Below are 72,089 nucleotides of genomic sequence, written 5' to 3'. Positions count from 1 at the left end.
TACAAAGCACGCCTCAGCAAATGTATGTAAAGTTCAATATGGAAAAGCATCATACCGCTCATAAATTGAATTGAACAGCTCTACTGCAGAAAATGTCTTCTGTCAACATCCACAAATAATTTGTGAGTTTGGAATTGTGTATTAGAAGAAAAACCTATTGGAAAAAATGTGCAAATATAGAATGTTTTATTTTTAAATGCCATATATTGCCTTCCAGTACACTTTATTCCTCACTTATTAAGCCCTTGACATCAGCAAAAACATTACTGTTTACATCCTGCAAGCTTTGAACAGATTCATCCTATTAGATGAACGTCCCTAGAAATCAGATTCCATTTTTCCACGGAAGTTGTATCCAGTTTTGCTACAGCTGTGTGACGCTTTGTCTCCTTATTTACATACCAATCCATCATTCATTGCATATAAAAAGCATTTTGTAAGCCATACAAATACACATGTACCAGATTTCAAAAAAGGTAAAATCTGTTTTGTGTCCTATACTCTAAAGATTTCTGAAGACACAGCAAGGTTTCATATAGACCTATGCTCAGCAAAGCAGTCTTTATCTATAATTTGTTTTCCTAAATACTAATCAGCATTTCATCTATGTGAGTTCTTATAATATATTCAATCCCCCAATGCATTAAAGAGCATTTCACTGCATATTTCAATCTCTTTGGTTCATTTCCTCCAGAAGATAGATAATTTTAGGTAATTAAAAATATTAAAAAGTATTACTGTCCTTCTTAGCAACATTAGTTACTCTTTATACCTGTTAAATCAACATAATAGAATCAGGTGCAAAGTAACAAGAGTCTTTAGGAAGTTTCCACATGCATTAGGTATCTATGTAAACAAGCTACCTTAAATGCTTTTATCGAAATTAAATGCTTCTATTGAAGAAAAATATAGTGCCAAAACTATTTTTAAAAGGCAATTAAAGGAAGTGCCAGGGCACCGCACAGCGTTCTGCTGAGGAGCGCCCAGGCGGCTGGCAGCAGGCGCTTGCCCACAGGGGGGCTCGGAGCACATAGAAAGGCTGCTCACGGTGGCCATCTGCTTACAGCTGCTGCAAGGAGTAAGAGAAATAACAGGATAAAAATGAAAAGCTCTAATAGCATGTGACTTCTTCTAGATTACATGGACTCACTGAAAAAAAAGCCCAAATGTTTATTGTTTTTTTTTAATGAGCAAGTTTGATGCATATTCACTTCCGAATTCCAAAATGCACTGTGTCGATGCAGTGGAAAATCCCAACAGGTATTGCCGGTGCCAGCTGAAACAGGATTATGCACGCATGACTGATAGTCCCTCGTAGCTAAGGAAGAAGCAATGCAAATCATTGCTGATTGATTTTTAGAGATCAATTACGCTCAAAAGACAACATGTTTCTATCTCTTATAACAGAATTCCCATTTGGCTGTTCAGACACCAGGGCTAGAAGCGGATGTGCCCCTTGGCATCACGCTTGCTGTGTCCCAGCCACTGCCGCCACTACCCACACTCGTCCCCCACAGCCCCAGCCTGGGCCCACCGCGCTTTGCGGCAGCACTGTCCCGGCCCCCTTTCCTCACCCCCGTGGCCCTGCCCAAACTGCAGGCCCGGGCCAGTCCCCACTGCCTTTGCCTCCTGCCCACTCACCCTGCATATGGATCCCACAAACCAACAGATGAGAACCTAGGTAAAAATACTAATGACGCATTGTTGCACCATGAAAAGAGATTAAGAGAAAAGGTGCAGAGCCTGAAATGACAAAAAATGTGCAGAGAAATACAGAGAGGAGACCAATGTCTCCAATACGTTTGCAAGAGCTCAGCGCTCGGCAGACGGCTCCAGCCTTGCACGCAGGCAGCTGCTCACTGCTGCCTATGCCCAAGGGTGCTGCAGGCAGCCCACACACAAGAGGGAAATTGCACAGTTTGTCCAATCACAGGAAATACAAACCTCTGTCTTGAAATTAGGGTTAAGATATTTGTTGACTTGAAAGGAGAAAAAATAGGTTTCATGTTTTCTGTTCATACCATTGTCTGGAGATCCTCATTATTCCTAGCAGAAAAAAATCTATGATGTTCCTGCACTGAGGAGCTGCAGGGACTGAAATAAAATGGCTTATGTCCTTTTAGTTTCTGTGAAACATCACTACACAGAAAAAAGCAGACAGCGGAGCAGGAAGCATGCCTGGGTTTATGTGCCCATGCACTCTGTATTAGTGACATACTATATATAACTTGTTCTGCTTGAGTGAACAGAGTGAAATACTTGTTCTCTCTCTCATTAAAGATGTTTTTAAAAAACATGCCTGGATGTCAGTCCCTGCTCCCATCTTCTTTACTGAGTGCTCTCTAGGCTATAGAAAAAACACTGAAGGAGACAAATAGAAACAGAACTGAGACATAGTACAGGAGAGCAGTACTACCTTTCCAGGTGTTGATAATACCACCACAAAGTGCAAGCATTTGAAACAGCTATTCAATTGAGCCTAACATGAAATACAGAAGCAATCTGACTGGCCTGATTTTGAGTGTGTGCTGGGATTACTCCCTTCACTGCAGTACAGTTGCTTCTGAAGTGTGCCACTGCAAGAAGATCAGCTCTTATTCTAAATTAAAGCCCTCTTCACAAGACTATTCAGAGTCTGTACCCCACCCTTTGTATAGCGCTTTGCAATATATCCTGTCTAGAGGGTAATACAAATAATTATTACTTCTTTTTTATTACAGTCATATTTAGATATTAAAAAAAAAAGAGCGAGGTTTCTTTGTGCTTAGCAGTGTATATTTACGCAGTTAGTGGTACACCCATTGATTGTTTTTGTGGTCCTTAATTGTACAGTAGAGGACAATTGTACAATAGAGGACAAATGTACAATTGTACATCCTTTCCTTCCCTTCCCCCCATAATATTTTTATTCACAGGTCTCCAACAAGCAGACTAATACTGAGTGCACGAATATGCATACGGATTGATACACGTGAAACAGGGCAGAGTTACAAAGGGGCATGCTTAGTTGAAAGAATGGGCCTACAGCTACTCAGTGCAGTATACATGTACATGGGCAACCTTCACATATGGTACGCACAATGGAGTTAACAGCAGTTACAGATGCAGACATCAGACATTATCTGAACTGAAAGCTGTCTGTAGCTATAACCCTAAAGAAGACCCCAAGGATTCTGATGCTATGTCGATCCCCCATGAGAAAATCTCATTGAATTTAATATGTACTAACACATTTTATACTGTTTTGTAGCATTTACTATAGGACAGCAACGATATTCCTACTGAATTTCACATGATTTTTGCTTTTCAATTCTCTAAGATCTTTATGCCGTTTCTCTACAAGATTGTCCACATGATAAATAAATGTTTTCAGCTTTTTCAGCAAATTTAGAGAATCTTGTATATGGGATATCTTATATTATCAATAAGACTTTTGTTCTTCATTATTTATTGTAAAAAACAGCCTGCCCTCCCTCAACAGAAATTCTAGCAAGGCTGAAATCACACTCAGAAACTGAATTTATGCCTAATACCCTGGATAAGGTTTTCTCTGGTAGAGATGCTGTCCAAAATACTGAGATTTTACTCCTCATGATGTTCAGTGACACATGTGGCAAATTAATTTGTTCACTAGGTACAAACATTCAAAGGGAAAGAGAATTGCCCTAATGCCCCATGTGATATGACAGACCACTGCACTGTTGGTGCTGTACAGCACGAACATGTAGACAGAAGATGCCCCGATCTCACAACCATAACTCAAGGCAAACTGCAATTCAGAACAGGCCAAAAATAGCAGGCTTTCTCGTGACAGCCATCCATGTATGTATCTATGCAATGCCTGGTATTGTTATCATCCTTTTTCTTCTGGACTACAGGTAGAAGACAATTGTATATTTATTTCCCTGCTGAATTTGAAAGATCAGAAGGAAGAAAATCCAGTAAGGTGAAAATGCAGCATTGGAGTGGAAGTGAAGTTAACAGAATGCTGCAAGTCTAACCAGTATAAACAGGGATTCCTCACTCTTTTGCCTGAAAGTTCCATTTATTTCAAGAAATCTATTTAAATTAAAACAGGAAGATTTTAAACACACCATTCTTAAAATGTGCATCCCTATCCTTCTCTGACTGGTTTTCCTTAAGAAAAAAAAGGAGGTCTGGAGTAGGCCTAAAGATCTGAAAAGGGTATGTAGTGAGTATGCATGCACAAATGAGATTTTGAGTGAATATAGTCCTAACAGCTTCTTGCAAGGTAGTACATTCAGGACTTAAGACTGTCTATGCTAAAGTACCTTAGCACTGTAAAATGAAAGAGTATGTAATCTCAGTAAAAATATCTATTTTAATTACACCACCAGCAATTTGAAATAGAAAATGTGCATTTTAGAGTTCATTTTAGAGCTAAGGACGAGAGGTGCTAAAAACACACAGTGCCTATCATGCAGATTTTCCTCTTTGGTTTGCTTTGTTTCTGTGATAATGGGAGTCAAATTTTTCTTCTCCTTTTTAAATAATAGAAAAGTATCAGGACCAAGTTAGTAATTTTCAAGGGGTCTGTTATCCTATTGCTGATAAAGAAATGTAACAGCTTATTAGGTATTTCAGGGCAAATGTAGCTCTGCACTGAAACCCTGCATCATAGAATGCAGGACTTAGTACCTGGGACTTTAATGTTAGAGTGAAGTTGAAGTACCTAGCTCTTACCAAGAAAGGACAGGAAGCTTAACCTCTACTGGTTTATCATGTCTTTTATCCCAATGAAGTCTATGGGGAATAAAATGCTCTATTTTGGAGAAAGGAAGAAGAACGTCTCTGCATTGAGCCAAATTTACCAGTTACCATGGTGGAGCAAAAACTACCAGTGAGCCATGAAATCAGTCCTGCCTGGTCTGCTTTTGCAATTGGAGCACAAATGGACTCTTGTACAAACACAAGCTGCTGTAACAAGGAGGGCTTCACTCTGTGAAATATGAGGTTATGATTTCATATTTCCTATGAAATTTCATATATGTGTGTTTCCACCACAAACATTACTTGGCATGACATTAATTGAAGATAAAGTCTAAAGATTGCAACTCACAGTGGGTCTTAGTTTCATGCTATATATGTAAGATGCATTCTTTTCAAATTCCTGACACTCAAACAGAGGGATTTTCCCTGGCATATCCTGAGGGATAAAATACATACCAAGGCTTGGATTCATCCAAATTTAGTTATTTAACTGAAGTACCTCAGCTAGGAGCTTCCAACTACACCAAAAGCCAGTGGAACCTCAGGAAGTATATCCAGTCCTCCTAAAATCCAAATCACCTTCTGGAGATGCCTCTCTCTCACAAAACACACTCACTCTCTTCATTGACTATATGGAAAACCTGGGAACTGAGTGCCTAAACTTGGGCAGAATTAATCTGTGCCCAGATATTTGGCCAAGATGTCTGTGGCCTCCATGTGACATGGAAGAATAGAGCACTAATGGAGAGTATTGTCGTACAAACAGATCACAGCCCCCATGAGGCATCCAAGAACAAATCAGCTTATACAATACCCAGCCCACTGGGGATGTTTAATACAGCTTTACCATGAGTCCTTTTTGCCTTATACAACTATTTTCATTAAACACAGATCACTGCACTGCTGGGGTGATAGCATAAGAAAATTATCAGTCGACCATAGAACACTCCATAATGACAATTTTTCTTGCCAGCATTAATAGACTTTATGTAAATGATAAAATGCTATTATTCTCCATGCCAGATCATGCATTTTCACCACAAAACATATCCCTGAGAACTACAAAGATCTTTGCATTATAGGTGCCAAGATAGCCTTGTGTTTCCACGTAGGAGGGGGAAAACCCTGACAGAGGAAGGTGAAGACAACTATATGTATTTCAAAGTACATATTCCCTTTGGTGCTGCATCTTCGGACTGACTGTCCCAGTTTTCCCAGATCTCAAGTTTGGGGCAAGCACACAGGACATTCAGAGAAATATGGCCTTACAGGGCCGTCAGTCTACTTCAGATTTTAAAATTAATATGAGACAACTTGACCTAAAATACACAGTAAATGTCTAAAATACATATTGTAAGGGAACGCATATTTTGTTCCTGCAAACTGTTCCAAATGGACTTTCTGTATTACAACTATAGTAAGTCAGCTCCTTCACTCAGTGGAGCTTTACAAATTTGCTGAATTGATAACCTTTTCTTTCTGTAATATATAGTTTGGAGAGACATAAAAACAAAGCACTAAATTATGTTTCCAAATCCTACTGAAAACAAAAGGAGTGACTCTGAAACACCGGGGAACAATATTTGTTTCTAACGGGTTTTGCACACAAGGTGGTTTTGTTCCTAGTAGTTCCTACCAGGAAGATATTTTGAAAGATTCATTAGATCCATTGACTTCAATCATATGATAGTTTCACTGGCCTAAAATAAAAATGAAGGCACAATCAGGCTATTTCCTGGTTCAGAATGCAGCTGTTCTCCCCTCTGATGGCATAACTAATTAATTTAATAATATTCAAAGCATTCTCTAACAACATATTCTAGCAATTCCCAGTTATCCATTATTTGTTTAGTTTCCCCTCATAATCAGACCTGACTGAGAGAAAATGGGAGGAAAAAATACATACATTACGCATGTGTAGTGCATAATGTCTGATCTATGATGACATTTCCCATCATTCATGCAGAGAGACAGAATAATTTTCTCCTGGCTATGCCGCTCTTGAGTTTTTCTTTCTCTTTCTGCTCGCAAAGATATGTTTTATGGTAATGATCCGACATGTTTTGCTAAATATCATTAGCTTCCCCAGGCCCTAAATAGAGCATAATTGCCTAAAAATTCTGGGGGCAGGATCATTGACTGAAGATGTGAAGGTTTCTCTCAGGCATCGCAGTGAAACCTCTGCCATCTCAATAGAGGCAACTTAATGCAATTGATCAAAGGAGCAAGGCCAGAACACACAGGTACGTAAGCTTCATTTTTGCCTTCCTGGAGCCATTTAGCCATGGAAGTTATAACCCAGTTGAGCAAGTCCAGCTGGGAGCCAAGACAAGCCAGACTCAGCAGAGGGCACAGACAGGGCATTTCCACATACACCCTGCTGGGCACTTGTACAGCAAGTTGCTGACTCTCATCAATAACTCTCACAAACCAGCAGAAGGAAAACAGCACAGCACAGGGATCAGGTCAATATAATTTGAAGGCATTGATGTTACCAGTAACTAATACAACCTGCAGCATTTTAATTGCATGTGAGGATTCATTGGAGAAAAGGACTCAGCACGATTCTCCCATCCAAGGTTAAGCACTCAAGGCTGGAAGTGAGGACAAATGATCGCTGCTGGTTTTCAACAGTTTTTACAGGGAAACTATTGAAGGGAATGATGTTGTCCTGCTATGCTGATTACTGTCAAATCCATTCCAGACAAAAGTGGCACTTATAGTAGCATTTCACTCCCAGGAGGTTGAGTAGGTTATTTGAAGGAGGTGGGAGAGGGCAGGGGTGAGGAACAGCTATGAATACTTCCTTTTAATTTTTGCATTTAATGCAAAATTAATGCATGCCACATTATATCAGGTATAATCTGCACCTCTCTGCTTTGTATCTTATTGCAAATCTTCTTTCTAGGGGTAGATTAACTAACAGCAAATAACTCAGAAAAATGCCCTCTCTTTTCCTTTTTTTATGAAGTAACCTATTCACTATAGATCTTGTGGTAGCAGGGTGACCTGAAAACCTATGCAACTTGCATCGACAGAGCCATGTGGATATTCTCCTCCCTCCTATTCCTAGAGTCCACACAACTCCTGAAGTAAAAACCCACAGAGGAATATTACATTTAACCTGGCAAACTTCTCTTCAAATATACGCGCTTCTTTTTTGCCCTCCTGCACATGCCAGAGGTATGTTTTTAGACATACTTTTTCTAAATCACAAGTGATTATAATTTTTGTTACAAAACTGCATAAGAATCAGCTTCCATTTCTCCCATATTCAATACGGTTTTCCAAAATACAAAAGCTGATCTTACTCAGAACTGGTTTCCACGACATTTGATCATTACACTGCTAACACTACTGTTTCACCACATTTCCATAACGGGAACAAATTGGAAAATAGCTACTGCATTTGAAAAAAATCTAAGCCATGCTTTGCCAACCCTTTCTTTTCTTTCCTATTTACATTTTAAAACATTCCTTGGACACCCAGAAAAGATTGAGGAAAAAAGTACTTAAGTATTCAAGTATAGCAAAAGATGATGAATTACTATATTTATATAATAATCCTATGTGTTATATTTAAAAGGAAAACATGTGACATATAATTCATAGAACAGTACTGATAATAACCCATATTTCTTGCTTTCTGTGAAATTTCTACACGAAAAGTCATCCCTTTGTGTCATTAAAAAAGTCATTGCATTAAAAAATATACCAGCCATGGAAAATACCCATTTGAAGGCACAACCTCAGGTTCACTGTCTCCTAGAGGAACTTTATATATTATATGGACATCCTTCTGGAGACACAGAAATAGCTAAGAACTTCTCTATTGCCATTTTGTGACAGCACAATTGGAAGAGGTTGGATGGAGTAGGGGGTGAACCTCTTGTTATCACACCTGATTTTAAAAATTCTAGGCACAGTAGAGGATCGCCATAGCTCCTCTGGGAAAAGGACTCAGTCTGTAATCAAAATGTATAGAGAGGCAAAGATCATAAGTATTCGTTCTAGGTCTGCAACATCTTTAGAAGTTCCTGAAAAATTCTAACTCCCATCAACATTGTTAGAAATTGTATCCAACTGAGTATCTTTAAAGATCAGAGTTACAGTAACAATAAGAGACTTTCTTCTAATGATCTCACAGTACTGAATTTAATTATGGTTTACATAACCCTCATATCATCTCCTGAGACTGAAAAGGACATTGTCCCCATTTTACAAAAGCATAAACTTCAGCAGAGAGATCTTATGAGAGATCCAAAAAAAATGTGGAACAAAGTTAATGAAAGAAACAACAAAAGTTTTATGCACTGTGCCAATGCCACCCTCCTACTTTTTGGAGGGTGATTTTATAATCCCATTTTTCTGGGTTTCAGGAATACTCCCTCTTCAATCACTCCTGGAAAGAGTCACATAAACAAGTGGGGAAACTGAGTCACTGGAGAAACAAATTATCTACACATGAAGAATTCTCAGATGTACGAATTAAGCAAACTAAAAAATAGACAAACTTTCTCTAATCCTCTATGTAGACATGTTACTTCCTAAACCAGATGATGAAAATATTCTAGGCAAGAAATATGATTACTTAGTTGAGAATGCCTGTGAAAACAAAGTATTGTTTGGAGCAAGGAGAGGTAAAGGTTGATCCTTTGTACATGTCAATGTCTCTCACCACATCTTTGATACACCAGATATCCATTACATATATTCTAAATGAAAGGTTATATCAACCGACTGGAAAACTGTCCTTAGGTGTCAGTTCATAATATTGATAGCAATGCACAGAAGCACATTTTAAATGCATTTTACCAATCATTCAAAAACAATCAAATTGGATGGTATGAATTGGATATAGAAAAAACCCAGCACATCTGCATATCTGAGAACTCTAGATTAGGAAAGCAGGACACTGGTGATCTGTCTGTAATTCCACCTCCATGTAGAAACCGCATATTATTTCTGCCAAACTTTGCAACAAGAGATACTGCTTTCCACTGTGTTCCTTATCTTCTTCAGCTAAAGTGATGTCTGAGCTGCCTGCACTGCAACATCCTAGTGACTCCAGCACCTTGAGATTGCTATCCTGGATTCTATATAGCTGGTCACAGATCAACAGATACCTCCCCACAGACTGCAGTGGAGTTACTAGGATGAGAGAAAGAGAATCTTCCTGGCTATGTTTGCAGCCACTTTCCTGAAAAGCTCAGTGCTAAAATACTGAAGGGGAAAGAAAGAAGGACAGGATGGAAGGGGACAGGACAGGACAGGACTGGACAGGACACGACTGGACAGGACTGGACAGGACAGACGGGACGCCAGCCATACCTTGGACAGCTCCTCAGCGTCACTTCTGCCTGCAAAAATGGGATGGTGTCACACTGGCAGCAATGACCTTGGTACGGGTAATATTTAGAGGGGTACAGTAAGCACAGGGCACAGACACAAATAAAGAGAAAGGTGTCGTATTGCTCTTCACGTCAGGGCTTAGTCACCTGTTTTCTGCTTACTGTCTCAATTATCTATTGCCCTAAGCAAGGCTGGTTGGCTGGCAATAACCAGGAGACAGCGTGCAGGGAAAAGCAAAGAAATGGAGCACTGTGGAGAAAGGGGCAGGCAGTTTGGAAATAGACATGGCAAAGGTAAACAAAAGAGGGAGAGAAGATTAAAATGGAAGACTGAAAGAGCCGGATGAGAGAAAAGGATAAGGAAGGGAGGATAGGAGAGTAGGCAATAAAAGTAAGAAACTATGTAGGAGGGAGTGAACAAAACATGAAGAGAGAAGAAAAGAAAAGCAAGTTTGTAGAAAATGGAGTGACAGTACCGGGACAGTGAAATAGCAAGGAAAATGGGGAAATTATATGGAAGAGTCATGAACAACAGATGCACAAACATCTGGAGAACATAAAATAAGAGAAGAACATACAAAAATGTGTAGTGAGAACATACAGAAATGAGTAGCCCATATTATGGGCAGTGATACCTGCTTCTGGAGCATCACATCCTTCCTCAAATCTCCAAATTTTACATCTATGTCCCAAGACAAATCAATAGTCACTACTTCAGCACCAATCCGTTAACAGATTAATGGATACACTTTAACTCCTGGGAAGGTGTTAATACTTTCTATCCTCTTAACAGTGGTCATAATCTTGACTTCACACCGATTAAAAATGTAGCATTTTAACCTCTTTAATTAAGATGATAGGTGCAGTCATTGCTTTTAATTTTGCATTTGCACCATAAATAAACTAGCTGATCACATCTAAGGGTCATAACCAATTTCCATCTGGTATCCAAGATGGTGATACGGTTCATCTGCATATTCATCAAGTGGTATGCATGTAAATAAGAAAGTTTTGCTGATTACTTGCCCTACTTCTTCTACTATAGTGAAATTCATAACCATTAGAATCTTCTAACAGCAGGTCAGACCATCTGAACTTATTTCTAACGTGAATGAAAGGAAACATTCCCACATTCCTATTTAATTATTACCAATTAAGTGTAGAGTTTTACATCAAAATGGTAAACTTTTCTGTTGCCAAAGTGGTGTGTTAGATGCAGAAAACATAGTAGAAATAAATTATTGCCATTAGAGAGACAGATGAGCCCATTAAAAAAACAGTAAAATTAAGTATTAAGCAGTAACAAAAATATCACCTCCCTCATATATTTCCCCTCTTTTTAGACATGTAATTTGTCATTGGTCACAGTTCCCTATTTATCATTAGAATTTGTATCTGGAAAGCAGTCTGCCAGGGTAGGAAGGCAAATAATAGTAATGAAAAACACATGAAAACTACATTCTACCAAATAAGTGCTTATATTGATATTCTGTTATAAAAGCCTTTTAAATCCCAAACAAATAAATCCCTCAATCAACATAAATGGACTCTTCGGAAAGATGAAGAAAACTATGCTATTGTATATTTGGATTAATTTGGACTTAAGAAAATATTTGTAAGGCTTTTGCTTCTTTCAAAATCTACCAGTTTGCTTTTTAATTTGAGTTAAAGATATAAATAATTGTATTTCAGTGTAATTCAGAGAGACTGCTGAAAATTGGGCAGGGTGACATCCATTTGTCCACAGTGGGAAAAGAGATTTTAAATAATTTCTGCTATCTAATTAAGCTCCATATTAATTTGAGATCCTGGTATGTAAAATGCTGTGGACTTTTTAAAGTAATATTTCAAAGAAGGAATGCCTTGCTTTTCACAGACTTACAAGTGTTTGGATGAAATAAGTTTTTTAGCTCAATAACAGTTTTTACCAAAGCAAATCACTAAAAGCTCCCTTAACCTACAATGATCTGTTGCCTCAGGCAATGCACAGCTCCTTGCTCCACAGTTAACTGACAGCTGGCTTACCCAGTTGAAAGGTCTGTCTATCCATGGAAGCCATTTTCTTATTTTCTTCCATATTGTTCAAAAGGAGCTTCTCCCCTTTTGTAGATCTCACCACCTAATTCATAAAGCTCTCCTCCAGTTGGAACTCCCTGGGAATGGCAGATGAATTTTGCTGGGCTACACAGCAGCTCCCCTCTCAAATCAATTCAGATGATCTTTCCTAAGTATCTGTCCTCCTTACACTGCTAATGCCACATGCATGCTGAAATGGGTGCATCCTGTACTTTTCTATGATAAAAACTCTTGATATCAAAAGACATCAAGCCCAAGTTCCATAATTGCTTATTACATTCAAGGCCTGCTAAACAGAGTGAGAGTTCAGGTAGAAGGGATAAGCTCACGTGGTGCCCGATGAAGCCTTCAGCAGGCGTGTCAGGGTAGATGAGGCATTCATTCATACCAATTCATCAAAGAAGTTGCCTCCGTTTTACTCCCACTACTGACAAGAAATGAAGTAATGGAGGAATTTCCTGAAAGTAAAGAATTCTTACCATTTTAAGGGGACATCATTTACTTGGAGGAATTTAGTTCCTTTTAGAAAATACTGCAGGACAAGATTCTTGTAACTGAAAGCATTCAGAAAAGCAATGCCTCTGTTACACATCTATTTCCTTCAGGTATCTGAAGGACTCTCATCACTTTCCATCTGGTTGGTTTTAGTGATGTACTGCAAAACATTCCTGGATGTATACACTGCTCTTGTTTGTCACTTGATTGTGTACATCTACAGTCAATTTAATTTCCATTCTAGATACAGTGTTTGGTAGGAATAGAATTAAGGCTTCCTGCTTTCTTGTTTCTTCCTGTTGGGATACAATTATACCAAGGCTGACTGGAGAGCCTCTGCTGAGCCACCTTCATATGTCCAAGTCACAGAAGATTTTTTTCCTGAGATTTTGAGGTTGTAGAGACATTTTGAGCTGTTCTACCAGGTAAAAAAACAGTAAGTCAATGGGATTTAATTTAGCATTAATCTTTTCTGTAATCATTAGACTACAGAGAAGTTGGAAAAGTTGATTTATTCAGAGTTGCTGGGGCATTAAAATATCTAAGCTGCTAAAATTCAGCTATGAAACAAATGAGGTATAAGTTTCAATCCAATCTGAATGACTAAGTCATTGAAGAACTTATGGATAAAATATTAATTAAAAGGGCTATAATACACACAGATTGGGATCTTGGAAAAATGTGGAAAACATCACAGTTTATGTCACTGAATTATTAAAGAATGAATGGATTTTTTTACAGAATGATTAACGTTATCAAAGTTGAGTTATTTAAAACTATTGAGAGACTTGAGTTTGTGTGGAAAAAACTATGTAGGCTTCTAAGTTCAGAGTAGGAATCCTGTTTTCATCTTTGTACTCAGAGATCCTTGTTTCAACTAAAGAAAATAGAAGTCCTGCAAGCAAATCCAGGTATCTAGTCAGGTTACAGGCAGAAGCCAACGTGAAGCATTTGAGCTGCACAAACAATAAACAAATGAATGCGGGTTTGCATTACAAACTTGCACATAATTATTTAAAAATACATATGTACCACACTGCAAGGAGGCAAGTGAGCCAGTAGATGCCTTATAACGCATTTAATTATGCATTGGACAAGTTTTATTCTCTTACAGCTCAAATACAGGATGTGAAAGGCGATGACTTTGGCCTGTGGTTTTTTTAATGCAAATATATACTATAACAAATCTTCTGGAAGTATGTATCTGTAACTATGTCTGCAATTATATAGTATTGGCTTGCCATACAATTTAAATTTTTTATTGTCGTTCCAGAAAGAATAGATCATAACATTAACAGAATCTGTCCTCAACCCTTCCACTTAGGCAAAGTTTACAGCTCCATGAAATGATGCTGGCCTCATGTAATGAACGCAGGTGTTATATTCAGTAAATACATCTATGAAGTCAAAGATAAAGACTAACTCCTCTCAAGTTATATGAGCAAAGCCTTTGTCCCTCATTTGGGGCTTTCTTATAGTTGTCTGATTATACAGAAGCCATAAAGATGTCAGATCTCTCGCTGGAGACATGTCTGTAGGCTGAGGGACACACTGCAGAGATATAAGGCCAGCAGAACTCTCCACTAGCCAGTCCACAAGGCAGAGGCCTGCAGAAGCTATGATTACTAAAGCACTTCAAGTATTTGTCATTCCTGAATGCTTCCACAGGGCATTGTTGCAGGCAACAAAGTTGAGGTACAATTGAGCTACTTCAGTTTATCTTCGGTAACACTTTGAGCCCTAATTTCCCCAGATTTTATATGTAGCCATTTTTTTTCTACATTCTGTCAAATTCAGGAACAACCACCTAGGGAAAGCCAGGTGCTAAATGGAAGAACATGAAGCTAAAAGCATTCATTAAGTCAACAGATATGTCTAATTCCCTGCTTTTCCCCATTTCTTTTTATCCTGCCACTGGTGTTTATTGGAGCAGCTACACAGGACAAGAACTTACTGCCACACTATGCAGTGAGCTGCACACAGCTCAAGCAGATACACAGCCTCCACTTCTGCTTGCTGTATTGTAAAATCGTCTTATATTTTCCACAGGTTCTGCAAGCATAACAAGCTGTTGTAGGAGAGTTATCTGGGGACTGAATCTGGGACCATCAGCAGTAAGTGTCTAATCCCAAATGCTATCCGAAAAATCTGCACATTTTTGCAGGTGTGTACCAGAAGACAGACTGAATTTAGATGCAGAGTTGACAACTTGGAAATTGTATATCCTAATATGCATATGCTCCCAAGCATGTGTAGAAATATCTATTTATTAAAGCAGTCCATTTACTTAAAGGAATTAATTATCAGTAATTGAATTTGTTTTTTTTAAAACCAAGTTACTGAATGAGTACAATCATAGAAAATGCTACCCATTTAACTCTCAAGCATATATTATACAGGCAGACTGTAAGCAGAATATGGCCCGCATCACTCAAGTTTCAAACAAGCATCTCCATCTTCTGCAAGTTATGCCTAATAGTTACAATCCTTAAAACTCAGTGAAAAGTCATAATGGCTTGAATGTGTTTAAGCTATGCCAGTCAGGGGAAACAAAGAATTACACCAAGACAAATCACCCCCTTACATGATGGGTAGAGAAGGGTGACAAAGCTGGTGAGGGGTCTGGAGCACAAGCCTTGTGAGGTGCAGTTGAGAGAGCTGGGGTTGTTCAGTCTGGAGAAGAGGAGGCTGAGGGGAGACCTTATCACTCTCTACAATTACCTGAAAGGGGGGAGTAGAGAGGTGGGTGCTGGTCTCTTCTCCCAAGTGACAAGTGATAGGACAAGAGGAAATCGCCTCATGTTGTGCCAGGGGAGGTTTAGATTGGAGATTAGGAAAAAATTCTTCACTGAAAGGGTTGTCAGGCATTGGAACAGGCTGCACAGGGAGGTGGTGGAGTCACCATCCCTGGAGGTATTTAAAAGATGTGTGGATGAGGCGCTTAGGGACACGGTTTAGTGGTGGACTTAGCAGGGTTAGGTTTACAGTTGGACTTGATGATCTTAAAGGCCTTTTCCAACATAAATGATTCTATGATTTTATGATAACTTCTCATTATTACTGTTGCCATTACTTACAATAATTTTCTTTCAGTTATTAAGCTAATTCATTCAGTCTGTGTTTTATTATTCTTTGCCCTTAGTTTTTGGCACAGGAAGAAATGTAAGCTTAGTCCAGAAGACTGAGAAGATACTAGTTCAGCTCTCAGCTTCCCTTGAGGCAAACTGCCATGGCACAGCTTACAAAATTTGATTGTGTAACTATGTTGAGGGAAGTGTGACTTTTTTACTTCAGGAGTCTTAAAAATAGTTGTATTTTATACTGCAACAAAGTAAACCTCATAACTAGGATAATGTATTCCTATTCTCCAAGTGAAAAGCCACAAAAAGAATTTTTCTGTCAATATCACTAAATCCGTATTGAGTTCTCACTAGTCTATGCCAGGTACGTCTAATCAAAGAGCTATTCCAGCAAAGCTAAGGTCTTGTTAAGGTCTTAGTCTTTCATATTTCATTTCCTATTACAAAATAGGGATACCTTAAGGATAAATATCTTAAATTATGAGGTGCTCATTCACTGTGATAAGCTTTGTGTCCTCTACATAAGCAAAGTACTAACTTTTTATTCGAACACTAGTGGAAACTCATTCCTCACTGCTCAGTGATATTTTGCTAACTATATGCAGCTCCCTTTTTATATAAGGCCTCATTTGTTGTTTTTTCCTAAAATATTTCAAGTAATAGAATAATAGATAATTTGAATAATAGATAAAAGACTAAAAAAAGCTCAATCATTTCAGAAACCAAAATATTAGTAATCAATGATAATACAGGCAATCATAACTACATCTTGAAAAATACATTCCTTTCAGTTTCAAAGGCAGGAGCAGCTGTATTAGAAAAATTGAAGTGGCAGAAAATATGGGCTTACAGTGTTTGGAAGAACAAGTGCGTGGGTGTAACACCTCTGTTCAGGATTTGCACTCTGAACTTCAGCAATATACTTCTGTCAGACAGAAGTCCAGAAGTTTCTACAAACAACTAACTTGTCACATAGAAACAAATTATTTGGTAATTTTAATATTTTAAATATTTTTAACTGGCTGCATAGTCCTTTATTCATTAGGAATTTATAGAAACTGGAGTGCATCAAATTAACTCTGTGCACAACTATAGTCCATAAGACTACACCTACTGTGCGTGGGTAGTATTACTGGGAAGCAATGCAGCTACTGAACGTGTGCAGACAGATGGTAAAATATATGTACAGTAGATTCCATCATCTAACAAGACAAGGACTGCAATTTGCAACTTCTCATGTCATTGGAAGAAGATTGAGCACTACAGCTTTAACTATTTGGAAAGCTAAATATCCATTTCTGCCACTGTCATTTTATGTTCTGTGCTAGAAACTATCCAGAGCATCAGGGTATGTCTAAGAAGCATGCCTATTTGGCATACCTCTGCTCTGCAGGCACTATTGCTAGACATAATTTTTTAACATCAAGTGCTAAATCCTCAGTTATTTTCACTAATGATAATGCAAACTGTACAGTTATCTCTTTATCTATATCAAGGAATAATTACTCAGTTACCGTTCCCTTTCTATGGTGAACACCTGTTGACTGCTTGCATCTACATTCCCACTGTTAACAAACTTTTCCACATTTAATTTAGCAATGGTTGATGTAAACAGCTTTCTAAGCATGATCACAAAGGGGCTGAAAGCCACCTGACAGCTCTTCAGTCTCACGTTACAGAACAAAGATACAAGATGATTGTATAGGCTCTTATATTTTTGCCCAAGTGTTAATGTTATAAAGAACATTATCTCCATAAATATTCAAGTAGTTTTTACAATCAAGCTATTTCTACTCAACTTATTCACAGATCATCTTTTTCACTTTTAGTCTAAAAAGATGATAGACTGATTCTTGTGCTGTGCTATTTCTGCATAACATTTCTTGATAATGAGTTTTTCTGCCGCCTGATGATGTAGATTTTTTTTCAAGGAAAATGTTATACAAATAATAAAATATGCATTTCATGGGTTTCCCTTTTCTGTTAGTTCAGTGATGGAGTTCTCTGGTGCTATACAGTATAAATAGTTAATGCCGATATATATTGAGTGCTATTATGAAATTGCAGTCATTTTTAGCTGACGTGCTTTCATTCAATTACCACATTGCATCTAAGCCTTAAGACCTCATAAGTACATAAAAATATATTTATGTGCATATGTACACATAGGGTAGGTTCTTATGACTCAGTTTTAATAACTAACTGTGAAAATGAGTATTTTATGGTGGGGGACAGGAGTTTTCTTCAGTCCTGAGGCCACCTAATTTGCGCCCTTGACAACCAACAGCACTACGATTATAGACTTCCAAAATAATTTATGTTCTCATGGGAAAGTTAACATTGGACTTCAATATTGCAAAAACAAAAGATTTTTGTCTCTTGTGAATTTGGAACATCTATGAACACTCTGAAAAATACATATTTTAGTATTTTAGACATTTTTCCTGCCACTTCCTATGAGTAAGTCACCATCTTGTGTTTTTACCATTCACTTGCTAAATTTCCTTCTCAAAGCCATGCATGCAGTTTGTCTTGTTCACAGAATTTGAAGCAAACATTTTTCATTAAAATGTGTTGAATAATATTGTGTTTATGCATATTACTTTAAGTAAATTTGAGAAGGAGGTTATTTAAGTTGGAAAAACATGACATCAGAGTCTTGGATATGGCAAAACTAAGTTCCGATGCAAATATGTGCAGCGGTTAGAAAGGCATGGATTAATATCAACAGGCTATTGAAACAGTACTCCTCCAAATGTCAGACTTGTATATCAGCCCTTTTCTGACATGGTATTTCATACAGACTGCAGGGCAAACAGGATTCCTGCTGGGACTTCTGCATTTCCGTTTAGACAAATGGGTACTACTGTTAATTGCATGATTACAGTTTCTCACTTGACCTCTGCTTCAGCTCATGCACTAAATGGCTGATGTTTAATTAGCTGGTGATAAGTAACTTGCCCAGATTCATAGAAATTCCCTGTGACAGGTCACCGCATAAAAATCCAGATTTGTGCCTTATTGATATCTACACAAAGTTGCTTTAAAGAGCCATTGATATTCCAAAAACAGTCTGGGATTTTCACATTCTGATGTTTTCATGCCATCAGCCTGTAACTAAGATGTTAAATTCAGATGTTTGCAGGTAACCAAGAATATGCCATTATCAGCATCAAAATAAGAGCATATTGGGCATAATACATAACAAACAACCTCCTTTTCCCATATTCCACATCAGCCAGGCACAAGGCAGCTTCACTAAAAGCCACATAACCACTCAGCCTGGTGCTAAATCTGACTTAAGGGGAAGCAGCTCGTACCAGCCACAGTCCAGCTTTATGCTTCCGCAGCCCCATAGCTTGCAACTCAAAACTCGCCTAAAGCAAGAAAGCACAGGCATGTATGTCTGCAAAATACTATGTAGATATGTTCACAGGTAGTATTTAAAGTCACAGATTCAGAAGAATGATCCTAGCATGACTCATGCAAAACATGCAAAATTCATTTTCTAGACCAAACACTGCAGTGTAAAAGGCAGCAGGAAAGCCAGGAATCATTCAGAGTCATCTGCTACTTTAAAGCTGTGACCTATATCTAGTAGCCAAAGAAATGACATTAGAAGACAGAGTTTTACAGCAACAGGAGATTACTAGGCATAGTAGAGAAAAAATTGCTTGATGCAATTACAACTTCAAAGCAGAATTTAACTCTCCCATCTGCACTGTGGATCTCTTTTGTATGTTTTGCACTTGTTCCATTATGAATCTCCCAGTGCTGTCACATACCATCTATCCAAGAGTGCTATGTGCTGCTCACATGGGAGCTACAGATGGGTCAAAGAGGAAAATTTTGCCCTAACATGAAAAAGTAAGGAAAAAATAATCTTGTTCTTGTGAAAAGCTAATGCAAATGTTAATAATTAAGGGGATGCCCTCGATATCACTCAGCTATCCAATTTTGCTATATCTTATCATTTTTCTCTTTCATCACATTTACCAGGGTTATACGTAGGGTACCTTGTTACCATGCTAGAAAAGATGTTGCCTTGTTATCTGACACGGACTTTGTCCTGGGAGCCACCATTTTCTTTTCTCCAAGTAACAGACTATATTAAAGTAGTTGCACTGAAGATTAGAAAGCCTGTTCATGAAATATTTGTAAAAATTTATCTGTCTTATGACCACAACAATCTTTTAAATGGATGACTATAAAACAAGCAATGTCCTCTCACTTGCTCAGGGCAGATTTACTTATGGAATAACCTGTGAATTCAATACACACAGCAAATACCCCCAAACAGACATTTTCCTGAGGGACTGGGGGAAAAAAAGAAGACTACGTATATATATATATATATATATACACACACTGCTACATTTCTGAATTCTGACATGGCAATCAAAGCAGAACGAAAATCATCTGTCAGTTCCACACAGCAGAGCCCAGTTCCCATATGCCACTCTCCAGAAGAGGATTACTGTTTCAATATGGTGAGTTCACATCATGTATTCCATGTTTAGTGGGCAAAACAAAACCAAAAAATCCATCTATATAATATGGAAGAGTTAACCCTGATCCATACACATAGTCCCAGAAATGGCCTTTGTGCAGGGAAATTGTGTGGCGACCATGGGAAAGCAGGTTTTCTTAGGCTACTAAGCAACGGTAACTGCAACTGCAGCTGCTGCTGCAGCCTCTGGCCAAACTTCTGCTTGCTTCAAGTCCCCCAGTGCCATCGTCTGACCAGTGGATCTGCACAGACACAGACCCACTGGCTCTCAGCCAATTCTAATCCTTTCCCAAATTATTTAATCCTGCTTTTGCAAGGGGGTTTATTCAATGATATATCACAGGTCCCTGCTTATGCAGTGTGCTTTGTATTCCCATGGAAGCAGTGAAACCACAGCCATTGCCTGTGTCCAGCATTTACCAAAGACTGCGAATAAAGGCAGACTTTGCTGCAGAGGGAAGAGAGCACCTGGATGAAGAGATAATGACCTGCAGTCACATTTTATACCATGCAGCTTTGCCAACACACTAGACTGTGCTGGAAAATAATTTCAAATCATGTTTTTAATAACTGTGGCAGCTGCTGTCTGCCTGAAAAGTGCAAAGAAATGTGCTTTCTTCACTTAAAGAAGGTTCACCGATGGTACTTCTTTAGAGGGGGACAAGGTTTTGTGCCAAGCTGAGGTCTTAAAAATCAGCTTGGAATCACAGGGGCACCCACTGATGGCCAAGTTTTCTATTTGTTGAAGGAAGAATAAATCTCTCTTCTTAAAATCTTATTCCAGATGAGTCAGAACTATACTCCAGATTTATGAATTTCATCTTTTAGTTCCCCCAGTTCTTTAAATTTTTCCATGAACTCAACTGGTTTTGCTGAAGCTAAACATAAACAAACAGTTTTATGCTTTATGCTAACATATTTCCATGACACTTTCCTGTTACAGATATTGCTTGAAGGTGGGTAAAAAAAGCTGTCAGCATTAGTGCAGATCCTGTACGTATGACTATCCTGCACATAGATAATAGTCCTTTATAAGTCATGCATCACCACACTTTCTTCTAAGACTGTCTTGGTTGAAATGGAGAGCAGGTGTTTTCTGAATTTTTTACCACCAACATATTTTCCTTTAGGAGATCATATGGATGAGATACTCATTTACACAAAGGCCATTTCACGCTGTTCTATCAACGTTAAGGGGATGTAATAAGGATATAAAGGTATGTTATACCCATTTGAAGGCTGCTTATACTTCTAGAGGAATCCAATGAACTTTTATGTAAACGGGAATCAATCCCATAATTTCTAATAAATAACTGTCAAAAGAGTGGAATGCAACAGCACTGGGGGGACATGTGGGGGGGGACCAGGTGTTAATATATAGGTGAATCCCGTAGTCCAAAAGCCTTATCATTACACTCAGCAATGGATTGTTCCCTTTTTCTATCAATATTCATGTGCTTGAAAGAGGACACACAGGAATCTAAATGTCAGTCTTGAGAAGGAGAGAAGAAAAATTCTTACTCCGTTACGTTAGTTCAGAACATGAGGTCCAAATGACTGCAGCCCTCTCTCGATACTGCAAGATGAAGAGAGACACACAGCCTCTGCATAGAGTCCGTCAGGTGCTACCCTCAGAGGCTCAGGCAGGTAAGGTGGGAGCTAGGAATGCATTGCTGGCAGCACAGCAAGGGTGAAATAATGAAGCGGCACCTTAGCTGTACCTTGGTTACTTACTCTTGAGAAAGTGGTTGCTGTAGGTGAGTCTCAACAGAGAACAAGTGAAAGCCCAGAGACAAGGGTGGTAAATGCGTCCTAGCCATGTCCATACTTGCCCATCAGTATCACCTTTAGACTAGCGCAAGGTAGACCTGCCTGGGATCCAGGCATTGATGATCCTTCTCCTCCTCTATTTGACTAGATAAAGGGCAGAAGTTCTTGTCAAGGTCTGTCACTGACAAAAAAGTAATTACTTCACTTCAGCTAATCCCTCTCCTAACTCCCTTTATCAGTACGTTCACAAAATAGTGAGAAACAAAACCAGAGAATTAGCACAAGTCTTCCTGCCCTTACAACAGTCACACAGCTTGTATTGCATCCTTCCCACCACACACTTACTTATAATGAGAATTTGTAGAATAGGGACTGGTTACTACCCTGTGTTTTACTGTACCTAACTATCACAGCTGCGCTCTTAATTGGTCTTTAGGCAGTACAATAATAAAATATAACCAATAGCAGGGTTTTTGCCAGTTTCTGAAGTTAACATCACAATGTGAGTTTCTTGGTTCGTTTAGCAGAGGAGCACCCTAACCCCTCTGCTCTTCCAGAACGAAGCAATCATGTGCGAAACAGAGGCAGACAAATCACTCTTAAGCAATTTTTAATGGTGTGTGCTAATGATTTTCAGGCCAGATTCATGATTTCAGAACAAGCAAGGCTGATACAGTAAATGCAACTCTAAGTGGTCATCGCTTATTAACCACTCTCCCCAACAATAGTTACCTATTTGGCAGTAGCAAAGTCTTGCTACAGCTCCTCAACTCTTGCTGTTTTACTTGGAATAACCCAGCAGCAAGGCTAACAAAAAGGGACTTTTTTTACTTACAGGCTAGACCTCTGATAGGTAGGAACTACTACCAGACACCCCCACACCATCCAAAATAATTTCCTAGAATTTGGTGCTGGTAGTCAGGCACAAACCTTCTCTGCTCACAGCTCTTCTACTCCCAGAAACCCTCCTGGCCACCTCTGTTGACTGGAGCCCCCTGACCTCCCTTTCACAGGGGTACTAATGAGTCCCCTGTACCCCTGCATCCGCAGAAACCCTGGAAATCTTTCCTAACCTGGTTAAGACAAGACTATGTGTTAGTATGGCAAGACTTGCAACCTGTTGCAGCTCTGAAAAGTCTTTTTCAATTATTTGGAGTCAGACTGAAGATTTGCCTTCCATACCTGCCTGCAGGCATGGAGTACGTTTTTGCTTTTACCCTCTTATGAAAATTCTTTTCTTGTCTGCTCAGTGCAGAGCATGGATTGGCACATCCTCTGTGGGTAGATGAAAGGAGGGCAGCTAGAAAGGAAAAGGGGCTGGTGAGAGTCTTCACCTCCATTGCCATAGTATACTGGCTGGCTACAGCAGCTAAAATACTAGCAACCATCTGAACAAGAACAGCAGATTATTTCCCATGTTCCCCAAAAAAAGGAGGGACAGGAAATAAATGATGACTGCTTGAGTCACACTTCTCTCCTTGAACATTAAAGCTAAACACCACAATGCAAGAACAAGCTTACAGGCACAAGACACCCTTTATTAATGTGCTACAAAAGAATGAAAATGCTATTCCGTACAAAGAACTCCTGCAGGCCTTATCCAGGGTACCTCTCATTGACATCAACAGGAGGTTGCCTGAGTAAAGGCTGCAAACTTTGATCCATAAATAGGATCTGAAAATAACACATTTCACCATGGAAACAATTGTTCAGGTTAATTCTGTTCTTTTTAAGATTGTAGCAGGAACTGCACCAGATAGATACTTCAGGGATTAGAGAAATCACATGCCTCAGTATTGCACATGGGGTTAAGAGCTCAGTTTCACTCAGTCCCAGCCACATCACTCCCCTTCACTGGCGCTGAGGCTCGGGTGAGCTGTCATTAGCAATTTGATCTCAAAAAGAGTACATTTGCAAGAGAACATTGGCCATATAGGAATGCTATTCCCAGGGCCATTCTACCATTCTGTTTCAGAGAGAGATTTCCCAGAAACTATATAAAAGCCCCAAACTCCCCATGGAGCATCCTCTAGACCCTCATGCCTGCAGGGATCCTGTTCAGGTGTCTCAGGCCCGTACGTGTACATTTCGCTTGCTGCAGCCAAAGCTTCCCTCGGTCTGAGCGCACCGCCCTGGCGCTTCCCCGCCATCCCCGGTTGCTCCGGCACTCCGCGGAGCGCCGGCGCGAAGGAGTTAAGGCGGCCGCGACCCCCTCCGCCCGCACCCCCGCCGCGGGGCCGGGCCCCTTCCCCCCGCAGCCGAGCAGCCTCCTGACGTCAGCCCCGCGCACGGCGCAGGGGACGCGCTAGCGGGCGGCGCGGGGCTCGGCGCGGCGGCGGGCGGAGACCCGCGGCGGGCGGCTGCGAGCGGCCGGGGAGCGCGCTGCCGCGGTTCCGCCGCCCGCAGCCCCCGCCAGCATGTCCGCGAAGGAGCGGCAAAAGGGCAAAGTGACCAAGGACAGCGTCACCCTCCTGCCCTGCTTCTACTTCGTGGAGGTGAGTGGTCGCCCCCGCCGAGCGGGCCCCTCGGGAGCAGCCGCGGGGGCGGCGGGGCTGGCGGCGGGCGCGGGGGGCTGGCGGCAGGCGCGGGGAGCGGCGCGCCTCGGAGCCTTTCCGCGGGGAATGCCGCTTTCCCCGCGGAGAGGGAGCTCGCCTCGGCACCGTTTCCGCACCGTCTGATGCAAAATCCCAACGTGCTGCTTTGCCTTACCGAAATCAGCGTCGAAGCCCCCCGTAAGGAGCAGGCATAAATTAACCTCTTCTTTGCAGTCTTTTCAAGTGGGAATTATTTCTAAGAATTACTCAGAAAATGAAAGGATTGCTCAACTAAATCATGCTATGTGCACAGGAACCTCTCGGGAGGAAGACATGTTTCAAGAAGGGCTGGCTTCTAGGCAAAAGCCGCTCGCATTGCTTTGGTAGAATAAAAATCGCATCCATAAGGGAGTGCTTAGGAAAACAGAAATGTTCTCAAAATGATAATCAGTGGCATGTTTTTACCAACCCCTGGATTATGTGCTTCCTCTAACAGAGCTAAAAACGTCTCTTTTGAAAATGGAATGAGGTTCTCGGCATATCTTAAAGAGCAAAACCTGCTATGGCTGCTCAGCTGGTAGCAGGTGGAGTTGCAGAGGCACTAGCTGCTCGGTGTGTCACTTGGAGGCATTTAGCCCCCCCTGGAAAGTACAGTCACTTATGTGCTTCTATAAGATCATGAGTAGACACAATTTAAGCTTAAGGAAATTGGTTTGATGTGAGTTGTTTAATGGCACAGCAGTAAGAGGGAGGTAAAGATGTTTTATGGATTGAGCAAAGTGTTTCAGGTGATCCCACTCACAGGGAAGTGGCTGAGGCACTTTGAGGCACCATGTAGCTTACCTCACAGAGAGGTTGTGAAAAGAATGTGAAGAACTTAATGGTAAAATCTGGTGTAAGTTAACTATAACTGGTATGCTAAATAAAAGCATAAAAATATATACAATATTTAATATATAAAATTCTAAAATATAAACATTGGGTGAAATACAAAAAAGAAACTATGTTCTTTCAGATGCACTTGAAGGGCTTTGGAGGTTCAGTTGGAGTTAGAAGGGGTCAGGCTGAGAAGGGATTTTAGGTATCAGTAGAGTGTCTCTGTCCCCTGCGCTCCCTAAGCACCTGGACATGGTCAGGAGCTAACTCAAACTAAGCTGCACCAACTGGAAAGCTTTGCAGAGTCTGGTTATATGGAAGCATCAAACACATCCTATCCATGTAATTAGGCCTGCTCAAGAAAAGCCCTTTGATGGAAGGCGCTTGCTGTGCCATATCTCTTACATTAGCTTTGCAGAGGAGGGAGAGGTCAAGCTTGGAGAAGCCCCTAAAAAAAGCTAGGGGTTTGCTCAGTGTGCTATCTTTGTTGCTTTGGGAATCCAAACAGGAAGGGAGATTGCTGGACCTCAGCTTGGGCATAACTGTAATGCAGGGGACGATGTAGAGATCCTGCAAGACACAACAGAACTGTGCTGTTTGGTGGGCTGTGCTTTGGCTTGCAGCAAGATGGGATGAAATACAGAGCAGCAGCACAAAACTCAAAAGAGTTGCCTTATATAATATTAATTGCATACTTGTAGTTCCCCTAGAAGTTCCCTGTAGCTGTTACAAGGAATAAGGCAAAGGATTCTCCGCTCTGGTGTGGACTCTTAAGACCTTCAGCAAGTCATTTACAGCTAGATGTAAAAAGAAGTGGAGATCTCTTCAACACCCAGCAGGTCTGAGAGCGAGTCCTCACTTAACAGAATGGTGTCCTAATGAACTTTTAGGACTTCTATGTTACTCAGTCACAGGAGCAGAGTCCAGAGCCTGCGTGAGCCCTTCTCCACCAGGAGAGAGTTCTAATTATTGAACTGCAGACTGATGGCCCCTCTTGAACAGATAAACATGTAGGTATTCAGTACAAGTAAAAGCAACACCAAGAGAAAAAAAACTGACTGCAATACACCTGAGCCTAAACACTGATTAGGAAACACTTTGGTGAGTTATCAGCCCTCTCCCATTACACAGCAGGAGAATTAGAAACCATTTCCCACGTTTTAGTTGAATACTCAAATCACTTGAGTGAAAGGGTGACAACAATTCATATGATATTTAGAGAGAAACAGTTAGCTTGTGTTACTTGTGTACACCCACCCTGCATTTACCCACACACGCACTAATTCTAATCAGACTAATGAGAATGCCTTTCTAGAGCTTTGTAGCACAGGCTGATGCCAGCATTTCAACAGCATCAGAAGAAGGATGTGATGGCTTAGATTCTTCCATTGTGATTGGCTCAAGGAGAACCAAAGATTAAGTTGCACCTCATAAAGAGCGATTTAATCAAAGATAATTTAATTGCAATGAGAAGTTCACAAGTGTAAGGGACAGAGGAGTCACCCAGTGTGGTTGACTGGCATTGCTATGTGATAGGGATTTCCTTTGTAAGCAGGAGGTTAAGTTCCTAATGCAATCCAACAACAGCCAACTACTTAAAAATAAAACTTACCCTATTTAATTAAGGCTCTCTGAATTTTAAAGCTTTTACTTTCATGAATGGTGATTGAACAGATGATGGGAAACAGGCTTTCAACCTCCTTCCTCTGAATGCTGTCAATTCTTTTGTTTTTTTTGTCTTCTGCCACTCATTCACTTCCATTTTACCTGTCCCATTCATAGCAGACAGTCCCTCCCCACCCTGAATTGCAACAAAAAAACCCATAGCACATTAAGTTTGCACCTTCAACCAAGAAAATCAGGGTTTGCTGTCATCCACTTTGCATCAAGACTGAGGAGGTCTAGGTCAAAGGAAAAGCAGATTGTTTAGAAAATACATTAAAAAAAAAAGTGCTGTTTTTTCTCTCAAACACTAGACAAAAGGAAAGACACAGAAAAAAGGATGTTGGGTCAAGGAGAAAGTAAAAATTCCAAAGCAGTAGGAAAGGGATGTGTTCATGTTATACAAATGAAATATATTATACAGTTAAAGAGTGAAAAAATATCTGTAATAACTAATATAATTCAGGTATGCAGAACAAGTAAAGACAGATTCTGTGCTTCAGAAGGACCTTATCTTTAGAAATAGCAGCAAACAAATACAGTTCTAACGCAGGGTTTTCTGCTATTAAGTTCCTTAAGAATGTGTTATGAATGAGACTAGCTCCTGTAAACAAATGTGTTTGGTGGCAGTAACTGTCAGGATTGGATAAAATATGATTATGAAGAATGTATGCAGACCAACTGATGGTTAACTTAAAAAGAAATACCCTGGGCCCGATTTTGGTTTCAGTCTAATTTAAGAATAATTCAAACTAGCAGATTTTACCAACAGCAGAGTTAAAACATAAAACCAATATGCCCCTCTTAAGATCATTGTTATCACTAGAACTATTCTTCATTTACACAGGAAATGCAAAAGGAGAGTCAGGCTAGAGCTTTGGAAGACATAGAAATGAAAAGGAAATAAAATGAAGAGATGGAGCTTCTGAAAAATGTGGATGGGTCATTCTCTAAAAACATCAGAGGCAAACAAATGAGCATTATGAAATAAATCTTAACACATTTTCAGTTACATATTTTCAAGTTTCATGATTCATAAGATAAAATAAGTTGATGATTTATCCTACGTATCGTAAGAATGTTTTAGAGGTTATTTTAAAACACTGGTAATACTTCTGCTTAGCAGAGCCTGTGATCAGCACACACTCCTGAGAGCTGAATAGTTTTAGATTGCCTTGTGCATCACGCTTACCTGAAACACATGGTAATCGGCACTGTCAGGCAGCTTGGCCTGTTTTATTCCTAATTATGCTTGTGGCATTTTAGGGTTCTGTAGAATGTATGGGTTATCTGAGCTTCATTTGCATAGCTGAGAAAGACAAAACTTGCCATGAAAATTCATAGTCCCTCTGGTCTAGTGGGAATTCATTTTCATGATAAAAAGTCTACATGCGTCTGGGAGATACTGAAAATGAGTATTCCTGGAATAAGCTTTGCTTTTTGTTAACTGACTTTCTCTTCAGCATATTCAGAGTATATCATAAATATATTCACTTACAGAAGAAATATTGATGTCTTGCATTTTATCAGGAATCTGGAAAACTTCCAGGGTTATGTAGTTTCTGTTCCTGGTAGAATGGTCACACTTTAGAGGCAGGACAGACAGATACTTTTCTTCTTGGTGAAGGAAAAAGACTGTCTTCACCCATGCCATCCCACTTCAAAAACTGCTTGTTTAAATCCTGGTTTCACAGAAGTCGCTATGACTTTTGCCTTTGACTTCAGTGGCGCTATTGCTTCATCCAGTGCCCCGGGTGTGGGAATGCAAAATACCAAGGTGTTGTCAATCTGAGTGACTTGATACACTTATTCTCCAGCTAAATTGTGTTTCTGTGGCACAGCCTTCATCTGTTGGTTGCTTAACTTCCAGAGACTAAAATCAGGGATATTTCAGACAATGTCCCTTGTGCAGTTAAATTTTTTCCTTACGTTGTCTTCTAGACTCTTGTGTATGATGCATGCATACAGATACAGGGAGCTTCTTTTTCTACATTTTCCAGAGCACAGCCAGGAGTTAATTACGCCAGGATTGTTTGGAAACACTTCTTTCAGTACTGGAAGACCACTTATTTTTCTTGTTCCCCAGAGGAGATGGAATGCTCACCAGCAGAAAGCACCAAGATCTGTATCATTGTAGGACTCCAGGCTGCAAAACTCAGGAGGTCATCAGCTTCCACTGAAATAAGTGCATGTAGAGAATGTTCACTGTGTCTCAGCACCAGGCGCTTTATTTCCTTTTGTTTCTAATGTACACTGACAGAGCTAGGTTTGAAATGTCAAATGTTTGTACACATCACTTGGTACCTCAGTGCCACTTCTCAGTCATATGTAGAATTTTTTTCAGCTATTCAACCATGAATGACCCACCACATTTAAATTATGCACTTTTTTCACCTGCAAGTCATGTATAGGTGTGACTGCAAAAGACACAAAAAGCCAAGGGAGTGCAGTGATTGGAATAAGAGTAGGGGGAGAGTAGGGTATAGGCCTAAATCTTTCTTCCTAAGAACAGGATGTTTGGATCTAGTGTAAGACTTAAACTATACCACTGTGTCTTGGAGGCACAGTGTAGCCACAGTTCTCTCTAGATAAGTTTTCTGTTATGCTTAAATTAGCCTTGTGGGGGAAAAAAGAATCCAACAAAAAACCCCAACTGTAGAAGATGAAATTATTCCCATACTATGGAAGTAGCATAATACTTTCTAAATACATTGTTTTTTCTCTCAAAAGAGTCAACCTTGTGTGAGGGGAGGGGAAGAAAGAGAAATACACTTAACAGTCTGCTCATTGAGCTGAGCTTGTCATGTAGCTGACTCACAGAGGATAGACGTCAGATTTGTTCGTAACAGTGCGTTAGAGACCAGCATCCCCGAAATATTAAAGGGGCTATCTGAGGCCTGAGGAGGTTGCTATGCATTCAAAGTAGCTATATAATTCATTGGCTAAGTCATCAATGTTACACCCTCCACATTACTTCTGTGCTTATAGAAGAGCAGCCTGCATACTACCAGCTTCCAGCAGAAAATGAGCAGAAAAGGGAAACAAAAGGGGAGGTGTCAGGCCTATGCCAAGGCTGTCCTGGGAGAAAAATGCAAATGCCACATGTAAGATCTCCTTCTGTGTTTGGCTACTTGCTTAGCAAGTGTATAGTTTGAGTAGTTCATCGTGAAAGAAGGCCCTGCTCCCTTTTCAGTGCAGCACCATCCTCCTGACCTAATACCCCAGTAGTAAAAGGAGAGCCAAATACATTAGAAATTAAAGGAGATTCATTCTTCCAAATGATAACCTCTTCCAAAAATTTATACGCCTCTCTGTGATTTTCTTCTATAATTATTAAAAATCTGTTACTCTGCCACCAAAATTAATAAATAACAGCCTATTCTGGAACCTTATGTATACAGGAGCTTTAGAGTTTTAGAGAGTAGAATAAATTGTAGTATTGTGTAGGGATTGGCAGCTTTGTCCCCTAGAGATGGGGTTTTTGAGGAAACTTCTAGCTGAAGTTTGGTAACACTGACCCGAAAACAACTGCCTTTTTTTGAAGTGTTGCTGTTCTTGATTTACCATAACCTTGCAGCAGGAGCACAAAAGAAGTTTCATAATCAACAATACGTGCAATATCCTAAATCTCATTGTTTGTAGTTATTAATTGATTATAATTCAATCATTGATTTAATTAATCAATAATCATAATTAACTGTAATAATAATTAATATAATGAATCATCTCTGTTGGAGCGAGTCCAGAGGAGGGCCACAAAGATGATCAGAGGGCTGGAGCACCTCTCCTATAAAGACAGGCTGACAGAGTTGGGGTTGTTCAGCCTCAAGAAGAGAAGGCTCTGGGGACACCTTATAGCAGCCTTCCAGTACCTGAAGGGGGCCTGTGAGAAAGCTGGAGAGGGACTTTACAAGGGCATGTAGTGATAGGACAAGGGGTAATGGCTTTAAGCTGAAAGAGGGTAGATTTAGATTAGATATAAGGAAGAAATTCTTCACCATGAGGGTGGTGAGGCACTGGAACAGGTTGCCCAGAGAAGTTGTGGATGCCCCATCCCTGGAAGTGTTCAAGGCCAGGTTGGACGGGGCTTTGAGCAACCTACTGTAGTGGAAAGTGCCCTTGCCCATGGCAGGGAGGTTGGAACTGGATGATCTTTATGGTCCTTTCCAACCCAAACCATTCTATGATTCTATGATCAATTACATTTGAAGTAACACTGAAAAGAAATACATTAATGGTATTTTTTGTGTTGTAAAATTTCTGCCTAAGGACTTGTTTTCTATTTAAGCACATGTACTTAATTAAATAGAAATATTTTTAAAGTATTTTTAGATAATTCCTGCCTGAGAATATTTTTGTTAAACAATTTTTATTTTGTTGGTTTCTCCCTGTGTAATTGCTGCTTCACATACATTTATCAAAAAAAAAGAAATGAGCACTTTTAGGATTACCATGCATTCAGCATGACTTTGAGATTTCTGAAATAAATAGGAATTTTATCACTGATGTATCATCTCTGGTTTTGGTCTTACACAGACTGAGAGGTTTTCTATTAATATTTGGCAAAAGATCAAGAGTTTTGATGAGTTGCACGAAGGTATCTGTTGTATTTCTAAAGCTAGACTCTAATTGGCAGTCACCGAACAATGAAATTAAGCTCTAAAATCAATGCTGGAAATAAGGATAACTTAATTTTCCAAAATGGTAATGATAATAGATTTCAGTGACACCTGGGATTTGAAATTAAACTGTGAGTTGAAATTAAATCCAATAGTGTTAAATCTAGGAGAAGAAAGACCATCATATCATGTCTCTGCAATTAGTTTCCACAAAACTTAGAGAATGGTGAGGTAAAAATCCTTTAGAGAAAAGACCAATTCCTTATGGCTTTGGACCAGATGAAACCTCCATCCAAAAAAGGGACAAGAAGCAGCAGAAACATGAATTCAGAGAGAAAAGCAAAAAGCCTTTATACAGATGCACATCTTAGACTTCTGAAAAGCCTGAAGGCCTTCTCTTATAAGCCTGAGGCATTTAAGAATTAAGTTTAGAACATTAAAAAAAAATCTACAAACCTGATGTTTAGGTCAAGCAATCCTGTGCTTAGTACTGTCTCTCAAAAGACCTCATGACAGCCCAGTTTGCAATGCTTTTGAGCTTGTGCTTGGTCTTAATTCTAGCCCTGCACAGCAGTCTCACTGAGGGTGAAGGTACAGCACTGGTGTAGCTAAGCAGGAGCCATGGGTTCTCAAAAACAAAGAGAAAATGGCAGAATTTGTGCTGATACCATTTCTTCTTCCTGACCCATTTCTGGAAGCTATTCAATCATAGTCATGACCTCAGTATTCATTCCTGTCAGGATAAGAGAGACCTGTCCTTCTTCCATTCTCTCCTCCTGTCTTTTGTGCATCCCACAGTGAAGTACAACAGGACAACAGCCAGGGCAGTTGAAAGCTGCAATCACTGTTAGTAGTTGGCTAAGAATAGAATACCTTGTCTCCTCCAACCCACCACAGCCCACTTTTTTGTCTCATCCATCTGTTGCGCCTTATCATTTAGACCATGAATTCTTTGGCACAAGGACTGACATTCATGATCCATTTTAATAGAATCTTCCACAATGCCACAGCCTCGCAGTGCGAACACAACATAATTATTAAATAGACCATTCTTCTCCCAAGTACTTGGCTGGTATTTTTTCCATGATGAGAAACCGATGGCATTCATTAGCTATCTCTTTGAGTCAATCCTGTTTATTTACTTGATCGCTTACAAAGATTCCCTGATTCCCAGGAAACAAGAGAAACACCAGGAGGCAGCTCCCATGCTCAGGAACTCCTTGCTTGCTGTGGAAGGGTTGCAGAATGACCTAAGGATCTAAGAATTTCCTGGCTATCCAAGTCTAAAAATTATTTACAAAATGTAAAAGCTCTGAATAGCATATTGGGCATCCCTTGACCCTTTTTGACAGGTGGCCTAGTCATACTATCTTTATTCTGCATCGGGCTAATCATGCCTTGACTTCATCTGAAAGCTGCATACATACTGCTTCTCACTTTTCTGCCTATCTTTTATCCAGGCAGGCAAAACTAATAAATTCCACAGCCTTTGTATTTGCATCCAGCCTCAAGGGAAATCACTCAAGTCGTTCTGGCCAGCATACTGAGCAGTGACTTCAGTGTGCAACTGTAATTGTAAGAGGGGCATTTCGGTTTTCCCCCTACTTAGCCTGACTGAAATACAGCCCAGGCTAATCACTTTTGTAACCTGTATTTAAAGAGTGTCTGCTGGTAGCCACCAGCACAGCGCAATACAACACCACCACAGGAGCTGGGTATGAGTTCACGATAAGAGATAATGCCTGTAGTGCATTTTAGCAAAGCAAAGGGAGGTCACATAACTGCAACCTACAAAACAGGTTCAGACATTTGAGAATGTGACACTCCATGGTTGCACTCTCACAAAGCCCAGGGATTTTAAGACATTATTCTCCTGAAGATAAATATGGACTCTTTGCTTAGTTAAGTGCTGGCAAATATAAGAGTTGGATATATAACTACCAGTGTACAGTTTTAGAGAACGGGAATTTATAGAAGCTATTGATTCCCAGAGAGTTTTGAATTATGTATGTATCCCATTGCATATTCTTTCAAGGTAAGGGCGGGGGGGGAGGGCAGTGCTTATTTGTTGCCTTTTGTTTGCTTATTTGTTGCCTTTGTTGCCTTTCTTTTGGTTTGAGCCTCACTGTCTCCATGGTGTCATTTAAGAAACCATCAATATCTGATTGCTACTGACTTGCCAGTAACTCTTGCAGAGAGAATGTGGTTTTAGTGAAGCTTTGATTATTTGGAAATTCTCCGAGGAGAGGGAGCACCTTGAGTTGGAAATTTAGGGCTCTGCAGAGACCCTGTGGAATAGTAAAGTTAAAGGTCCTACATTTTAACTCAAGAGCAAGCAGTTCAGTGTTTCCTTCAGAACAACAGGTTGTGTGCCTGGTGGAAGGCCAGAGACAAAAGTCAGTGTCCCAGATGCTGAGCTATCCAAAGCACAACCTTGTGCTATTTAGGGTTCTGTCTACTCCAATAAGATTTTCCTACTAAGGCTTGGCCTTCCACTGCCCCATCTGCAAGACCTCTGATGTCATACCAGACCTGTATTCCTGTATTACAGAGTGTGCAATGTAGAGTTATAGGTGCAGGATAAGAGACCTCAAGGCTGAAAACAATTCACCCAATGGTCAGATAAAGAAAATACAGAACTGCAGCTGGCAAAACTGATTCTAGGGGTAACAAAGAGTATAAAGAACAAGCATCCGACATATGTAAACCATACCACATATAGTAAATTGGGATGTAATTTGAAAGACAGACCAAAAGAGAAAGACCAAGGTATAAAAGCACATTAGCAAACATAAAAATGTACCCAAGTGGTTCCTAGAGTGAGGAAGAATCACCATCAACATCATACTGCTCCTGACAAAGGATTTGGGATGCGCTGCACTAGAGTCATAAATAGCTCATTTTATATGGAATAACTACTTGTTACTACTAGATATAAATACAAAAATCAAAACCATACAAAGATATGTGAAAGTAAGACAAATTAGGCATAGCCTAATTTCTGAGGTTGTTAGAAAAACTGCTGTTACAATTAAACCGAATAAAAACAAAGCTCCAGGCAGGTCAAGACAAGTACAGACAAAGCATGTTTGACAAGCCCCAGTCCTAAGTCCTTGCAAACTCAGTACAAAAATCTGTGGCTTTTTAGTAGCAATGACAATACTATATTTAGTGGCTTACAGTTCTACAGGTTCCTCTTTTCATGCATTCGAAGCCATGGAAAACTAATCGGGAAGTTTAACAGAAGCATTTCCATCTACCTGGGGGTGACCCAGCAAGTTTGGGCCTGGTGGTTAAGGGGTAGCCAACTTGTGGGTTTTGGGCAGGACCAGTGTGGCTTCCATGCATAGGCTGTATCATATGACCAATAACAAATTGTGCTGGCACTGTTGGTCCTGGGTAATCTTAACCCTCACAAGTGAACCAGGAGCGCCCCAAAACAGTCCCAGGAGCAATCACAGCATGTCCCACGGAAGAGTGATGGGGAAACCTGAAGAACTGTTATCTCCCACCTCTGAACTCCTCTCACAGCCATCTCTCCTTTCAGTTCTCTGCAATATGTAATATATGTCTTGTGGCTCTTGGCCTGAAGGAAGATTTGTTACATATCCCATCGATTCAGAGATGTTATTGTGCTACCAAATGCTCTTTTGGTTTGTCCTGCACTATGTAACATACAGGAGGTTTTCACCTTTTATTTTTCTCCTTACAAGATCTCTAGGTATTTACATCCTTGTTGAGCTCTTGGGAATACAGATCATCTTTTCTCATGCTTAGACAATTCCTAGCCCAATACAGCAAAATCTTTTTAAATATTAATAACATTAATTAATATTAATGGCAAAGTCCTATGGCTTAATAAAAGCTTTTAACTTACAATTTAAGAAAATAACAGGAGGAAAAAGAAAAAAATATTTTTTTCAAAAAATAAATAAACCCCAAATCAAACCTTTTCAGCAGCTATGCTCATTATGGTCCTGACTTTAAGACTCTAAGCCAAACAAACCCACTTAGGTCAAACCCTACATTTACAGGTCTAAATTACAAGCTAAACAGGGATCTTTCTCCATTAGCCAACCAAGGAAGTAAGAGTATAAAGACTTATTAGTCAAGATATGTGAAATGAGGTTGGGGGTTTTATTATTCTAATTAGGAACAGGAAAATTCCTATTCCATTTTGTAATTAAAACAATACACATTCTACCATATAATTATATTTGACATTTTCAAGGTGTTGGGAGCTGAAGTCTGTAATTATAGAACTACTGCTGCCTTAAGCAGAACAGTCCATAAATATTCATATATTAAATAGCCAGTTACACTGTTTAGAAGATTTTTTGCCTTTCTTTTTAGAAATGTTAGACTTTTAGAAGATGCATTTTATATTTGTATTTTTAAAGGGATAGGAAGAAAAATGTCCTGTGGGAACTGACATACTCTATATAGCAAATTGGCTATAAACCTATTCATTAGTATTGTAAGCAGTTACATTGGAGATTCATAGTCTTTTAGAATTATCTCTTTTCTTTTAGCAGAATGGGTAATTACAGTCAGAAATAATACGGGAACCCTGTAGTGAAGTCATAAGACAGTAAAATGCAATTCTTACAATTCTTTGATTTTGTAATTAACAATAAAATTATAGCTTACGTACAGTAGTTTAAAAAAAAAAGTTATCCACATCTTTTATTTTAGTGTCTCACAATAAAATATCACTTCATGTATTGCCTATTTTTGATAGTTTGATATTGCCATTTAAAACAGTTGCCTGCCTAAGAATACCATAATCAAAGTAGAGGTGGACTGTGGGTAATGCAGGGCCTGTTGTTCAAGGAGAGGCTTTCCTTTTCTTGACATTAGAGAAATGGAAAAATACATAATGAAGATGAAACTCTGAGTGCAGGGTGTTCCATAAGTTTGGCTGCTCTGTGTTTCCATTCTAGGAAATGAACTTTTGGGGACATCTAGATAAAAGGGCATAATTTCTGAAAAGAAGGGCAATAGGCACTTTGCCTATTTTTTCCATTTAGCTTGCTGGAATATGTTTGTGTCCTGTTGTAAGATGCTTTGTCCCATGGGACCTGGACCCTGCTACGTCATTGGGTATGACTTTCAAATAGTTAACAATAAAAGATGCTGCAAATGTTTCAAGAGTTAAATACTGTGCAGAAGTGAAGTTGCAATACACGTGAGTTCAAATGCGGTGCAGAATTTCAGTGCCCCAGCAAGCTCCCTGCACACCAGGGCAGCATGTACTGTGCCCGCTTTCTGGTCAGGAGGCCCCTTATCCCAAACAGCTCCACAGTCTCTGTATAGGCAAGTGTGGAGAGAAGGGCACCCAGCTCCACAACAATCTTAATTATTCCCAGAGTATGAAGACTTTAGGGAAGTCCTCTTTCATCCCTGCACGTCTGTATAATGACTAGAAACAGCCTAGCCTATGTTGACTAATCATGCATGCTTCCCTCTTCAAATCTGTCCTTCAGCCCATCAAAGATAAGCTGTTCTTTTCAAACAAAAACTAAGTCATATTAAAAAGTGTTTCAGAGAAATTTAGCTAGAACCCTCCTTCTTTAACCACCCAGAATTACATTTTATGCACAAAAGGTCTGCATTTTAAAAGCCTGATGTTTAAAAATATGAAAATGGCCTATTAACGCAAGAAACCATTATCCCTCTGCCATATAGCAGGGTTTATTCATTATTTTTCCAATATACATATTTATCCAGTTTTACCTCTGCTTTTTTATTCCATTGTAGAATGGGATGAATGACATTGATTTTAATCAATCAATTATTTTTGTAAATATGTACTGAACATTGCAAGAATAATATAATCTAAGTATGCCTGAAATTGTGTAAGGACAATCCCTATTTCTCATAATGTAAGGTGCTTGATGTAAAAGAGGAGGGTGTTTTTTCTCAAGAGATGTGATACAGCCTTATCAGATTTTTATGATTTTATCTGTCTAAGTGAATCTATTTAGTAGTTGCAAGCTTTTACTTTTCAGCTGCAGCTAACATTGAGGAAAAGTTAATGTGATAGCCATCTTAAATAAAAAAAAAAAAAAGGGGGAAGTAGATAGACAGTTCACATCATATTATCCATAGGTACCTTCATTGCAGTAGAGACACAGGGAAGGAGTCATTGCATCTCAGTGGAGGAGCAGGCAGCTGTTCTAATGTCTTGTTCAGTGAGGATTCTGGGAAATAACAAACAAAAAATGTTTTTGAGCATTTACTGAGAGGATACAGAGAATAATCACATGTTTCTGGTCACCTCTGAATGCCCCGATGCGCACTCTGGGGGCAGGACTGCCCTCTCTGTTCACTTATAAACCCATGGCTTCAAAATGCCTTTTTGCTATTTGTTCTCTTGAACAACTTCCTTCTACAGAGGTTACTGGTTGAATCTGTGCTTTCAGGAGCTGGTGGCAAGCTGGGGTGAATTTATCCCCAAAGAGGCCAACTTCGCTCTTAATAAATTACTGGAAGTAATTGCAAAGGGTAAAATCACTAAATAGCTAGAGGATAAAAGAATTGTGAACCATAGTCATCATGGTTCTAAACAGACTGAGTCTTGCCAAAGTTAACTGCTTTTTTGATAGAATTACAAAATGAATGTGCGAAGGCAGAACACTATATTATCACATATTTGGATTCTAGGGAAGCACTGGATACTGTTTTTCATTATTTGGTACTTTGAAACTTAATTTTAACTGGCTTTGATATAAACACTGTCATACACGACAGAGAGTTGCTGAAGGGCTGAAAAGGGTGGTGATGAACAGCAGAACGCTGAGGCCCCACATGGCAGACTGCAGTCCTTGTACTTCCTTTAAAAAAAAAAAAAAAAAATCAAAGTTTGTCTATTGATGATTCATAGATGAAAAGGCTAAATTACGTGGGCTGAAGATTGGATTGGGTGGTTTGACTAGCTTGGTAGACAGCAGCATTATTTGATATCAGGTGGATAGTATCATATCTCTAGAGAATTAATTATTTAAAGATGGTAAAATGGATATGACAAGGAGCAGTGATATGTAAATAGCAAACATCACAGAGATTTATTAACAGACTATGTTGTCTTTGCAAGAGCGTTGCTATTCCATTTCCAAACAGTAATTTGTTGCTTTCTTCTCTTCTAGTTGCCCATATTGGCATCTTCTGTTGTTAGCCTCTATTTTCTTGAACTTACTGATGTCTTCAAGCCAGTTCACTCTGGATTTAATTGCTATGACAAGAGTCTGAGTATGCCATACATTGAACCTACACAAGAGTCTGTTCCCTTCTTGATGTTGCTTAGTCTGGTTTTTGCTGGACCATCAATTACGGTAAGTTTGAGGTGCCACTGTCACTTAATAAAGATTTTGAACAGAGTTTCAGTTGACATAATAAAATAGCTCCTTTGGTTTCAGTTAGGCTGCGTAGTGTCATCCAGGCTAATTCTCTTAGGATTTTAGATTTATCTTTCATTCTTCTGTAACAGAAGGAGACACACTCCTTAAAACATTCCCCATAGCACTTCACCTACTTGTGCTATCCTGATTGTGGGCATTAATGTTAAGAAACAGCATCTACAGTTGGGTGAGAATAGCTTGATTCATTCTGTTATGCTGTACAAATATTTGAACTTTTACAGACAGGATGTCTCCATACTCTGAGATACACCAAAAAATTCAAGATTTGTTGGAAATGGATGTCTTTCATTTACATCCCTGAGCGTGCTACTTTTGTTAGAACTAGATTTATTCAGTGAGGAGGTATACCAACCATGTCAGTGAAACCAATTACACTTTCCCAAATAGCAGTGGGACTCCTCCAAATTGTGAGTTAGTCATTAAGAGCAGGCAAAAGAAGGCTGGTTTAATCATTCCCCCAAAGGGAGGAGATGATTTCAGCAGAACAGAAATATCCTGTCAGAATATGTGCAGTTTTGTCACTGTTTTACAGAAAAAAAATATAAATTGTCTGATACAGGTGAGTATTGTCCCTGCTGGAATTGCTGTGTCAAATTAAAATGAAATCTAAAGACTTTACCTTTATACATATACTAGAGAGAATTCATTGTGTCTGATTTTTTTTTTTTTATTTATTTTATTCTCACACCACTCCTGTTTGGCAAATGGAGAGAGAAGTTCACCTTGGGAGGGTAATTCCATGTACCTAAAAAGCTGAATCAATCTTCTGAAAGGGTCTCTGCTCTCCCCTGACAGCAATGACTGCACATCTCGGGCACTTCTCTAAGGCCAGCTGCAAATGTATCTCTGCTGCCAGCTCCTCTGAATTCCCTTAAATTCAACCAGTTAATTCCTTTTATAATACTAGCCAATTTGCAATTACAAAATCTATAAAATGTGATGCCCATATAAAAATCAAGTGCTGTTCTCTCTTTGCTTTCCAGGATGTTTTTTGTTTATTTGTCTTTTTTTAAATTGAACTCTTCTTACTGTGTTTGATTTTGGTTGCTTTGGAAACCATTTTTGAAGGATGTTGCACAACCATCAGGCTAAAAATTGTACTCATTTAGGAACTGGGAGCTAAGACTCTCAGTGTTCCTGGTGCAGACACTTGCAGCAAACACCAAATACTGTGATAAAAACAAAACCTGTTGGTATTGCAGTTTGGCTGGGTTTCTTAAGTTTAGACAGTGTTTCTGATACCAACAAAGTGGACTTCCCTGAAACAACCATAGAAGGAATCCATATAGGCTCACTGGGGCCACAGTAGAGGAGTATAAGCTGATTTTTGCTTCAGAGAGTTTATGTCAAGCCTAGGTAATATCAAACACCTTCAACTGAGATGAAAGATGCCCATTTCATTACAGAGTGTTTATTAAAGGCTTTGATTACAGCTAAATTATTTCAGCATTGCATGAAATTTTGCAATAGAAAATGTTATTCTTGCTTGAATCATTCTCCTACTAGCAGTACAGACAACTAACCAAAAGCATGCCATGTGAGGAACTGAAACCTACAATTGAGCATGCCTATCAAACATAAGATCAGTAAAGAAAGTAAATCCTGAAGCTCCAAGCCTTAGGAAGGTGTAGTTCATTTGTATTGGTGTGAGCATGAATGTGGTGTTTGTATTAGTTGGAGAATGGGCTCTGATAGTGCGAAATATACAGCCTCCTTTGATAAAAGGCACTGAAGACTGTGTAGACCATCAGCTCTTTATCATTCAGTACCACTTCTGAAGTAAAAACCGGGGGGTTTTTGTCCAATTCTTCCCTTTTTCTTTGGAAAAATAGGCCAATGAAGCTCAATGGAAAAAGATTACAATAGGGCCATTGTCATTTTGTAGAGTTTAACATTTTATAATTTAATTTTCATTAACATTTTGATGAATTACACACTTTATAAAACCATAAAATATAGAAAAGAAAGCATGAGGATCTCCAGTAACATAGCATATGCTAGCCTCTATCTGCAGTTCAGGTACTTACTGCAGTATGAGGCAGAAGGTCATCAAGACTCAATAAAATATAGGTGTGATTAAGCCACATTTTAAATATTACCAAAGAGTGTAAATAAGAAAAAAATTTTTAAAAAGGGGGGAGAGAGGGGAAAAGACAAGCAAATTCCAGTCTCAATCCCTCCTTAAAGCCTTATATAAACATGAGAATAGGACTTAATTTTTTTCTTTATTATTTTTGTTGCTATACTCTTTTTCCCAAGATTGGAGAACATATTAAATCTATTCGCTTTATAGTAAATTTTTTTACAACAAATCTAGCATTTTGTAATTCATTTTCCCAAGCCATTATTACAGAAGAATCTGTGCGGATTTGGGGCTTTATGTTTTGGTTTTTTCCTTTGGGTTTTTTTTGCTCATTATTAGTGGGCAGTAACTGCTTTTAACCGGGTCTGTTCTGTAGCCCTGAAGTGCTACAGAAAATTACTACCTGTATTATTGACATATGTCTTATAGCTTGTGGCATATATGAGATTTTCTAGATGTATTCATAAACCACAGGAGACTTCAGTGTGGAACTGGACTTGTATGAAGTTACCAACATGCATATTTTATGTCTGGAATATAGATACACCTGAATTGCAACATGACTCCCATTTGCTTCAAAGAACTCTGAACCTGATCCTCTGACATATTTGCTCTCTAGTTATTAATTCAAAAATGTTAGGACCAGTTATTTTATCATATCAGTGTAGGTTCAAACCCTTATCAGCCACTGACTAAAAACCTACTTAAAGGTAACAATGCTTTCCAACACACATCACCAGGAAATTAGATCACGTTATTTGGGAAATCAATTCTTAAGGAGAGAAATTCACTGCTGGCAGTTTCAGTCCTACTGCCTCCTCTACTGTGGGAGTTTGTTTCCTTGGAAATACCATCCTCTGAATTTTCTTTGGCATAGGCCTTGCTGTTTCCCAATTTTCTCCTCTATCACACAAGCTAATCCATTTCTCTGGTGCTTTTCCCTGTGCCAGACATTCCCTAGAGCTTGGCTAAAAACTATTTGAGTTTCTCTGTTTTTTAAGTTTGAAATACTACCAATTTCTCTGGGAAGTTTCAGCTGTAAATTGATCAAATGGAGACAGATAATAGTGACCATAGTTCTCATTTAATTAAAATTCCTTAAATAACCCTTACCACTGACTTTTCCATGTAATGACACAACCTTCACTACTTCAATTTTTCTGGCAAAGAAAGGAAATTTCAATTTATTAAACCTTTAGCTAAAAAAGAGTTAGACTAAGTTTGTCCATTGTGTCTCCCTTTTCCTAGGGTGAGGGGTCTTAGCATGCACAAACTTCACTGGTAATTACAGCAGATTCAGCATAATTCAGATGCTTTAGCATCTCATTGCATTGTAAGCTTTGTGCATTACCTATATTAGTTTTCAATGCATCTGTGGATAGACAAGGTGAATCTCTTTTTAGTGGTGAGAACTGCCTCATTAATTTCAATATTTCAACCCAACCCTTATTCTGAACTCTGTACAAGCTCTGTACAGACTTCCAAGTTGTTGCACTGTTTAACAAGGAAAACAATCAAACCTGAGACTGCAAATGTATAAATGGATCTGGATTTTCCAGCAAGTAACACCATTTTTCATTTATATTCTTCTCTTTATTTCTATTATAAACTCTTGTCTAAGGCTTCAGTCATAATCTGTTTTGCTTGGTGTGTTCAGAGGGACCATAAGGACAGCACTTTTTCTACTGCTGTGGATCTGGTTAAAACCCAAGCCAAATTAAACAAATACAGAAGAGCAGGCTGCCACGTAATTAGAAGCTGCTAGGGATTGCTAGGCTTGAGGCCAAGACTGAGTGCTAAAACCACCTCAGGAACACTAAGATATTACAGTGGCTCTGGATTATTTTAGAGGCAAGATTTTCTAATTGTTACTATTTTATTGTAGAAGCATCAAATATCAGCTGTGGATCAAGACCCCGATTCCACTGAGCACTGTATACTGTATGCCACTTGCATTTAATTTCAGTGCCACCTTCTTGTCTGCCCTCACTCAGGCTAAGTTGCATTACTGAATGTTTACATATTGATGCAAATCTTTTAAAGGCGAGTACATGCCAGTGGATTACATTGCTTGTGGTATAGTTATATTTCAGCCCTTTAAATTTAGTCAGTGTCTTTGGAGTAACTGCTGCATTTAATTTAACGGCTCCTTTGTCATTGCAGATAATGATAGGAGAAGGAATTCTCTACTGTTGCCTGTCCAAAAGAAGAAACGGGATTGGAACAGAGGCCAATATTAATGCAGGAGGATGCAACTTCAATTCTTTTCTTAGAAGAGCTGTCAGATTTGTTGGTGGGTTTCAAATGTTAGTCACAAAGAAGAGCTTTCCATATACATTCAATTTTCACCATGCAGGTTTCCTTTTCTGAAGCTGCCTTTCAGAACAGTGCAGGACTGTCGCTGGCATAGATCTTCTTCTGCCAGGAAATGCAAGAAGAAACTGTCAAATGGAGTGAAAGAGCAGCCCCATACTCAGTAATGCAGCATCTACACTCTCCATTTTCCCTTTCCTCTCATGTACTGTTGTCAGTGTTTCTAAAAGAATAATTTGTTTTTCTTTCTCTGCCCACCTTGAGCTGGCTTCCTTTTAATGGTTTCAGTGTATAGTTTCCCCTGCCTGTTTTCAGTGCATCATAAGGATTCAACCCACCTGACACATTATTCAGCATGACAGTAAAAACTTGTCAGAAACGGTCATTAGATTTGACATTCTTTTTCTGGGATGTGTTTATCTACCTCTTGAAAAGGGCTAGAATCTGGCAACCTAATGATAGAGAGGAACATGTTGAATTGTTTTAGTTTACTTTGGTTTTATTGTCATTTATGAAAACTGAGCTTGAGAAGGCAACTGGACTTTGTTTCCCTTCTTACAGTTAATTTCCTCTACCAATGAGTGGCTAAAGGAAAGGTTTTCTTTGTTCCAGAAACCTTTCATTAGAGAGGGCAGCGTAAGCAAAGACAACCTGCAGGACAGCACACTGAAAACCTGGTAGGAGGACTATACGCTAGGTTTCTGTAGTCTGGCAAGCAGGAAGGTAATGACAGGAGAGTTTTTACAGTCTATGACCAGTAAAACATCCTCTTAAGAGCAGCAGTGAGGAAGCAAGCAGAGGAGGACTGTAAAGATACCCCATGCTCTCCACTTCTCCTCCTGTATGGCATCCCATTCCATCACCAAAAAACACAAGCTCAAAGATGCATGAATTTCATTCTTGATTCATACTCTGAATTTGCAGTTTCTTTCATATGTTAATGACTTTAGCATTCTTTCAATTTTAAGATGAAAAACAAATTTATTTATATGAATACAATTAGGGAATTAGAGGTAAATCTTTAGGGGAAAAGCAGTTGAAAATGCTTAGTAAAACAATTGGATTTACTTCAACTGCCTTGTGAATTTGGCATTATTAACCAGACAGAAACATTGATCAATTACCAGAAAGACTTAAAAATTTGGACTCAGGGCAAGGACTTGGTACTCAAGAAATATCAGAGGTGTGAAGGTAGCCAAGGTGGTTACCAGCTGCTGAGTCCCTAGTGGTAAAAAGAGAACAGGTCCTCATAGCAGTGATCTAGTGGGCATCTGTCCATGTTATTAAAAGCCTGTATCCCAGTGGGCAAGTCCAAGGACTGGATGAGCACATACGCTCTTCTCAAATAGTTGGCTGTCCTTTAGTCAGTTCAGAAAACTGCTTTCCAAATTGAAGCACCTCCAGTGTAGCTCACTTTTATGAAGAGATGTTGGAGGACATCAAGCCATCAAAATGAAATGTTAAGTATCAACAGGAAGAAAACAAGCATAAATAATCTTAATTTTTTTACATTGAAGAATTCAACTTTGCAATAAGCTTTCATTAAAAAAATACATCTTATTCTTCAGTTAAATTCTCTGAAGTCCAATGACACAAGCCACCAGAACTCCGTTGAATGTATTTTGTCACAATGAATTAATTTAATTTATGCATATAATGAAGTTAACAAGCTGTATTGATTTCTTTCCTAGGTGTTCATGTGTTTGGTCTTTGTTCTACTGCTCTTGTTACTGATATTATACAGCTATCAACAGGATATCAGGCACCATATTTCCTGACTGTTTGCAAGCCTAACTATACATCCTTAAATGTATCCTGCTCAGAGAATTCTTATGTTGTGGAAGATATTTGCTCAGGAGCTGATCTCAATATTATCAATGCTGGAAGGTTGGTTCTAGCCTTCATTGTGTACATTCTTAAGTATTCATTTTATTTTTTATTTTCTGTCCCAGTTTCAAGATTTCTTTTCTAGTTAAAGTCTAAATGAGTTTTGTCAGTTTTTTATAACAAAGGTGAGAACATAAGTGTCTTTTTAGTGATGTTTAATTTTCTGTATAAAGATATTAGGCCAACAGTGGGCTTTGGAAGACTTTGTCAGATTCCAAAGCGCAGTCATTAGCAGCTAGTTATTTTCCCTCCTTCAAAGGAGACAATTTCCCATAAAATTATTAATACATATAGCTTCTGCTGCTTTTCCCAGTAGGATCTGGGTAAGTTCCCCATAACAGGCAGGGGAAGCAAGTCACCCAAGTACTCTATCTGAGACCTCTGTATAACATACAGTACTGTTCTGGCATTTTGGTCTAGTTTATGAGGCTTGGTTTTGAGATTTGTTGGAGGAGTTTATTTGTTTTCTGTTTCTCTAGTTGATTAAGTTTTTTATATTGACAGCATTGAAAAAACCCCCTTTATTAGAGGTAAGACCACAACAGTGCAAATCTGTGTGCTCCCAAACACATGCCTTTTCTTTCATGGTATTTCTAACTGGTGGTTTATCCTCCTTGATCATTTAGTCTTTAGCCTCCCTGCTTAGATAGCCAGGAGAGAAATTAATATTGTTTATAAAAGCAGGTTTTGGACATGCATCTCAGTCAAGCAGGGATATTAACCAGACTATAGATCTTACTTTAAACAAGTTCAATGTGATAAAATAGTGATAATTCAACTACTGATGGCAGGTCATAGATTTAAACAGAATCTGAAGGTATAAGTCAGAAAGTTGTACTGTTCCAATACATCTGCTGCTCGTTAGTTCAAGGACTTCATTAGTATGAAGTGTCCTAAATATAAGCACTACACTACTGAGAAATCATGAAACTCTTCACTGAATACAATAGTAGTCTTCCGTATCTTTTCCACACCAGGTTAACCTTTATTGCCTGTTAGTCATTGAATGTTTGAATGTTTTGCAGTCCTTCAAAATTTTGGTGTTTTTTTTTAAATCGCCTGCTCTCCAGAAAAGTTACAGCAAAATTATAGAATGCTTGAAATGACTATAATTACTGTCTTCGACTCAGCTGCATAATTTCTCCGTGTACCTCATTAGTAGACAGGAAGCTGTGTTACTTCTGCCACATCCACTTCACTAAAGCTATGCGCTCCTTTCTTGTTCTGTGTGCAGCCCCAGATGCTAGCTTCTGTTTCAACTTTATGCCTCATGGCATTACATTTTTGTCACATGGATATTATTAAAATGTTCTGTCTATATATTAAGGCACCTCTCCTCCAGTTTGCTTGCTTTTCCATTTATTTCAATGGTTGACACACTTGGGAATCATGAAATCATTCACTTTGTAAGTATCTTCCAGCAAATCTTGTAATCTATCTCCTTTCACTGGGACAAACCAATTTCACTGATGTTTAAAGACCCTCAATTATTTGATGTATTTGGTCTTCAATATGTCTAGTGGGCTAAGACTCATCATTAGCATTGATTAATTTGCCATATCTTTTCAATTTATATATGTGGACATGATCTGGAGCTGGAATGAAGGATTGTAGCTCTATTTGGCCCAAATAATTTGGTGACAATAATTTTGGTGAAAGGCATAGCCAGAATTACTATATCAGCCTTCACCTCACTGTCTCTTTTCCCAAAACCATTTGCTGTTACTGGGATACTGCCATTGCAGCCTGATGCTTGCAGGCAGTGTCTTGCACCTGCATGGTGTCCCACGGAAATCTGTGTGGCTTTACACATGAGCAGGCAGAAAAATTTTCATGATTACATCTCATTAATTTCATTATCATCTCAAATATGGTGCCTTCTGCTCTGAATTGACTGTCTGTAGCCATTCCAAAAATGCTGATCACTCATAAGTTTAAATATCATCACTTCCAAAAATCAGCAAAATTAGTTGTAATGTATTAAGACTAAGAAATCAGGTTTTCTGTGTTTCTGTTTCTTTAGAAAGATGACCATGTATCGGTATCTCAAATTTATTCCCGTCATAGAGGACACACTTGATGATCTATAATATTCTGGCACCACCCTTAGTTTCTCCTTAATTCAATTTTATTGCATTTTTCCTTTATTAAATTGTTGCTTCCTTATGCCTGTCTCAACTTTTCCAAAGCGATCAGCATTTGCTACTAGTTCAATACTTCCTTCAGTCATCTACTGTAGGAGTTATACCATAACTTCTCCACCCCAGGAGGTTAATTTGACTTCAATAATTTCAGCTTGTAAGGGACTTGTTCTGACATTGCTAATTGCCTATATTTTTTCTTTGTACTTCCCAGAAACTTTAGCTCCAGAAATTTGCCTCTAGACTCCCCTATGAAAAGTATAGAGAACACCACATAATTATCCAGTTGATTATATGAAATAATTTTCTGCAACATCCCCAAATATCCAGTGGTTTCCTTTCCATCTTTTCCTCTATTTATCTTCAAAGAGCCTTTTCAATTGTTTCTATTCAGATCTCCAGTGAGTTCTCTATCCTCTACCATTTCTGATGTTCTGACTCAGTATGACTCTCTCTCAGTATGACTCTTTCTCATCGTTGTTCCCCCTCTACACATCTTCCTGCATGAGCATTTAGAGTGATATACTGTCATCTGAGTTCAGGACATGTTTTCTTTGAGACCTTTGTTCACTTTTTCAATACAGAGCCATACAAAAAGGCTACATATTTTTAGCTTGAATTAATTTCATTTTAGATTGAAAGATAACAAATAGAGGAACAAAAGCAGTGTCACCATTAGAGAGTACACAGAGTTCAGATAGTCTGTAACATGCTGTGCTTGCCCTGAAAGCATATGAATAGAAAACAGAATAAGGAGAAAATTGACTGTAGCATAGTAACACACCATATATACTATAAAAATGCCATCAAATTAAGATTAAGTTCTGAGTGGTACTGAAGTTCATAGAATCAAATCTACACATTAGCTCCACAGAGACTGTAAGTAGATTTATGCTTCCACTAAAACCTGCACAAGCTAAAGGAGTTGATTAGCCATTATAAACATTTACATTTTTTTCATGTCTTTATCCTCCTGTCCTCAACCCTGAACTTGTTCCCCAGGGATACTATTTGTGAAAGGTTTGGTTCAGGGGGTAAGGGGGAGTGGGTGGGAGAAAAAAAAAAAAAAAAAAAATTTAGATCTGTCTTTAGAAATGAAAAAGGAATCATGCTGATTTCATCTTGGCCGGAGTCATGAACCTGCTGGAGCCATGGGCTCAAATTCAGGTCAGCAGTGTGGCATTCACACTGAACTACATGCACATATTTAATTGCCAGTGAATTATTTCAAACAGACATGGCAAAATGCATAGGAAAGAGATTTAGAAAGTAGACTCTGCTGCTTTGCAGAAAAATGTCTTTGTCTAAAGCTAAAGGACTATGTTTCAGTCTTCGCTATTTTAAACTAGCTAACTCAGGCACTGCTAGGAAAATGGCTATACATGGAGCCCAGTTAGGGTGGCAAGACCCATCTGCAAAGCTGAATGATTGTTCAAGTATTTATCACAAGCTGAGCTTTCTCAGGTGAAAGTGGATGCTGTGGCTGCAAGATAGACATACCCTTCTTCACCAAGACAGCCAGCACATTACATGTCCATGCCATTTTAAGAGATAAATGTAAAAATATAAACTGCTATACATCTTCACTGCATCATACTCAGTTCTAGAGCTCAGAAGTCAAAAGTTTTTTAGGGCTTCTACAAGCTATGAACTAGATGTCTGCCATAGAACAGTTGTTACTGAATCCACCTCCAGCTAAGTTTTTCCCTTTACTGTGTAAAAATCTCTCCTTCATGTTCCCATCACTTTTCTTTTTTGTTTTTAGAGGATTAAAATGGGTCTGTAAGAAGAATAAGGTTAAAACGTTAGAGGGCCTCATGTGATGGTTCTGTGTAGCTGCTACTTGCACAAAACCTCCTCTTCTTGGTCAGAGAAGTAGAAGCTAAGCTGTCACTTTTAATTTTTATATCTGTAGCTTCTGACTCAAGACCCAGTCCACATCATTCAAGACCCCAGGTTTTCAATGGCAGCAGAAAGCCCTCAGCAATTTCAAGAACAGACCTGATACTGCCTACTGTTTCACACAGTTTGGACATATTTTCATTTACTCTCTTGTTCTGGGCTTCAGGAAGGGGCCTGGTAACTCTTAAAATGACCTCTCCATGTTCTTGTGCTCCGTTCACACCTATCACATTATAAAGTGCTGAAATTTAAAAAATAAACCTGAAGACACAGCAAATAAAGATGTAATTTGCCTCTCTCTGAGAAGAATGTCACCATGTCATCCCCCCATTATTAGAGCAACAAAGCAGGGGCACAAAGATGATGAATTCAGTTGCTGAAGTTAGGGCCTGATTATCAAAGTGTATGAGTCCTTCCTTTGAAGAGTCCAAGTGAAGTCAGTGAGAATAATCATAAGATCGAGGTTCATGCATTAAATAAGTTGTATAATTAGGTACTTACTGACAAGTTATTATGGAAATTTTTTTATAGAAATAAATATATAGATATGTCTCTCAATCAAGCATTCAGTCTTTAGCTCATTCCCATTGTTCTCTTAGTACACACACTTTTCTTAGTACACAAAAAGAATTTCATGCTAAATATTTACTGCAAAACAAAGGGATTTCATTAACATCGGTCCTTTCTCCAGAGTATAGAAAAGAAATTTAGAAATTAAATGGTACTGATTGATCATATATTGCTTAGGAAGTATAAGCTGAAAATGACTGTACCACCCAGTGTTTTTTTCAAGTGAACGCTAGCACAGTGTATTTGAACTGAGAAGCATAATTTGAGTGTCCTTCCTTGGCAGAAAGTCATTCCCTTCTCAACATGCCACCCTGGCAGCCTTTGCAGCAGTGTACATTTCGGTGAGTAACCAACTCTGTTCATTTTCATTTATACAAGACAAAAGTCAGAAAGTCATTTACTGTATATTGTAACCTGGATATCCTGGATGGATGTAAGTTTTTATCCTCCCAGTTTGAAAGCAAGATAAAACTACTAACAGCTAAAATAAAACCAGCTCTATTAAGAATACAGAAAAGATTCAACTGCTTCACATCCTTTGTTAAGAAGCAACAAAAAGCGTAACGTTAAAGTACATTTGATGCCTCATATTATTCACATATAAAATGCAGTGCTTATCTGTCTTACAGGGTGATATTTAACTTACCATTCAAATTAACCTTTATGTGTTCTGCCTTTTCTTTATTGCTGTCTTCACTTGATTTGCTGCTTTTAAACTTGAGGCATTAAGGAACAGACATTTATCTGATGTAGTTTCATTTGACCTCCATAGAATTGCAGCATGGATGAACTGGCACAATAACTCCCAGAGGCCTCCAAGGTGCTACTGCAAAACAAGTGAATAAAAACCATCAGTAACTAGCAGGGAATTGTAGGACATGCTTCAGCAATCACAGCTGATTTTCCACATCTGACCAATGACATTTCTTCAGTATGGGCTACAATGTTTGTATGACTGACCATGTACTTGAAGTTTTTAAAAAAAAAAAAAAATTCCATCACTCATGCTGCAAAAATCGGAGGAAAACAACAACAATAACAACCAGTTAATCAAATTAGATAATGGAATTGTGCATGTACTGGGAGTTTGCTAGTATTTATTCTGCCCAGGGAAAGGCCAAAATTTGAAATAATACTGATGAACAACCTCCACTTAATTTTTGTGACCTCCCTGACATCATGGCCCCCAGTTGAGAAATGGCTCTCTAAAGCATCTGGTGGTAGCTTTTGTTAGAATAGGTTATTGCTTTCATCTGGCATGACATCTGGCTTCTGTATTTCAGAAGCAGTGGCTCCTTAGTCACATTTGCAGAACATTTAGGCTCTGACTGTGAACAGTATTTAGGCATAAAATCCTTATCCTAATTTATGTCAATAAGCAACACTGCCTATGTGTTTGGAAATCCATTCCTTGTAATTTCAGATCTTCCTACAGTAAGTTAGCAAATTTTAACAAGGCTGTAAAATAAAATTAAACTGATTATTTGCAATATTGCTGTGTAATCGTCATCTCTGTGTGAAAGAAACACTGAATGCGGGAAATTAATATTCTTTTAGGTAAATTTAAGTTTCTTCAAATGCTTCTTCATTTCTTTCTTTTTTCAAGATGTACTTCAATTCTACGTTAACAGACTCCTCAAAACTTCTGAAACCACTCTTGGTCTTTGCTTTTATCATCTGTGCAATTATATGTGGTCTGACTCGTATCACCCAGTACAAGAATCATCCAGTTGATGTTTACTGTGGCTTTCTTATAGGAGGAGGAATTGCTCTCTATTTGGTAAATATAATATTCATGTAGTTAAGTTCTAGCAAATAAAACTGGTAAGGCTGTAGTAAGAGTACTGGTATTTTTTATGAAAAATTTTCATCATAGTCACATGTCATAATTTAAAATATAGTCAAAATGTGTTGAAGATGATGATGTTAGGGGTAATCACTTTAAAAATAAACAGGAAAAAGCAAATACGTATTTCAATTTAAAGTGCCATAACAGTGCATGAAGTGGTCTGTAATCATCTGGCATTGTATACAGAAACAGCTCTAACATTATGTGCTTCGTTAAATACTTAAAGACGCTCATCTTTTCTACTCCACACTTACAAGCATAACACAAGAAAAATATTAGATTAATTGGTATTTGTTGCCAGCCTGACTTTATATTGCCAAAACTAGCTTTATGATCTCAAAAAAATGGTTGAATTAATATGCAGCAACTCAGCTGAGTAAATTGCTGAACCTGCAAGAAATCAAAGGCAATATTACACCCTGGTGATTCTTTGGGGCTCTTGAGGAAATTATGCAGGGGAAATAGGATGCCCAAGCCAGGTTATACCCATGCTTTTCCTCTGTACGGGGTTGAAAAGGGTGGAGTACCTTGGAAGGGTCCTGTAAGGAAGTATGTAGGATAGGCCTCTTTGTACCTGCCAGTAGGAAGCTCATCAAGCATTTGCTTTTGCTTGCTGCTCTCAGTATGTCTCCCACACAACTGTTGCTGCCATAGCAGTTCAGCACAGTGTCAACCCAGATGCCTGTGAGTAATCAGGAACTTCTACTGACAACATTTTTGCTCCAGTGTGGGCAGGTGAACAGAAGAGTCTTCATAGCCAGTGGGATGTTTTTCACCCCCAAAAAGTCAATGCTGAATTTTAGTATAATACTAAAATAAGTTCATATCCTATTCCCCTTTTTTTCTGTGATAAGATAATCTAAGGTACATGCAGATCGTCTACAAAGGTGACTGGGGGAAAATGGCTTTCACAATGGCAAAAGAAACAGCAACCAGGGTAGATAGTAGAAACCCCACGAGCTACTAAAGTCAGTTTCTATGATTGTACTGTGAGCAGAAAGGCACTCTGTTGAGAATATTATTTCAAATTATTAAGCTGTTGTAGACTCTTATAAACAGAGCTGTTGTTCCCATGTTTGAAATCCACAAACAAGCATGCTCTTTGTTAGGTCTTCTCCATATACTGTTGCATGACAACATACATCAAAGAGTACATTGTCCTGGATACCCAGTAGTCAGTAAATCTGCCCTGAAGACTACGCACCAGTAAAAGGAAGGGGAGGGGAAATAATGTGAAACTACAAATAACTCTAAAAGGAGTGTAAAGAACAAGTAACCTAAGTGATTGAGTCAGGCATTTGACCCTTTCATGGAATATTCTCTCTCAGTGGAGTCTTTTTAAAATGACATCATTTACAGTGAGTCTGCTGAATAAGAAAATGTTGTATAACTAAATCTTGTTACAGTTCTGCACAGCTAGGAAAGCAATTGATTTAAAGTTGATAAATTGTTCTAGCATGTAGATATTGTATTACATGGTTATTACACAGTAGAAAGGGCAGAATCACAGAGCAGAGAATAACTCAAGCTGTAACAAGATTCAGTAAATCAGAGCAGACAGTAGTGTAGCTGTAGAATAGCTTTGCCTAGAAGACTGCAAACATTAATTTTGTTATTTTCATAACAAAACATTCTTTCTTCAGCTGTATCTGTAGCTTCATAAAATGAAAAAAAAACTGAAGAAGGCTAAATCTTTTCCTCAACTATTTATTCCCATGAGCTACGTGCCCAAGTTATCCTACTGAGACTACTTCATACATATCTGGATGTACCAGATTGAGGACAGGATTTGGAATAAGTATATACTGGTGAGGAAAGGAAAGTGCGCATACCCTGTCAGTTAAGCCGGACTAATTCTATCACTCAATATATATTTAAAGGCAGAAGAATATAATTAAAACACCTTAAAAGGTCTCTTTTTCCCTAACTGATTGTTGATGCTTCTGTTCAAATATCAGGGCCTGTATGCTGTGGGGAACTTCTTACCAAGTGACGAGAATGTGTTTCACCCAAATTTTCACAGAGAACCAATAAGGTCTTTGACAGACCTCAGTCAAGATGCCAACAGAATCCTGCCAGGTAAAAATGGTAGCAGCAGTGATGGCATTGTCTCTCACCGTACAGAAAGCATCCTGAATAGAAACCACAGAGATTCAGGGTCTCTGACCAATATCAAGAGAGCAAATGCTGATGTAGAAATAATAACACCACGAAGCCCAATGGGAAAGGAAAATATGGTTACTTTCAGCAACACTTTACCAAGAGTCAACACACCATCCTTGGAAGATCCAGCAAGACGAAATGCAACAATACATGCATCAATGGATTCTGCCCGTTCCAAACAGCTGCTTTCCCAGTGGAAGAACAAGAATGAAAGTAGAAAGTTGTCACTGCAAGTAATAGAGACTGAATCTGGCCAGTCACCACCAAGGGCTATCGAAATGAGGTCAAGCTCAGAACCCTCCAGAGTGGGTGTAAATGGTGATCATCATGGCCCAACTAGCCAATACCTGAAAATTCAACCTGGCAGTGTACCAGGTTGTAACAACTCAGGTCTTTCTGGTGGGCCAAGGGTCTCTATTCAGTCACGTCCTGGCTCATCCCAGCTAGTGCATATTCCTGAAGAGACTCAGGAGAACGTGAACACATCACCCAAAAATAGTTCAGCTAGAGCTAAATGGCTGAAAGCTGCTGAGAAGAGTGTTGCATGTAGAAGCAATAGCCAGCCAAGAATCATGCAAGTAATAGCCATGTCTAAGCAGCAAGGAGTGCTTCAGGGCAGTCCAAAGAGCTCAGAGGGAAGCACAGTCACCTGTACAGGAGCCATCAGATATAAAACCTTGACAGACCATGAGCCAAGTAGCATTGTCAGAGTTGAGGCCCATCCAGAAAATAACAGACCTGTAATTCAGATGCCATCAGAAGGTGAAGGAAGTGGGTCATGGAAATGGAAAGGTCCTGAAAAAGTCACCCTTCGTCAGACATACGAGCTAAATGATCTTAACAGAGACTCTGAAAGCTGTGACTCCTTGAAAGACAGTTATGGGTCAGGTGACAGGAAAAGGAGCAACATAGATAACAGTGAGCATCACCATCATGGAATCACTACAATAAGAGTTACGCCAGTGGAGGGAAGTGAGATTGGCTCAGAGACTCTGTCCATTTCCTCTAGCCGGGACTCAACACTTCGAAGAAAAGGTAACATCATTTTAATCCCTGAGAGAGGGAGCAGTCCAGAGAACACCAGAAACATCTTCTATAAAGGCACATCCCCCACACGAGCATACAAGGAATGAGAGGAGACATATCAGCTGGTCCGTACCACCACAAAGTAAACACATCTTGACACAGGTTCTGCTCTCTTTGTTTTGAGCTGATATTTACCTTTGATGTGCCAAATTATTGACCAGCAGCCCAACTGTTGTTGAACACTGCTGATGTGCAATGTGCATGAGCCTGTGGAAAGCATGTGGTGGGGGAAAAGCACAATGCCAGGACCTAACTAATGTGAAACATTTTCATGCAACTTGTTTATTCAGACTCAAAATGATTATCTGAGGGTGATGATGTCAATCAAAACAATGGTCTTGAATACAGACACTTTATTTCCTGAATGTGCCAACTTTTTGTTTTGTTTATATTTGTGTCCAATATCAACTGAATTTTTCACAGCAAAGGCTGTATCAGTGGTATATATTCACCTTTGCAGAGTTTGCACCAAATCTTTAATACAGGATGGTGCTGATGATAACTTTACATATTTTGAAAAATTGCATACTTACTAGACTCTACAAACACATGGCATATTGATGTGCAGTTACTTTAAAATTAGTATTGCTAATACTATGATGATGCTGGCTGCATTCATTTAGTGTAGGAAATATTTACAGCTTTGTTATAGTGGACCTGTCACTTTCAAAGATTGCAAAGGTTTTATGTAGTTCTTTTAAGATGTCTACTGCAACAAATGTGTGGGTGACATTCCATTAGAATGGAATAAGTATCTATTTTGAATAGTTTTGCTGCTACTGCTCAACTTTTGTTTAAGAACAGGTGCTACTAATGAAGAGGCTGCTTCTTAGTGGGCTAACTTGTAGAATTGTTTTAAATTATGTTTTTTAGGGGGTCTTTTGAAGTACTACAAGTAATTCATATTTTACATTTTTAAACCTCTTATTCTGTCCTTCAGCAACCCTTCCATTTTTCTATTAGTTTTTAACCATACAATGCAGGACACCAATAACTGCAAGGTGTGCAAATGTGAAAGATGAGCTATGATTAAATAAAAATAAATGGCCGCTTTCCTGACCAGCTTCCAAGGAAACAGTAATTAATACCGTAGCTCACACTTAGAAGCAGTCATTCACCTCACTTGCTTAGTATGCCACAAGAACAATCACAAGTTTCATCCCAGTCACCATCATTTAGGGGATTTACGCTTCGCTTTAAAAATGGAACGCCTTGGTATGGCAGAATCACTGAATGAGTGTTGCATTGTGCCACTACTACTGTTCACCACCCTTGAGACACCCTTCAGAGCCTTCTTAAGCATTATATTTTTTCCCACCACTGCCACTTAAGAACATGGAGGGTATCTGCACCTGAGAGAACATGGATTATTTTAGTAAATTGAGCTCCAAATACAATGAAAGAACTTGCCTGCTAAAAATCTCCATTGCCAAAAATTGTTGAAAGGATAAGCTCTGAAAGGAATAAGCATAGCATGTTCTGGGCATGCTAGAAGAAATGCCTCATTACATTTGGCTCTGATTTAAATAATAACTTCAACCATAAAGGAAGCCAGGGGGACTCCTCGCCCAGTGCAGCTCCTCGTTCTCTCCAAGATTATTTTCACCTGAAAGAGAACTACTATCAGACACCTCCCAGTTCCCCTGCTAGGAGGGAGAGGGAATGGCTTAGCAGTCCCCTCACTGAATAAGTAGTAGCAGATCAGGTCTGTTCTCTGGCTTCTTGAGAGGAGGGTTTTGCTCTAAGTCCTCTTTTGATTTAGAGTATCAGAGAGCCAGATACATACTACATAGTCAGAACCTGTCTACAGACCCTACCCACAGAACTCTGAAGAAAAGCCCACCCTACCCCAGCCAAGTAGGAGGTAGAAGAAAGAATCATCCTGTCCCAAGAAGATAAATAGCACAACACACACACACAGACAAAAAAAAAAAAACCAACCACCAAACCAAAAACAAACCACAAAAAAACCTCAAAAAAAAAATCCCAAACCCAACCCCAATCCTAAGTAATTTTGAAAGTATGAGGATGGTGTTTGCTAATCTGTGTAGAAGAAGGGATTCAGAGTCAATGGAAAGCTTTATATACCTTCCCAGTTATACAGGTGCTCCAGGCTTAGCTAAGTGCTGTCAGCCAACCCTGTCAAGCAGTGCTTCCCTCACCTGCCTATCACCCAGTGCTGTGGAAGAGTGTTGGTCCTTAAGGAAATGACCACACTTTTCCTGCTAGTAATCGAAGATGACCCTATCATACATTTGATGATTGGGAGGAAGTATTCTGCAGGTTACATGTAAGAAACTAACCAGTAGGGTTGCAGCATATTGTCTATGTTAAGGGCACAGTATGTTGAAGACACACTTTAAGGCACATTAGCTGGGAAAAATAATCATAGATGCCAGGGAAAAAAAAAAAGAGTCATTTTTTAGAAATATGTTCTCAGACTTATATTTATAAGTCCAGATTTGTTTTTTCTCTTTTTAAAAGGATAAATCTTTAGTCCTTGGTATTTAATATCAAATTTTGTACAAGGTTCCTAGGAATTACAAACACTTGGATTGTCATGAACCAAACCCTTTGGATTTAGTTTAGTTTAGGTACATGATAAAGCAGGTAGGATTAGCTTTAAAGGAATGGGTAAGACACAATCACTGTTGGCCTATCAATGCAGGGAAATAAGATGCAATCATTTGTTAGTTTGTAAGTGCAGGGGAAAAGAACATAAGTAGATGAACCTGGAAATAATGGAAAATTGAAATGGAAAATAATGGCAATAAAGCAAAGATCAGAAAATGTTCCCTCTGGCAATTTAGCTGTTTTGGCAACAGCAGGATTCCTGGTGGGAGTGTTTGTTCTTTATTCTTTGGTTTTAGTCAGATATATATTGGCATATATGTTGCTTTTATTACTCTAAAACTTGCTGCACTATTTCAAGTGCAGTGTGATATTTTTCCTAAGGTTTCCTATTTCTTAACAAAAGATTTTAAAGTTCTTGTGTAATCATTGAAATTGTGTTCTTTACATAAATATTGATATATTCTTTTTTACTCGAAGTGCCAAAGGCTACTGTTTTTAATAATGGCTTATCAAATTATATTATGTTAGCGAGCAGAAATGTAATAATATATACATTGGAATTCAGACCTCTGCATGTATATTTGATAAGGAGCCTTTTGTAAAATTACTCTTTGTTTACATTCCACTGAAACCTTAATCTAAAATTAATCAAATAAATTGAAAGGTGACATCTTCTTAGTGTTCTGATTTTCTTACTCGCTAACAGGCACGAATTTCTTTGTTAGGCTGTGCTTTACTGAGAAAAGAAAATACTCAAAAATAAAATATGTTTTTAAATGAAAATTCTCTATATAAAGTATTGTGTTTAATAAAATGTTATGCAATGTTTTCAAATGGAAAAGAATTTGTAAATTGCTATAAATGTATTTTGTTAAATAAGTACAGATCAATGCTACTGTGTGAGTTTATTGTGCTAACATCATGAAAATAAAGATAAAATTCCTCATTGATGTTCCGTCATCTGTGGTGAAGCAAACTCATTCCCCCCCAAATTATTTTTCAACATTAGGTGTCTCATAACACATAAAAGTTGTCATCAGTGGGAAACCTCAAAGTCTTGCATAATTGTAAGAAGGAGGAACAGTGTCCAAAAAAGCTTGTCTCTATCCAAAAAGCATTTTACAAGAAAAGAAAGCAAGTGCATTGGGAACTTCAGGCCATGTGAGGACATGTCTGCTAGATCATTCTGCAGGATCAGTTGCATTGCTAAACCCCTAATGCCTTTAAACCACCTTGCTAATGTTGGGTGGAGCTGCCAGACACGGTGAGGCCCACCTTGGATTTGTGAATGAGAACAGGTCAGATGTCAGGAGCAAGCCTGAGAGGAAGGGCTCTCCCCAGGGGAAGAAGTTAGGATGCGGGAGTCATCAGGTGATAGACACCCTTTGCTGGCAACAGTGAAAAACGTTACGCATAGCAGCATGTTGTCAAAAACACTGTCTTATCTAGAAGCCACACAAGGTACGTAACAGCAAACACTGTCTCCATGCCTGTCTTGAAACACCCTGAAACAGGGCAACAGCAGGACCCTAAGTGCCTGGGATGGAAGACACTGCTGTAGCTGAGGCATGCACAGACATTGCCAATGGCGTAATAAGGATCACAGAGACTAGCAGGGCTCCTGCAATACATGGCAGAAAAGCAAACTGAGAAGCCTTCCCACGTGTGCCTGGGCCTTTGTGCAGGCTGACACTTTATAGTTGCGTGCCCTAGCAGGTGACCTGCCTTGGCTGGGGTGGTGGAGGGACTGAGCAGCTGATGGCACGGCTAGGTCCAGCCAGGCACTGTGCTGCTGAGTAGTACACCACCACCATACGTGTGCCGTACTCCCAGCAAAGGCATGCTGGGGCTGACTGGTGTCACCTCATGCTGTGGTGCCGATCTGGGTCACTTGGGAATCCCTGTCCCAAGACTTTGATGACAATTTAAGACGGGGGCCCTCGGGCAAAAGAGAAGTGGAAAACAATGTTGTCTCTCAGAGAAAGGGAAACGTACATACAGTTGTGATACTGCTCCCTCTGTGGTGACTGAAGGAGCTCTCTGCTTGTGGCTGGGGCTGGAGAACCTCCTGACCCCACTGCATGAGTAGCCAGTTTCAGGAGAGGCCTTTCCTTTGGCCAGCAGCAGATGCTGGTGTGGCAGCAGGTTATCTGCTGCAGCAGATGACTGCCTTGAATGAGGCAATATGAGGTGTGAGAGCTGGGAACCAAGGTTATGGTGTCCCAGCCTGTAGGACATGTATTGGTAGCCTGAGAAAGTTACAGGCAGCGATGGCCCAGGTATGGCTCAGAGAGACTCTGGGAAGGAGTGCATGAGAGTAAAGCAGATCCTGGTAGGGTATGACTGCTGAAAGCTGGCATCTAATACAAATCCGATGAGTTTTGCTCTGGGAATAGCCCCTTCCATGGACTACAAAGGGACCTAGACAATTAGTTCAAACATTTTAAAAGGCACATTTTAAACATCTAAAGTTAGGCTAAAAATTAAGTCCCCCTCCGAAGGGTACCTTTGATGTAGAGGTTATATTATGAAACTTGATCCAAGATGAAAAATTACCTCTACTGACAAACCTTGTCTTATTCTCTTAAAATCATTCTGGCTACAGCAGCACTGTCACTAAATTAAGACAGCTCACTGTGATCCAGACTGATGACTGTATCTAATCATGCAAAGGAGTTTTCAAAGGTATAAGTGATTAAGCTGAAACTTAAATCTATTTTGTGCTGGATTTTAAAAGAGCTTCAGAGGTCTTGATGTAAGAAGCTACATAAGACAAGATTGTACTGTAATCAGTTTGGTATAGATTTATGAAGACCTTTTATATGACAGATCAGTGCACAGCTAATTTGGCAGGACCATTTTAAAGGCATTACAACCCTGGTTCATAAAATCATGAATAAAATCTCCTCACAAACCTTACAGCATAGAAAATACCAAGCATTGGACAAAACTAACAAGTGACTCCATACTGCACATTTAAAATGAAAGTAAGGGAACTCCAGCTGCAGACGTGCATACACATGCACACATGACACAAAGTTAACATGTTCAAGCCAGGCTTTAGAAAGAGAAAGCTAAACAGATAATTTAAATCAAGGAACAAATTGTGGCAAGGCTGCAAATACTCTCTAAAATTTTTCTGCTTTGCCTGCAGTAATCTCTTTAAGCATTCCAAATATGCATAAAGGCATCATTTGGTTACACCTCCCATAGAAGAAATCTGTTCATCCAGTGGTTTGTCATAAAGAATAATAGGAAACTTGCACATTCCATGGCTTTACCAGCATAACCCTGCTGAAAAAGAACTAAGATGAGAAGTCATCCAGAACTCAAGCAAGTCTGCTCAGACCTAAAAAAGCATCTCTCTTATGTTTGAGAAAAAAAAGAAAAGAACAAACCAACTTTTTTTCCCTTTTTGTCTTTTTTTCTTCTCCCTAGAAAAATCTCCCTACCTTCAAAGGCCAACTGTCATTCAGCTTTTTCCAACTGTATTACTTTTCTAGTGATGCCCAGAGAGAAATGAGAGTCATGGGGATTTGTGGATCTGTCAAGTCTCTGCAGCTACTAAATGATGCATAAGGAAAAGCTCTGCACTCTCACCAAATCATTCAGAGGAGACTGGAGCATACACGGGTGGGATGTGATCAACAGAATTTGATTCTTTTCTTATTTCTGTTCCTGCTTCAAACTGAGCTTGTTGATTACAATGTCTGTTCCTACACCGTACTAGGGCCAGAAAACGAGCTCTGCTAAGAGAATAACATCACGCAATTGGGAACAATAACTTTGCTCATTTTTACCTGTAAAGTATATGACAATATAATCAAGGCTTTGCAAACAATAGCCATATTTAAATTTTCCCTAAAACTAGCTATAATATTTTTTCAATTAGTACAGCCTATGTTTATCAAAGTCTTCAGTATGCATTCTTTCGGCATTCTTTCATATACATATTCATGTGATGTTCATTGCCTGAGCGACATATTTTGCCCTGAGGGTCAGTCACCCTGGAACTTGTTTGCTTTAGACCAGAAGAGGTGTGGATACTTAGCAGAGTGCCAGGTGTACACTTTTTTTAGCAAAGCATCATCAGGGGCTTAAAAAGCTGTTCCCAGGCCCAAAAGCAATATTTGCTAAAACCTCTGCATGGTATCAGCTGCAGTCTCCTCTAGTACTTCTTATCTTTCTCTGTAGTCTGAGACAATTATCTTCACTCTTACCAGAGAGGAGAGTTTTCACAGAAGTGGTTCCAGCAACCTATATTTTCCAACACTGAAAATGCGCCAGCCTGGCAGTGGAATAGTTGTAGGCTTTGGCCACTTCTAGGTTTTAGTTTCCTGAGAACTACCATGGGTCTGATGCCAAATTAATGCCTTGGTTTACTACCAGAGACAATGAGGTTTCCACCTTTTACTAATAAGCAGAAAAATGGAAGAGAAGCATGTGGTTTAAATGATCAGGACAGCTAACATTTTATATATCACATTCTGCTTGGTAATACAAAACAAAAGTGCTGTGAGCTCTGAATGCCTAACAGATTGCAGACTGGTCTAATCTGCTAAACCAAGGCAGACCATTAGAAGAGGTTTCTTAAAATGCTTTCATTTTTAATGATATTTATGGAAGAGTCCTCATTTCACTAACCTTTTTTATGATGCAAGTATAAGAATTCAGACACAAGTTGGCAAAAAAATATCTTATAACTTACCCAAGAAAAGAAAATGAGTCAGGAGAAAGTTCTAACAATGAGTCAGGAGAAAGTTTAAGGTGCTTTCCAAAACGGAAGATTAAGCAGCACTTAGCAAAGCACAAAATCATAATTTGTAAATTTGTACATGATGTTTATTAAGCAGAGTAGGCAGATAATTAGTACAATCAGTGCTTTCTTAATCCCTCTTCAATTATTCATCAAATAATTGAAGACTGGGTCACTGTAAAACAATTAATTTCCTCCATAGTTAAGATACAACATGTGCGTAGTTTACAAAACCCCTCAAACTCTTGTCATTGGGAGGGGGCAGGGGAGGAACCAAAGGAACTGATGAGAGCATATTTTAATCTGTGAAGGGATACAAAAGTTACATAAATACTTTATGAGATTCAAGATTAAAAATTTGGAAAATTACAATAAGGAAGAAGAGTAGCTAATTCAACACTGGACATGGAACTAACACAACTAAAATACTTCAGAACTCATGAAAGGAGCATACTGCCAGGTCAGGCTCACAAAGTGGATTTTTAGCAAGGATGGTGAGTTGGGCAGTAGCAGTTGTGTGCCACTAAGCAGTGTTAGACTGTATAAATAGTCTGTTACAAAGAAAAACCTGTAGAGAGACATGGCAAGACATCTGCTGCCATAGAAACAAATGTAGCTGCTCGATATACTGCATCATTGCTACCCTAAGGACAAACCATGGATCAGCAGTATAACACGAACTGCATCTAACTTGCTTTGTTCAATAAGAATTTAAAATCTGCAACAGATATATGATGTTCAATTATTATATATAATACAATATAACTGCACAGACTTGGCATACTTTCTAGCAGGACTTAATAAGTAGTGGAAAACTGGAGATGAAAAACTCTAAAAAATTAAGGATAAAATCTCATTCAGAAGCTTTAATCTGATGTCCAGAGTGCTTTGGATCCCCAGAAAAGTGAAAAAAAGCTGTAGTGCCTTATCCTTCATTTCTTATCCAGGCAATACCCCTATAGCAGTTACAGGGTGCTTTACTGGTGCAGTTTTTGTACCTATTTCCCACAGAATGAAGTTCAAATTCCATATTTCTAATGCAAGATCATCTCTCCTATTTCAATCAATGGTACTTTCTTGTACATAAGGAATCCTATGCCAGAACCATACACTACTACACTGCATATCTCATCTTCTATTATAGCCAGTTGTGTACCAGTCTTGTAAAGACTTAACAGCTTTGTTTCGCCTGAAGTGCAACTGCTTTATGTGGAATCAATGAACTCTTTGAACAAATAAAAATAAGCCACTGTTTAAATCACTGCAGCAACTGGACTTTAAAGTTTACTTTTAGAAAAAATGATAATGACAAAAGTTCAAGGCTAAAACGTTATTTCTGTGTGGTCAGTATCTCATTATTCATAATTCTACAGTGAAGGGCAAATGTATCTCTGCTTTAAAATTATGGCACCATGCAGCATTAGATTATCCAGAGAGAGTTTAGCTCTGATATATAGCTGATACAGTGAATTCTGAGCCCACCTGATTCTCACTTCCTTGAAAGGATTTGACTACATGAAACAAATTAGTAGTGTAACAACTTACACGGACTGATGTAATATCTGTTAAGTGTATTCTATTTAGGGCACAAAGATGACATTTGGTAGATGTTATAATCTCCTGCAACTGTATTAATCTTTACTGAGTGCTGCCAGTTCCTGGTGGAATTCTGATGATATCACTTAAATGGGAAAAAAAATATATGTTTGAAAATTATTCAGTTTTGCTCTCTTCGCAAGACCAAAATAAGGTGTTCCATTTAAATGCACTCCCACATGGATTTTACTGCATAATGGTACTCAGTGGCAGCAGCTTACAAAGTAACACTGCTTTGTATTAAAAAGCATGAATTGACATTATGTAAACTACAGTAATTGTTTCCTGCATTAATGAAAAAATTTTTCATCTTTCCAGAACAGGAAATTCAATTGAATCAAGAAGCTATTAATCCAGAAGTTCATATATTTGCAATGTTTACACATCTCTGGTACCAATACCATAGAACAACCTATGCAAGCAGAAGCCTCTGGATATGAAAATCACAGATCTATCAAGTTAAGCATAAAAGTGTGGAAAGTACTTTCAATCTATGTCTTTTTAAGAAGATACGTACTATCCAATATGGAAGCAATACACATTTGTAGATGTTTTGCTGAGCATCCAGTTGATTCTGGCAACTCTTCACCTTGCTGACAAAAGCACTGCCTTTTGGCTCAGCAGCATTGGTTTCTGAGAACGTATTATGACACATCTCTGTTGACTACATTGTCTCTCCACTGAACACAAAGTTCAAATCTATGAGTCTTCTGCTCCTAACTGCCTGAAACGAGTTATAAGAAATAAAATTATTCTGTTTGGGTTGGCCTTATTTTTACTCCTTGAGAGTGCTTGGTATATATCAGAGTAATGAGTGCTAATTAAGAAGGTTTGTACATTGTATGCTGTTTGTTTTCAAACTGTCATCTACATAACCTTTTAAAAAAAAAAAAAAAAGAAAAGAAAAGGATGTAGTGGCTCTTGGGACAGTGAAGACCCAGTTATAATGAACAAGATCCTTTAACTATCATAGTGTATGTTAAAAATTTCTGCAACTTTGTGTGTTAGCTAACATAATCACTCAGTGTTTTAAGGATCTGAATTCCATTGAATTGACTGGAACCAGATAAATCTGGGGTAAATGTATACTGCCAGTTCAAGCCAAAATTAAATAATCTCATATGTTGAAATCTAACAGTGAATCTTCTAACTGCTGCTACCACTTACAGCTCCGCCCAGGTAAGCAATCCTGACATAACACAATGTCAAAACATGGCACACACATGGACACATATATGATTGATGGGTGGATTAAGTTAATTTCTAAAAGATTAAAAAATAAAAAGAAACATTCCCTTGAAATGACCAGACTTATTCGATAACTGCCAGTAAGAAACCAGATACACTATCCTTAGTATGACTATGTAGAACATGTGGATTCACACAGGCTCAGTGCAGCCCTGGTTCTCCTTGTTCCAGCACAAGTAGCCTGTGTAAGGCTTTGGGCTTTGAAAATTGTTAGCAATAAGAGCCTAGGAAATCACAAATCTGGGGTAGTAGTAGCAGGGGTCAGTGATTAACCACATGGAAATTGCTGACAAGCAACAGAACTAGGACAAGAGGGGAGGACAACAAGGTCTGGAAACCTTTGCTGTCTCCAGTTTCTTCCATTCTCCTTTAATGCTCTTAGAAAAGTGGAAATCCAGATATTTTTTAAATTTAATACTATCTAGCACTCCTCACCATAGCACTGATACCATGTCCTGGTACCCTTCCTTCTTTTCTCACAAAAACTACAACTCCATACAATAGGTTGTGTTTACCCATTTCTCCCTTTTACCATATCATTATTTTTCTTTTTCCTTAGATTGCACATGTTCTGGGAAGTACAATCTCTCCCTGTGTTTGTCATTACACAGTGAGAAAGATAGTGATTGTAACCTATATAGATGGCCATAATATGTATGTCAAGAAGTGACCCCAGAGGCTAATCTCTGCCAAGCATTTATGTGCTAGCAGTCAGGAGACCAAGGAAGGTACTGCATAAGCCAGCATAAACTGCTATACCACAGCCCATTGAGACAGTATTGAGCCCTACTGTATTGGCAGTATGAATCACTGCCAGTGTTATGCCCCTTTGCCTACAGAAACAAAAGCCAACTGACACACACTTCTGGCAGGCTGGTACTGCTTCAAGGTACCTGTTTTTAATGCTCCACATTCCTTCTCTCCCTACTAAGAAAGGACAAAAAGATTCTACAGAAGGGAAGTGCAAATAATGTGCAATATCATCACATGTACCTTTCAAAACAGGAGAGTGTCTTCCAAAGCAGATCAAATAATCAGCACTAACAAACCATCAATGCAAGCAAGAGCTAATTATTAACGCACACTAACAAATGAAAGGAGCAGCATTTCAGCTCTCCCCTTAGTGTTAAAATTCAAAACCTCAAAATGAGAAATGTTCTAATTGGACCTAGCAAATATCCTAACCCCCTCCCTCACCAATCTATCTTTCCTGCCTGTCATCCACTTGACTGACAGGCAATTTGTATGAGCCTTTGTACTAGTAAGCTCCAGTAATTCCTTCTTTTAGAAAGCCTTTCATTCTTGCTCACTGTAAGAGGCAAAAAAATGTGTCTGTGTGAAGAGAACAAGTAAATTTGGCAGAAAGCAACTCATCAACTCCTGTTAGCACTACTCTTGGGTATGGCAGCTGGGATGGGCCAATGGCCATAACTAGCCACTTTCTCATCATTTTGCTTAACCTCTCGAGAGATAGTGATGAGATCTTATTGGCCCAATTAGCGTCTAAGTCTTGTCAGACTATCTTATCTCAGACTTAGTTGAGACTGTTTGGACAGATGAAGCTACAGAGCTAAAAAATACTGAGAATGACACGTTTTATGACATGAATTGGTCATTTCTTCAAGGAAGAGGAAGGATTATTTCTCTCTTACCATTTCCCTAGCAACAGAGAAAATGAGGGTTCTTTTTCATTTATAGAAGAGCCTTGATTTCAGCATTGCTGGAAAATAGAAGCACCTGCTTGTAACCAAGGCATCTTCTGAATAGCACAGGACTTTCAGTTAAAAACCTAAGAGCTTTTTAGACCTTATGTCTTATTATGGCAATTATTTTAGATAAAAGGAAATTACAAAGCCTGAGGTATGGGAAGGCTTTCACACCATGTAGAGCTCATATTATAATTCCTCCCTAGGAGAGAACTTGCTTGACAAATATTATAAATAGGAGCCTACATAAGATAAATAATTACTCATCTGCTGATAAATTCTGACAGATCATCTTTCCTATGCAACTTGAGTGAAAGACATAATCAGAAAGTCCTTGATCTGTTAATGGGAATAGCACTCTAAATCCAAACTACCTTGAAAAATACTGAAAGCTTTAAAAAGTTAATTTAGATTTTTCTCTTTGTCAGTGAGGTAGTATCACTGAATTCTAAGTATCATATCAGTATAGGACTGTGGGGGTTTTGTTTGCTTGCATGTTTTTTCACTTTTTCACCCTATTAATGTTTAGTAGAGTTATTTTCATTCCCCCTAAATTCAGCCTAAGTTCTCAAGCATTGCTTTTTCTCAGGAAGGCTGGCCACTCTCTCAGTTGAGAGAAAGGGTTAAAATGAATCATAATTAATTCATTAAATCAATATAAACCCCCCAAAATTTCTTACCAACTGCTACACTTGTTCTTTAGTCAGAGTCATGGTGTGGATTTCAAATGAACAAGCAGGTAATATTGGAGAAAAAAGAAAAAAAAATCTGCAACCTCCAACTATAATCCCATTATGTAATGATTGCTGGAGTCTCCAAACTAAGAATTTCAACTAGTCTTATTCCTTATAGAGACTGAAGACATTTTTAGGCAAGACACTCATATGGCTATACAAGTGTATGTCATTAAACAGAACCTAGAAATGGAAACAGATACAATCTCCACAGCTTCATTACTTCTGTCCTGCCAGTTTGCAGGGAGAGAAGGTGACTAGTGCTGAAGATGAATGAGAGAAGTATTTCTCCTTTTCCACCAGAGCAATTATTTTTAGAATCACTGTGCTGCTGACAGTTTGGGGCCTGCTATGATAGCAGATCTGAAAAATCAGAATAACACACCTCCAATGTACAAAAGGATAATGATTTTTAAGACATTTAAAAATACATGAATGCATAACAACTTGTCTTCCAAACACCTTCCACTGAAGCCATGGGGGAAAAAAAAAAGTAACAACGGTTTTAACCATATGATATGGCCACATTTTTCAGATATTTATAGATGTTTTGTGGAACAGCTTAGGGTTTTTATTTTCCATTTTTGCCCATGAAATGACACATTTAAAATAAAATTATAATAGTTCATATTCAAAATGAACCCTCCATGCCAGATCTCTGAAGAATAATGATGCTAAAAATAAAACGTTACCAGGGAAACTGAATGGAATAGAAATTAGCAATAGGGCCTGATCTAAAGCCACTGAAATAAATGGGAAAAGGATCAAACTACATTGAAGAAAATAAATGTGTTCCAGAATTCCCTCCTTTCACATTTTAGTGGCTTCTGTTCCATGTTTGTGAAGAAATCAGTTTGAGCTGAAAAAGCATATAACCTGTCAATAGAATACAGGTTTCTAAGATTCACTGTGCTGGATACTGTGAATTCAGCAACAGGAGCTTTTGCATAGGCATTTTTAAGAGGACTCTGGCCCATTTTTGCTCCCTCGTCCTTCAAGGCTACAGACTAGAAACAGGAAATGGACTTCAATTGAGGAAATACTAGAAAAGAGCAGAGGAGATGATGTAGCTGACTGCATGGGAAACCAGCAAGGCACCTCGTAGCCTGGACTTTACCTTGTGGAAGAAATGTGATGATGGGTGGCAGGCACAGGTAACATGTGGCATCCCAGAATGACAAAGGAGAATACATGGCTGGCTGATGGAGGAAAGGGGCCAACTGGTTCCATAACTGTCTCAGCAAGACCGCAGAAAAGGAAGTTACTTCATGGGAAGGAAGAATGAGAGTGAAGTTCAAGTTCCACTGCTCAGGATGAGGCAGACACTGCCAAGGAAATTCAGTTGTAAAATGGTCTGTGTTTCCACATGAATATAAAGAAAGCAACAAGGATAAAAAGACAAACTGGCTCAATTTTCTCTCAGAACTAAAAGGTATTGTCCTTGACAACATTATTTACCAATTTCATTTTTGTGTCACTGACAGCTGCTGTTATTAATTATTTGGCTAATACTTCCTGGTCCTGGGGCCATAAGCCATAACTCTGCTTTTTTAGAGAGGAAGAACATGAAAAATGGGGCAAACCCCATTGAATAAAATCCACCTCACTTTGTTCCATCAATAACAGAAAGGCACAGCTGAATGCTAATGCTCTCAGGACCCCCAAAAATGTATTCTTACAGCACTAGGCCAAATATACAGATCTCATGCAAAAGAAGTGGCTTTTGTTAAAATCCCCATCATTGTCTTATGACAAAGCCAAAAGCCCAGATGCAATCTTTGTACAGGAATCACTCCTCCAGCAGCCCAACAGACCAAATATTTGTACATGCAAGTAACATTATTGCAATCCACGGGAATTCTTATATAATTGTGCCCACACTAATGTGATCAAGATCCTGTAATTTTACTCCTGACAGAGACCTGTTCTTGGATGCCCTATTACTGCCTATAACTGGTTAGTTCTGTCTTTTTATTCAGTACTAGTTTTCGTAGTGGTATTTTGTTCTCCAGTGCAAAGAGTTTCTTACCAAGTCAGGTTTAACAATTCTTTCTTCCACCAATATAGGAAATCTCAGAGTATCTTATTTCACTACAGCTGATGAGGCTACTCTTTACATTCTTTCATGCAAATTTCTTAATTTATTAGCAGGGTAGTGGGGAAGGAGAGATAGGAAAAAAATCCTGTTAAGCAATTCAGCATTTTCTATTAAATCAAGAATGAGATAGATTCTGCTCTTGTTTACCTTGACAGAATCACATTGACGCATAGAGGGCTTTGTACAGGTGAAGGAAGAGGAATACTTCAGCCATAAGTATATTACTGTTAAAATGACAAGCATGATTTTGCCGAAGTAGTCTGCCTGACGACTTGTAGAAGAGCTAAATCACCTCTCTCTTCAGTGAAGAGAGAAGCAGGTACCCAATTATTTCTTAAATACAGTTTCAAACTCAAAACAGCAACTTATTTAATGTAGATTTGCAGTAAGGTTTATTTTAAAGTGAGGGACAATATTGACATCTACAAAGCTGAAATAGATTTCCCATCCGTTTCTTCATAAGTAGCTCAAAGGCTGGTTTATCTCTGTGTTCCAAATTCCCCATTCCAAAGCCAATCTCCCATTTAGGAGTCAGTCCTGGACTTCCATATAAGGTTATTGCAATTATTGCAATTACAATCCTTCAACAGCAAAAGCTTTACTCTGTTACTATCTCTGGTTATAAAACAAAACCAAAATACAGATCCTGTTAATGGCTTTTTTCAGCTGTCTGAATGTCCTCATACAGAGTGGGGGGGGTGGGAGGGGTGAACAAGACTCTTCGATATCTACTTAGTGCCAGCTGGCTACAAGAGGTCCCCAAGCCTGGCCTGCACTACACTGATTTTCCCCTTAGCGTAAGAGCTAATAACGTGAGCCAGTTTTACATAAATAAAATTTTGTCTGTTCTTTCACTTATATTAGCAACTCTTCCATCTTATGTTTCTGAACTCCTTTTGAGAAAGTCAAAAGGTGGAAAATTATTCAGGATGAATTTCATTAAGAATCTAGATACTTTAATTTCAGCATACAGATACACACATTCATAAGGAGTATAGAGTCACCTACCACAAAGTAAAAAACCCCAAACTTCTCTATTTCTGAATAGGTTAGTCTGCTGCTATAAAATAGCAAATTAACTATTTTCAGACAGAAGACATTACTTCAGGATTAAATTATTTACAGAGAAGTACAATGACTCCAGACTTGACATCTCTATCCCGCATTTGCTAATTTTAGCACCAGTCTCAAGCTTATTTCCCCACTTCACCCACAACTTCACTGTGCTATTGGTATCAGAAATCTCTGCCACAATACCCATTCCTACTCAGTGATGGCAGAAAGTCTCCCCTATTTGTGCTATTGCTCCCCAGCTGAAGAAATCTTAATGTCCACATCCTCCTTCAAAAAAAGCTTAGTACTTACCAAAGTAACTACCTAAATACCTGTCTGCCCTTGATGATCATGGTGTAAAACTCCTCTGCATCCCTAGACTTGGTCTAGATAAACCCTAGAAACAAAAACAATGAAGAAAATCCATACTGTCTATGACACTGACAACTTCACACAAATCAAACCAGTCTGAATTCACAGAGGGCACACTGCCTGATAGGAGCACACTGCCACATATGAAAACAGATGAATTCCACATGGCAAAGTCTATAGCACATTGCTCAAAGCACTGGTGAGGCATAATTATTTGATCCTTGCAGCACAGTGGTGAGCTAAAAAAGGATCATTATACCACTATATACATAATATATACATAACAAACTAGAAGAAAGAGCTTGCTATGTTTACAGGGTCTTCTCAGACCTCTGATCATTTAGTTTCTCTTCTGCAGTTCAGAAGTTTACCTCTCACACAGGTATAATGTAATCTGTACTTGGTATAAAAGCTTTGAAAAAATCCTGTAGTACTGGCCACACAGTGGCTTTCTGCCACTGAACCCCACACTCTGATTTGTTTTATTTCCACACAATTTAGGAACTTAGTGCCATGCTTTTTCAAGCCATTACTCACCAACTTAATGGTGGTTTTCACCCTCCCAATAAAAAAAAGGAGATGCAGAACTAACCACAGCAGATCATCAGCTAACACTGAGAAGCCTTAGGGACTTTACCTAATTCAGAGGTCTGAATTCTGCTGAAGAAGTCACTATAACCTACTATACAGAGAAGAGGAGAACAGCAGCTTTAGCTGGCAGTGCAGAAAGATATTGGCACATGACAAAATTTTAAAGTAGCAGAAACTCAGGGCAACCTTTTCTGCAAAGAAATTTTCCTTTTGATAAAAATTCTAAAATGAATAGATTCTTT

General features: G+C 38.9%; 1 protein-coding gene across 2 annotated transcripts; it reads left to right on the top strand.

Annotated features, from left to right (window-relative positions):
• Positions 1–24,430: 24,430 nt before the first annotated feature.
• Positions 24,431–55,166, top strand: PLPPR4 (phospholipid phosphatase related 4). 2 transcript variants are annotated; one of them, XM_059822150.1, is made up of 7 exons: positions 24,431–24,508; positions 38,853–39,038; positions 43,372–43,501; positions 45,213–45,408; positions 50,305–50,362; positions 51,628–51,801; positions 53,829–55,166. In XM_059822150.1, the coding sequence occupies exons 1-7, from the start codon at positions 24,431–24,433 to the stop codon at positions 55,164–55,166; spliced, it is 2,160 nt and encodes a 719-aa protein (XP_059678133.1). The 2 variants fall into 2 exon arrangements, with proteins under 2 accessions (XP_059678133.1, XP_059678134.1); XM_059822151.1 differs by lacking the exon at positions 51,628–51,801.
• Positions 55,167–72,089: the final 16,923 nt, after the last annotated feature.

The sequence above is a fragment of the Gavia stellata genome, chromosome 10 (genome assembly GCF_030936135.1).
Source record: "Gavia stellata isolate bGavSte3 chromosome 10, bGavSte3.hap2, whole genome shotgun sequence".
In the NCBI taxonomy this organism is placed as follows: domain Eukaryota; kingdom Metazoa; phylum Chordata; class Aves; order Gaviiformes; family Gaviidae; genus Gavia; species Gavia stellata.
The sequence above is the reverse complement of the archived record's forward strand: the minus strand, read 5'-3'. Positions and strand labels throughout refer to the sequence as shown.

Coding starts and splice junctions, on each gene's coding strand:
- PLPPR4 (XM_059822150.1), top strand. CDS start 24,431: ATGTCCGCGAAGGAGCGGCAAAAGGGCAAAGTGACCAAGGACAGCGTC. Junction 43,502..45,212: donor AAGAGCTGTCAGATTTGTTG/GTGGGTTTCAAA, acceptor TTTCTTTCCTAG/GTGTTCATGTGTTTGGTCTT. Junction 45,409..50,304: donor AATATTATCAATGCTGGAAG/GTTGGTTCTAGC, acceptor CTTCCTTGGCAG/AAAGTCATTCCCTTCTCAAC.